The sequence below is a fragment of the Xenopus laevis genome, chromosome 1L, assembly GCF_017654675.1.
Source record: "Xenopus laevis strain J_2021 chromosome 1L, Xenopus_laevis_v10.1, whole genome shotgun sequence".
NCBI lineage: Eukaryota > Metazoa > Chordata > Amphibia > Anura > Pipidae > Xenopus > Xenopus laevis.
Window position 1 is genome coordinate 153,728,208 of NC_054371.1, and position 72,089 is coordinate 153,800,296.

At 38.6% G+C, this 72,089-nt stretch overlaps 1 protein-coding gene and 2 gene segments (V, D, J or C); all 3 read left to right on the plus strand.

Annotated features, from left to right (window-relative positions):
- Nucleotides 1–3,802: 3,802 nt before the first annotated feature.
- On the plus strand, nucleotides 3,803–12,766 carry LOC108696994. Its single transcript, XM_041584862.1, has 5 exons — nucleotides 3,803–3,920; nucleotides 4,660–4,713; nucleotides 7,296–7,382; nucleotides 12,162–12,233; nucleotides 12,316–12,766. The coding sequence occupies exons 1-5, from the start codon at nucleotides 3,803–3,805 to the stop codon at nucleotides 12,645–12,647; spliced, it is 663 nt and encodes a 220-aa protein (XP_041440796.1). The 3' UTR covers nucleotides 12,648–12,766.
- A 17,068-nt stretch (nucleotides 12,767–29,834) lies between these two features.
- LOC121394446 lies at nucleotides 29,835–30,340 on the plus strand. The segment is given in 2 exon segments: nucleotides 29,835–29,901; nucleotides 29,984–30,340. Coding segments are annotated over 2 exon segments (372 nt in total).
- Nucleotides 30,341–32,257: 1,917 nt separating this feature from the next.
- On the plus strand, nucleotides 32,258–32,883 carry LOC108714908. The segment is given in 2 exon segments: nucleotides 32,258–32,341; nucleotides 32,424–32,883. Coding segments are annotated over 2 exon segments (375 nt in total).
- Nucleotides 32,884–72,089: the final 39,206 nt, after the last annotated feature.

Below are 72,089 nucleotides of genomic sequence, written 5' to 3' on the forward strand. Positions count from 1 at the left end.
TAATTGATTAAAGTGCTTGTGCTATAATTCATATGCTGTGACTTTCAATTGATTGTATGCTTGCGTATAATTAATAAATATATAATCTTAAAAATCCATTGATTCTATGTATAATTTAAGTAAGGTGCTGGTGCTATAAATATTCTTTTCAAAGGGAGTTCATAGTATTAAAAAGCAAGCACTGCAAATGTATACCCAAAGGTGGTTTACATTGTTGGGAAATCATTTAACCACCACACCTTGCTGAATTTCCCTAGATGGCAGTCTTGCATCAAAATATTTACAATGCCCTTAGAAATCTATTTTTATTTTGCTGATTTTTTTAAATTATTTTATGCAACATACTGTATTTTTAAACTTTCCAAATTGATTCTAATAAGTGGTAGCAACATCAAAATTCAATTTAACTTTGAATATGAACAAGCAAGAAGGCAGATAAAAATTGTAATCAGTGATATAGACCCAAGGAGTGTCCACAAATAACTAAGTTCAAAGTATCTAGGCCTAAAACAGGGACTTAACCTCCGGGACTCTTTCACGGAATAGGAAATTTTATGAAATAATTTTTCTAAAAAGGCAACATCAAAATTCATTAGTAAATCTATACTACTCACATTTTTTTTCAACCACTTGAAGAAATGAGCAGCAAACCGACTCTCTGGAATGTATATGCATTCCTACTGTATGTGCTCAAAGCTTTAATATACTTTATAATACTTTATTGTATAGTATAGTTAGGAAATGTCCAAATATGTATCTCTGCAGCATGGTACTGTATATCCTATGCTTATATCTGTATGAGCTTGACCATGATAACCTAAGAATAAAAATATTCCACCACTGCCCTGAAGCAAGGCACATACCAATGTCTTGCCATTAGTAACAGATAAGAAAGCACTTTTTAAACTATTTAAACATATTTGATGAGTAATACTCTAGGCTAGGCTCCTATCTTCATGATGCCCCAGCTTGGGATGAATTCCAATCTTTTGGAGGTCTGTGAATCAAGACTGTCCTGTCCAAATACAGACAAATAGAAGGTATGGGTCTGATCTGTCAATTGATATTTCAAAAACATTTTAAAATTTCACTTGTTATTATCTATTAAGAGGTTACAATTAATTGAATAAACCACTTTTGTTCAAGTTATTGGAGAGGTTAAGCAGGGAATGTATAGCCAGGAGTGTATGTTAAGTATCCAGTCATAAGCAAGGGTAGCTGGTCCGACTGCTATTAGTTGCCAAATATATGTAAGAAGAATGATCTGTTTATGGGAATTAATACTCGTTAGAAACTGAAAGTGTCCCTGGAATTTAAATATTTCTGTCATAATTCACTTCAGCCTTTATAGATTACATGGCTACATGGTTACATGTCTACATTTGGCTAACATACTATATTGAATAATTTTTTTGCAGAGCCTATCTTTTTGACCAGTTTTATTTTTATACTGAACAGTTCATTTAAGTTCATTTTAGCAGACTTAGGTTGGGTGAGCCACATTATGTAAGGTTCCTGTATCCAGAAAACCTCATGTCCCAAGCATTCCAAGATCCTATACCTGTACTTGCATTGGTTAGGCCTGTTACATAACACGTATGGCAAAGGAGGGAAAAAACAACTGTGCCTAAAGCCAGAAAAGTTCATATTTAGCAGCTATAGTAGATCAGCAATTTGTATAGAGAGTGTAACCCCATATAGTTTTGGAAGATTGGTTACTAAATCTGAAATATGAACAAATACATTATAGACATGTGGTAAATTGGCATAGTGGTTGAAAATGTTACCATCTCTTTTTGAAAAGTAGAAGCTGCCCCACCTGAGAAACTGGTAAAACATTATTTTAATTGAGCCATTTGCCATTCTCATTCTCTTGTCTGCCTTATTAGAAGTATTTCTCAGTAGTAGTTCAAAAACAGGCTACTTTTTGCTATCATTGCCTGTTATATACTGTACTGTTATAAATGTATTATGTATAGCTATAATGGGGATTTCTCTTTACTTTAGTATTCCTTAGTTAAGTTTCAGTGGCAGCAGTGACATATCACACCTGATTGGTTCAGTCCCCCAGAAAATGGCTTACTGATGTAACCCATTTTTGGTCACCCCCCTGGTGCCAAAGTGGTACATCACAATATTTACATGACTTACAGGTCCTGAGTCCCCTTTGCTAGGTGAAAGGGTACTGGGAATTCTTCTTCTCTGGTAGTGCCTCTACCTAATGGGATCCCGGAATACACCTGAGGATAGTCCCATTAGGAATAACATGAAACACACACTTTTATTATATAAAAACCATAACTTTATATAAGGAAAGAGTAATTTAAAGGGGAAGTAAAACACATTTACATCACATCAAATATAACCCACTCCCATGGGAACCCATGGCAGTCCATTTCCTGGCCCTCCATGCCAAAGTCCCGCAACTCCTTTGGCAGACAAAAGGGCAAATTCACTAACAGGCGAAAATTTGCCAGCGATGGCTTAGCGCATTTCGCAACACTTCCCCAGGCGTAAATTCGCCTGGACAACGCTAATTCATGAAGATCCGAAGTTGCGCACAGGGTACCAAATGCTGGCGAAATTACGCTCAGCAGTCCGAAGTTACGCTACCATTGGCTAATTAGCATACGGCGTGCAGTTAAAGTACAATGGCCGTATATGCTGCAGCAAATGCATTACATTACACAAGGCCAGGGAACCTTAATAAAATTATATAAAAGTTGTTATAATGCCCTACACATGTGCCCACAGTATAGTTTAGGTGCCATATGTTAGCAAATGTAGGGGGGAAGGAGGATTACCAAAAAAAAAATTTACAATCTTTTTCAGTCTCACCCTTTAAATAGGAAAAAACGCCAGTGTTTTTTGGGACTTAGAACAATTTTAAACTTTTTTTTGAGGAACTCCTATCTACTCTATTGCTCTTCGCCTGGTCTGAGGTGGCGAAGGCAAGTCTGGCAATAGAGGTAAGGGTCAGTAAAATCAAAAACGTAGTGCATTTGCGTAGTAACGCTCTTTGGCCAGACCGTAAATTCGCCTGACGTTAGAGTTCGAAGTTGCGCCAGAGTCTATCTCCTTGGCGAATTTACGACAGCTACCGTTAGTAAATTGTCGAAGTGCCGAAATGACATCACGCTGGCGAATTTTTGCCAGCGTTAGCCACTACACCCTTTAGTGAATTTGCCCCAATGAGTCTCATTCCCTTTTCCACAAAGAGCACAATAGGTCCCAAGTAGCAATAGCAGCCCAAAATACCTTCCCCTCCGGTTAGGTACTGGCTCCCTCGTGGCAGGAATCAACAACAGGCTGTGTCATAAATATTGATGGGCGAATTTGCGCTGTTTCGCATCGCCGAAAAATTTGCGAATTTCGCGCAAAATTCGCGAAACGGCGAAAAATTCGCGAAACGGCGCCGTTTTTGGCGCCGGCGCCCGTTTTTGACACCGGCGAATTTTTACCGCGAATTTTCGCCGGCGTTTCGCGAATCACGCAAATTAGCCGCGAATTCACGACTGGCGAATAAATTCACCCATCACTAGTCATAAACAGAAACCACCCTGGATCCTCTCTTTTTCTACCATCCCCATGGCACACCTTACCCTGGGGACTCACACAGATGGGTAGGCTTATCCAGAGCTGGAGCGATGAATCCATTCAATAAAGAACATGCAGCTTGCTTGATCCTCCATTCATAGCTCCCAGCACTGTCTATAGCACAAGCACACTGTTGCTAAATCCAAAGCAGAACTACAGCTCATAGCCCGAGCACAAAAGATGTCCAGCAAAACTCCAAACCGGCATGGTTGAGCTTTCTAGGCTTTTGGAGTACCCTGCATCAGCCCACATGGCTATCGAACTCCCTTTTAGCCCCTTACATCTTTGCATGAGTTCTGTCCACCTCCTACATGAAAGTGAAAGTAGGAATCCTCCCGCAGTAATGGCTGTGAGCACATGGCAAACTCCTTTTATAGGGCACAGTGACACCTTGTGGCTGCTTTTGGGATCAGCCATTTTGCACCAATCCAAGAGCTCTGCCCTTGGAAACTCTAGGAGACCCTGTATCCACCATGAGGCTCCAAATGAAAAGGGGCCTCATTGTCCCTACATTGAATTGATAGAAATAATTTTCTGGCTTATTACATAATATAATATTGTAAAATAAGTATCATTTTATCAGTCTAACTCCAGTCATAACTTGTTGAGATCACTGATACAAGATGGCCCTGTACAAATAGGAAAAGTTGGGGTATGTCCAACTGCACCAGATTACAAATATATATATATGTAAAGGCTACAATCAATTTATGCAAATCGATGCTGTGCTTCCTGTCTTGAGCTTGATTTGAGCTGTCATTCCCCCATCAGAGTCACTTACTCACGAGTTGTTGGGTTGTGTCCAACTGCATCAGATTACAAACATGTGTAAGCAAAGGGTATGATCATTTTATGCAAATCAAAGTTGTGTTTCCTGTCTTGAGCTTAATAAGCAGGACTTGGAGGCTGGCATCACCCATAAGAGTATTCTGCAAGTTCAGCAACAGATACCATGTTTGTTGTGTGCTTTATTTTGTGCCTCTCACCGGTGAGTGGGAAGGGACTCAGTTAGAAACTGACAGTGTCCCTGGAATTTAAACCTTTCTGTTTTCTTGTTCCTAGAAGTCAAGTCTGATATTGAGCTTGTTCAGCCAAGTACAGAAATCAAATCACCCGGTGAGAGTGTTAAACTGTCCTGCAAGACATCAGGTTATTCATTCACCAGCTACTATATATACTGGATACAGCAGGTTCCTGGGAAAGGATTGCAATGGATAGGCAGAATATATCCTGGAAATGCAGATACAAGCTACTGTCACTCATACCAAGGAAGGTGCCACATTAGCACTGATAATTCACAAAGCACAGCATTCCTGCAACTGAACAATCTAAAAGTGGAGGCTACTGCCATATATTACTGTGCTAGAAAAGACACACTGAAAAGAACCAACTGACTAGTCATACAAAATGATTCTCTCATCAGCCAGGCATGAATCCAAGTTACCATTAGAGAGCAGCAATATGTTAAGTAATTTACAGCAGAGGACTGTAGTCAAAGAAATGATCAGAACAAGAAACAAGTTGGACATATTAAAGGGGAGCCGTCACCCAAAAAGAAATTCCAAATACTATTTTATCATGCTAGTGAAGCAAAATTAACTTTAATTACACTGTAAAACTTTTTTGAATCGTGTTTCCTTCCATCTGGGAATTAAAAATTAAAGCAAACAGGCAGGAGCCATTTTGTGGACACTGTTATTAAGGCAAGCCTTGCATCATCTCAGAATCTTGTTTGTGCACTAGAACGGGGGACCTGATGTCCATCCCCATGCTCTGGCTACACAATTAAATGGTTAAGAGAACCATGTGAATGTAGGGAGTGCAGTTACGTCTAGTAAGTGCTGAATGGAAAGTGAAAGTAATTTCCTGCCCCACCTCTATGCCTAAGACAAAGAGGAGGGTCAGGCAATATTTAATTGACAGCTAATATTTTTAAATGAGTATACAACAGCTATGAATGCTTAAATAAAAAAATAATTTGGGTTTCCTGTTCATGTTTAATTTGAAAAGGACAGCTTTTTATGTCTGGGAGACAGGTCCACTTTAAATTAATGTTTAGTGAATATTATAATAGAAAAAAATAGGAATTAACATTGAAACTACAAGGAAACACACAAAACAAAAAATATAGAATTATGTGTCTAAAATATCATGTAACGATCTTGTGAATTAATGTATCCAAGACCCCAGTACATGAAAATCCTGTGCAATTGCACCAGCACCACAAAAGTAGTGCTCAAAAACATAAATATCCAACATTCACACAGTTCACCTACTCACAAGACCAATTTAGGGTTACGATCAAACTTATGTCAACAGAGGAGTATCCATATCCACAGCCAGTAGCAATTGGTTGCATATCATAAGGGGAAAATAATATCTAATATAATAAAGGAAGCCCTGCCCGTGCTCAATACAGGCAACTTACAGACAGTAAGATCCACATATTCTATATTATGCAAATTGAATCTCTAAGCATTGGCTAGTAAACTGACATGAATATTTATTGGTAGAATGTATGCTTCTTATATATATGTTCTTAAGTTGTATAGACCAACCATGGTACCTACCCCAGAATAAAGTAATTTTTCAATGACCCAGTGTAAAATTTCACAAATACAACAGTAAACCACATATTTACTTCTTTTAATGATGGTGACTGAGTTGTGCTGTATTTAAATGTACAGGAAACACTTTAAAGTGGACCTGTTACCCAGCCACAAAAATCTGTATAATAAGCGTCCTTTTCAAATTAAACATGAAATCCAATTTCTATTTTTTATTAAAGCATTCATAGCTGTTGTAAGCTCATTTAAAAATTTAAGCTGTCAATCAAATATTGTCTGCCCCTCCTCTATGCCTAGGCATAGAGGCGGGGCAGACAGTTACTTTCACTTTCCATTCAGCACTTCCTAGATGTCACTGCCCTCCCCACATTCCCCCTTCTCTGCACTGTTTAATTGTGTAGCCAGTGCATGGGGATGGACATTGGGTCCCCCATTCTGGCGCACAAACAAGATTCTGACATGATGCAAGGCTTGTCTTAATAACAGTGTCCACAAAATGGCTCCTGCCTGCTTGCTATAATTATGAGTTCCCAAACTGAAGGAAACAAGATTCAAATAATTTATATAGTGTAATTAAAGTTCATTTTGCTTGACTAATGTGATAAAATAGGATTTTGAATAATTTTTTTGGGTGACGGGTCCCCTATCTTTACATCCATTGTAATATTTACTTTTCACCTATTTGAAAGGCCACAGCTAACTGGTTGCTAGACCTAATGAAACTTTGCAACTTTTATTACTTTACTCCCTTGTAAATTCAGTTGTACGAATCCATGCAGTCAAATCTTATTGATAGCAATGGTCGCCACTCAAAATCAGCTGCAATTAACAAAACCTTAATTAGTTAATAGAAATCGGGAGGTGTCTCATGACTGATATCTGATCTTGAAAAGCAGGAGTTGGAAGATTGTCATATTATTGCACACAGTACTGTTCTACTGCAGTAATGGATAAAATTATTCTCTTTAGACATATTTAGACATAGTTATATTTCAACAGTAGCTCTGGGAGTTTAATATTTCTATTATTTTATTGCTAGAGGTCAAGTCTGATATTGAACTTACTCAGTTACTTTATTTCAACAGTATCCATGGGAGTTTAATATTTATATTTCTCTTTTCATATTGCCAGAGGTCAAGTCTGATATTCAACTTACTCAGCCAAGTTCAGAAATCAAATCACCCGATGAGAGTGTTACACTGTCCTGCAAGACATCAGGTTATTCATTCACCAGTTACTGGATATACTGGATACTGCAGGTTCCTGGCAATGGATTGTATTGGATATGACATATACATCCCATAAATGCAATAAAAAGTTATTCCCCTTCTTTCCAAGGAAGATCCAAAATTACCACTAATAATGCCCAACGCACAGCATTCCTGCAACTAAACGATCTAGATATAGAGGATACTGCCATATATTACTGTGCTATAGGAGACACCTTGAGAAGAAACAAATTAATAGTCATACAAAAATGTAATTGTCCTAACCATGAACCAATTCCATCACCAGAGAGCATCAGCTCTAGAAATTACTTACTTTTTGAAAAGTTAAGGTTCCCAGCTTGAATTATGGATAATGACATCACCTAAAGAAGCATCCCATAAATTAAAGCAGAGATTTAAGATCTTTCTTTGAGACGTAAAAGGGGTCCCATCTCACAAATATTATTAAACATTATATTGATTGCGGCATATGTTGTGCAGAAGGCAGATTTTTTTTTTGTCTACCTTTGCTGTTTTAAAGACTTGCCAAATTCTCCAAAACTCTCTGCTATGTTAGTGGGAGTTTCAGAACAGGCATACGTTTTTTATAATTACATGTTATATACTGTGTCATTAAAAATGTAATTTGGATAACTACAGTGGAGATATTATTTACTACACTACTATTTACTACAAGCGTTTGTACTTTTTGGATCTCACAGCATATCCCTTCCTTTGTGATCCTTACCATTTTTAGGGCTTAAGCAGATCACCTGTGACTGGTGGATTCCATTCTCATTATGGAAGGTTATCTTTTGACTTCCCCTTCTTTAGAAAATTCCAGGTTAAATCTTATCCAGGGATCTCTGGCATCTACTGTGCACAGTAGGAAATTGCAGTTACAAATATACTTAAATCCTTATAACCTGGCTTAGTTATAATGTCCCATATGGCATAAATACCTACATATTCAATAATGAACGTATCAGTTGGTAAGCCAATGTGTAATATATACATTACACATGCAGCCCATATTATGCAATGCAAATCAACAGCTAAAAACAAAGGAACAAGAGGGCAGGAACAATGTTATAGATGATAACATTAACCCTGTATTTCACCCAACAAATTCTTTATAGTCTTGCTGTTTGGCTACACATCTGTATTATTCTGACTTTTAGCATATTTTTCCACCAAAAATGAGCATATTCTAAATGTATCCTAAATTTATCTCTCCTACTCGTCAGTAAAAAAAAAAAGTAATTTGTAATATCTTTCATTGGGAACAATTCTATAAGGTTAGCTAATGGCTAAAATATGTGATGTCTTGCATGTCTATTACAGGTACATAATTTGGCTTCCCAGGAGTTTTAATCAGTAATAGGCACAAAGAAACTTTTACACAGCCTCACCTGTAGTAATAATGGGCCTGGATACTAGGAGGTGTAGAGATATTAAAATAGACAAATACTACAGAGCCACATCTAGCTCTCACGTGTCGTGTGCATGAGTATGGTTATGTTCATGTACATGCTAGTGTGATACAATAACACTGATTTATTCATTGATTGATAATCTGGAGTGCCATTACTCTTATTTTGTCATAAAACACCATGCATACTTTTATTTAATATAGGAGCAAAAGTCCTGAGAACATTCTATCATTTCCATGAATTATATATGACCCCTGTAGTCAGGCTGTTAATATTTCTATTGGATTACCATTTCTTTTGAACACTGACATTGGTTAAGCAGATATGGTCTTTCAAGACCACAGTATAGGAACCCACAGCTTACAGAAATTCATAATTTGCAAACCCATAACTTACAAAAAAAGGTATGTTTCACTAGCCTAAACTTATTTTGTTTGGGAATTTTCCTAATTGGATAGTTCTTGCAGTTTATCTGCAAACAGTCATTCCTGCTTATCTCCATGCAGTGGTGTTTAAAATATTTATGCAGCTACAATGCATAGGTTTACCATTAATCTAAAGTAATAAAGCATTAAACATTTTAATATCATGTTACACTTCTGCTTTGTTCCTCTCTTTGGTGTGTCACTTCTTGTAAACTCCTTGCAGCTCTGTTAAGCTAAACGCTATTCTTTACCATTTCCTTAGACTCCCAGAATCTTTCTGGGTTGTGTTGCAGCAGAGGAGGGCAACAGGTCTTCAGCAACAATATTCCTCCCAACCAGGGAATGTTTAAAAAAAAAAAGTTGGCCAAGATGACTTTGGTTCTCACCAATTCTAAGCAAGGTTTATTGAGCAAAATATCTGTGCTGAGAAACTTAGTTATAGAGTAGGACCAGGTGAGGATGATTTGTGCAAGGACTTCTTCCTCCCTTAGCTTTATTTTTCAAACATCTGACTGCCTTCCTTCACCCTGTCTAGATTAAAAAATAACATCTGCTTTGGTCCACAGCATAACTGTGCTGTCTGCAGGAAAACTCTGCAAAAGAATTCACTGCAACTGAATAATCTAAAAAACAGAAGACACTACCATATATTGCTGTGTTCAGAGAGACACACTGAAAAGAACAATTTACCTATTTCTACAAAATGTAATTCTCTTAACCATTAATTCCCATTAGAGAGCAAGAGCATGTAATGAAATATACAATACAGAAATATACCCATTCATATAATGTGAAACCTGTGTACTCAAGATTAACAGCAAAACAAAGATGTCCCATGTGGCCCCCCTTCTAGTCGCCAACTGAGCAGTATTCTGGCTATTATGTTAGACATCCGCTCACTCCAGCCTTTATAGATTACATTTTTGGTTAACTAACTATATCTAAAACATTTTTTTTTTATTTTGCACAGCCTATATTTTTTACCAAGTTTTATCTTTGCACTGAACTGTTCCTTTAAATGATTTTTATCAGACTCCTCCCTCCAGGTCTCATGCATTTCAGGACCTTGATCCCAAGCACTCAGATATCCAATAACTCTACTTGCATTGGTTAGGCCTGTTAAATAACTGACACTTAAAGCAAAGGAAAAAATAAACCTATGTTGCCTAAAGCAAGAAAAGTTTAGATTTAGCAGTTACAGCCATTTGTATAGAGCATATACCCCCTTATAGCTTTGGACAATGGTTTACCCAATCTGAACTGTGGATGGCTACATTAGCTATATGACATCAGGTAAATTGGCAAAGTGGTTTAAGATTTTACCATTTTTTTTGAAAAGTGGAAGGGGCACGATGTCAGTAAAAATGGCAAAACATTATGTTAATTGAGCCATTTGATTTGCAGAAGGAAGATTCTCTAGTCTACAGTATCATATTAGATGGGCTTGTCAATTCTCTCTCTGTGGTACTATACTTGAAAAACAGGCTTTACTATGCACACTTTTTTAGACATCTGTCTGTCTTCAATAAATTTGTCTAGAAAAAAGAGAACATCTGGTTATTCCGTTTAATTGATGTGTCACCCAGCTGTAAGAGTTTCCTATATACTGGCAGGGTCGCTTTATTAACAGCATGTGGCAATATGCCAACCATTGCACTTTACTGGAATGTTTGCATGTGCCTTGCTTTTAGGTCTTGGTTGACATTTTCTTCATATTCAATCATATTCAATAAAATATATATATATATATATATATATATATATATATATATATATATATATCGTAAAACCAGTGACTACTGCAAGTAATACAATGTAGATTAAGGATCTGGCACCAATAGCAAGTGGGGCATCTATAGGTTTTTTTTCTTGCACAAAGGCTGTGCATCAAGATGCTATGCCAACATAGCCAGCGTCACTACACAATTAAAATTATGCCCTAGAAAGAAGTTGGGGGAAATGATGGGCCCTAGAGAGAAGTAACATTTTCACCAGCTATGGCTTTGCAACAAAATTCCAAATTTCACCATCTGTGAATATTCTTGCGAAACCATAGCAAATTTAAAAAAAAACAAAACAAAACATGACAATAAAACACCCATAGACCCCCAATGTATTTTGTGTGAAATAAAAGATCCCACAACTCCGATGTGTTCTGTGCAGTAAAGTCTCCAAAAGTAAACGCCCACAGACACCTCTTTAATTTACATGGAAAAAGTTGTGATTGAAAAAAAGTCACCACAAGCAAAATTCACAGTGAAAAAAGCTCTTTTTTGTGTTTTAGACTGGCAGCTCAGTAATCCAGATGCAGTCTGAATCGTTCCAATTTACTACATTTGATAGAAATGTATCAGTTTACAAAGTTGGTGACCCCCCCTCCCACCCAGAGCTTCTTAAGAAAGACACAAGAAAGTGAAAAATTAAACTTTAAACTTTAATATTAGAATAACAGTGACAAATAGAAAATTTCCGGTGAACTGCTGTATCTGAAATCAACTGAATAGAACATTGGCTGGTGAACAACCACTTTAAAGTTTAGGGCAGCAATGGCATACGACACCTAACTGATTCAGTCCCCTCCAATAAAACACAAGTGTTCTGTTCATTTAACACAATGGGGGACTTGTTGAATTGCTAGAAATCATTTTCTGGTATAATGGTAACAACACAGGAATTGAACATATATATTTTAAAAGAAGTATCATTTTATGCATTGCTCCAAACTGCCTGAAGCTCCATCCACTATCATTCTAATGGCAGTCCTGATCTGTTGAGATCACTGACTCAAGACTGCTCTGTCAAATAGAAAAAGTTGGAAAAATGCATCAGATTACAAACGTGTGTAAGTAAAATCTGCAATTAATTTATGCAAATCAATGTTGTGCTTCCTGTGTTGAGCTTGATAAGATAGAATTGGGAGCTGTCATTCAGAGTATTGTGCTAGTTCAGTAACAGATACCATGTTTGTCTTGTGCTTTATTTTGTGCCTCTCATTTCTCTCTGGTGAGTGGAAAGGGACTCACACAGGCTCAGTTATAAACTGACTGTATACATGCATATTAATTATCTGTTTTCTTATTTCTAGAAGTCAAATCTGATATTAAACTTGTTCAGCCAAGTACAGAAATTAAATCACCCGGTGAGAGTGTTAAACTGTCCTGCAAGACATCAGGTTACACATTCACCAGCTACTGGATACACTGGATACAACAGGTTCCTGGGAAAGGATTGCAATGGATAGGACGTATAGATCCATCAGATGCATATACACGCTACTCACCCTCATACCAAGGAAGGTGCCACATTAGCACTGATAATCCACAAAGCACAGCATTCCTGCAACTGAACAATCTAAAAGTGGAGGACACTGCCATTTATTACTGTGCTAGAAGAGACACACTGAAAACAACCAACTGACTAGTCATACAAAATGATTCTCTATCAGTCAGCCATGAATCCAAGTTACCACTAGAGAGCAGCATCATGTCATGTATAGGTAGCGGAAAAGAGACTGACAAGTGTTGAAGTTAAAGAGATACTGGCACCAGAAATTAAAATCTTCCTTTTTCATCATAACATTGTCTTTGCATGCTCTTTATAATTTTACCCAATGCTGTTACCTATGAAATCATCCATGTTACCTTATGAGGGGGTTGAGTCAGGAAAGTCAGGTTGGCAAAACAGTCTGATTTGTGAACTTCAGGTCACAATTACTTACAAAAGTAGCCCTATCAGCAAAAAAAAGGTATACTTAACTTTTAATGTTCATTAATAAGTAGATTTTTAGTGTTAGAATCACTTTAAGGAAAATTATGATAAAATCAAGAAACACGTTGGATATATCAATGTTTATGGTAGATTGATCACTTTGTTACCTGTGCTTAATCTCCTCCAAAGTGAGTGACAAAACAGGTTACATTCCTATCAGGATTAATGTAAATCAGTGGTGCTAAAACATATGCATCACATAGAAGCTTAAAGTTGCTTCACAATGTACCATCTGAGCAGCCATATGTGATTGACAGCCAGTCCACTTGTATTCAGCTACGATTAATCAGTTTATAGAAACTAAGGAGGAGCTTCCTGTTTGAGATCTAGGAGAAGTTGCAGGACTGACATCTCATTGCACAATGTACTGTTCTACTGCAGTAATGGACAACTTGTTTCGCTTGCGCAATATATTTTTCCTGTCTACTCCTGTCCAGTGAGTGGGAATGGCTAGACACTAACTGAGTTATATACTGACAGTATCCATGTGAGTTTACGTTTCTGTTTTCTTGCTCCTAAAGGGTCAGTCCAGAAAAGCTTTGGAGAAGCCGCACACCACATGCTCGACAAAGGGGCATGTCCCTGAAACGTTGCACAACTGAATAATAAAATTGCAAGGGCTTGCCCTGCTACCGCAACTCCTTTGTGCCAGTGAAATTCTTCTTATTCTTGCTCCTAGAGGTCAAGTCTGATATTGAGCTTGTTCAGCCAAGGTCTGAAATTAAAACATCTGACAAGAGTGTTAAACTGTCCTGCAAGACAGGTTATTTATTCACCAGCTACTGTATATACTGGAAACAGCAGGTTCCTGGGAAAAGATTGCAATGGATAAGCAGCATATATCATAGCACGTACACGCTACTCACCCTCATACCAAGGAAGGTGCCACATTAGCACTGATAATTCACAAAGCACAGGATCCCTGCAACTCAACAATCTAAAAGTGGAGGAAACTGTTATTTATTACTGTGCTAGAGAAGACACAGTGAAAAAGAACCAACCGACTAGTCAAAAACAAAATTTAATTCTCTTAACAATTAATCCATTCCACCATTAGAGAGCAGGAGTATGTAAAGAAATGTACACATTCATATAACAGACATATGTAATCAACCCGCCATCAGGGACACTCATAGGGTCAAAAATTCCACATAGGGTAGCACTTCTATCAAACACAGTGTCGGACTGGCCCACCGGGATACCAGGAAAAGTCCCGGTGGGCCCAGGTGTCAGGGGGCCCTTGTGCTGCTAAACATTTGGCCTATTTCATGGTCATTCCCTATTTCTATGAGAAAAAGAGGCTAAATAGGTGGAATAATCAATTATAGTATGTAAAGAAAAGAGACTATGAGAATAGAGGTTGAGTGAGGAGAGGAAGAATAATATTACTTAGAGTGGGCCCCTGGTCTATGGTTTTTGGGAGGGCCCCTAGTGTCCCAGTCCGACACTGATCAAACAATTCCAGCTTCTCTTTTCTCTTTACAACCATTACTATAAATTGGATTTAGGTGTAATTAACCCACTACACCTATTCATTAAACCCAAAAAAGTCTTTATTTATTCTTCTGTTGCAGGCCAAAACTACTTATGAAGATATTTTGCTCTTACTTTGCTGCTTCCAAAATGTTCAATGGCACATTTAGAAAGATTAGGAGCTACAGTACATCAGCAATTTGCATAAAACATATAACATATACTGTATAATATGGTTAACCACTCTTAATGAGGGATCACCATATTGTTCATATGGGCATTGTGTACATCTGGACATGGTGTTTTAAAGGGGATCTAAGATCACAAAATGTCAGCAACCCTGACTGTCTTTGCACTTGACTGTCTTTGCACCTGTACTCAACTGTAACTCAATGGTTGCTGATTCTTTGCCTTTCAGAGAGGGCTGTTGAACCAAAGCCTGCTATAAGTATTCTTATTGATCTTAAACTGGCAATATCTTAGAATATAATAAAATATTTAAACTGAAAAAGTTCTCAGAGAAGCACACTAAGTTTTCACCAATTTCAGGTTTAGATCCTATATAAAGGAGAACTATCACTAAAATGAAAATATAACAGAAGCTTTAGCTCAAGGAGACCTTGTAGTTATGAGGATTTACCAAAACTCTCTCAGTGTTTTTAAAAAACAAGCCTGTGTTACATATTAGTATGCATGTTATATATTGTACCATTTTCAATGTCATTTGTATAACTAGAATGGTGATATAGGATCTATTATTGAGAAGGCTTGAGGCCTATGATTTTCTGTATAAGGGATCTTTCTGTAATTTGGCATTTCATCGCCTTAAGTCTGCTTAAAATAATGTAAACATTAAATAAAACCAATATGATTGTTTTGCCACCATTATGGATTTGCCATTTCCCATACACTGAAATAATTCTAATTTTTAATTATTTTCTTTTCCTCTGTGAAAATAAAACAGTACCTTGTACTTTATCCTAAAATAAATGGAGAATAAATAGTTATGTTATATACTGTATCTGTCTATTGTTGTAAATTTGCTTTAAAAAAAATTATTTTTTTTTCATACTTAAGCACTAATTTAAAATTTAGGCTATTTTTACGGACATTCCCCCCACTTCCATTATAGGCAGGGCAATGTTTTCAATGCATCTCAATCTCCTGTTAAAAAACATTTTTCGGCAAGTTTCACAGCAAAAATGATGTCCATAGATTTATGTCACGAATTTTCATTGAGAATATATAAAGTAACCAATCACATGCCAGGTTAGAAAAAACCATGATCAGTGCAAATCAAAACTGTGCTTCCTGTCTCAAGCTTGATAAACATCAGAGTATTGTGCCAGTTCAGCAACAGATACCATGTTTGTCTTGTGCTTTATTTTGTGCCTCTCACTTCTCTCCGGTGAGTGGGAAGGGTCTTACACAGGTTCATTTATTAACTGACAGTATTCCTGGGATTTCAACTTTTCTGTCTTCTTATTTCTAGAAGTCAAATCTGATATTGAGCTTGTTCAGCCAAGTACAGAAATTAAATCACCCGGTGAGAGTGTTAAACTGTCCTGCAAGACATCAGGTTACACATTCACCAGCTCCTGGATTAACTGGATACAGCAGGTTCCTGGGAAAGGATTGCAATGGATAGGTGCAATATAAAGAGCAAGTACAAGTACAAGCTACTCACCCTCATACCAAGGAAGGTGCCACATTAGCACTGATAATTCACAAAACACATCATTCCTGCAACTGAACAATTTAAAAATGGAGAATACTGCCATATATTACTGTCAGATTCACTGTTTTTTAATCTGAGCTGAATGCTGATTATTAATTTCAAACTCACTGAACAGTTATGTCCCATGTGGCCTCCCCTTATAGTCGCTGACTAACTCAGAGTTAGAGAGCTGAAAAGCAGGAAGTAGTGTTCTGTTATGTTAGACATCCAGTCACTCCAGCCTTTGTAGATTACATTTTTGGCAAATGAACTACATTAGAAACATGTTTTATTCTGTACAGCGTATTTATTTACCCAGTTTTTTTTTTTACACTGAACTGTTCCTTAAAGTCACATAACGGGTAATGGAACTGAAACTGATGAGGATAAAGTCAAGGAATGCAGTGATCAGAACAAGAAACAAGTTGCATGTATATTAATGTTTAGTGACAGAATAGCTTAAGAAAGTGGAAGATGTTTGAGTATGTGTCTGATTAAAAGCAGTGCCTGATATGGGTATGGCTGGTACCTGTACTTTGAAAAAAATATCTGCCTTCTCATCTCTGTTGACTTTCTTCCCTATAAATAACATTTGTCTCAAGTATCATTTTTATCTGTCATGATGGGGTGGGGACCCTGGTTTTAGGGTAGTGGCTTTTTCGTTGGGACACCAGAAGCAGTGATATACATTGTGGTACATCTGTTATATATTTTCAATATACATAAAGGACATATGGATGACCACATTAGCGATATGGGCATCACGTAAAATGACACAGTAGTTTCAGATTTTACCATCTTTTTTGAAAAGTGGAAAGGGCCCATGTCAGAAAAAACTGGCAAAACATCATTTTAATTGAACCATTTGGTATGCAGAAGGAACATTCTCTTGTCTTGTTGATTTTCATAAAGGCTAGGGAAGGCTTAGCCTCCCCAAACCTTCCCTTTCTTACTAAAAAGAATAAATAGGTGACATTTTTACAAAAATAAGTTGACAAACTGTTTATTCTGAAAGTGCCTGTGTTGGAAGTGGGGATCTCAAATAATCCACAACATTGCTGGCAATCTCAGTCACATCTCCAGCTTTGGACATGTTTTTTTCTTGGTCCAGTTTCAAGGTGATTGGCTAGGCTAAAGAACCTTCCTCCAGCCTAGTCAATCTCCTAGTGGCAAGACTGGGAAATACAACTTGAAGGGACAAAGCTGAAGTCCCTCCTTCTGTTTCAATCCCTGTTTATTTCTTTACTTTTGCCCATTGAATTCCTTTCAAATGGGAATAGAAGGGAGAATAGATTGGGTACATAAGCAGAAACAAGAGAGAAAGGAAAGGGTGAAAAAAAAACTGGAATACTTAGGTGACAGTGGAAAGCAGAATAAAAAGAAAGGAGATGTCAAATAGAGACAGGATAGAAATTAGATATAGCGCAAATACAAAAGGGAAAACACATGAGTCTAATATGAGAGAGAGAAATAGGGGGTCCATCCTTAGAAAATACGTATGTGATACAGATGTTGCTGTCTTGTAGCTAATGTCACACTGGGCTGTATATAAGTGCAGGCCAGGGAACAGCCTCTCCGCTCATATCTGCAGTAGTCTGTGTGTGCACTCAGAGCCATATGTCCTTGTGGTACCTTAACCCAATGTCTTTCACTATATTATGTGCTTGTGGTGTCAGAACTTATCCTGTGCTTGTGGTACCAGCATCTAGTGATTTTGTTGAATAATGTGCTAGAAATGCAAACTGATCACAAATTATTCAGTGCTGGGGTTACTATGCTATTACCCATTACAATAAGTCTGCAGTGGATCCAACCCAAACCCACCATCTCAGCTGATACCATGGTTCGTTCATCCTGCAGCCCCAAGCTAGTGTTCAACTACACCTCTCAATATGTTTAGATAGCCGAATGCATATAGTGGGTTTTTATATTGGAGAATAAATAACAGGGAAATTGAAGCGACCACTTGTTTGGTCCTTGCAAGGTAGATAGATTACCTGTGTAGAACCTCCTTATATCACCTTTGTTGTCAGTGTTTTTAATTCAGCAGTCTGATGTGCTGGAATAAGCAATACACATACACATCTTGCCACTAGTCAGGGACAAATAAATTCCTTGGCATTATGCTTACTTATTACTGGGGGACTTATTTGTAAGGTCTTTTTAAAACAGAATCATAAAAAATCTTCTTTTACTCACTTATCTAACAAAAATATTAAATTCTGGAGTGTTAGCTATTAGGGATCTGATTGCCAACACAGTAGTTTGATTTATGACATGCCATGTATTTTCTGGAGATAAGCAGACTTGCAAGACCAAAAAGTCCTGGCAAGGAAGGGGTTAAATAGCCTCCCCAACCACAAAAATCACCCTCCGCTCATGATAGGCTGATTTTGCTTCCAGTAAGGATTAATTATAACTTAGTTTGGATCAAGTACAAGTTCTATTATTACATGGAAAAAAGAAATCATTTTCAAAAATGTGGATTATATGGATAAAATGAAGTCTATGGGAGACGGACATTCTGTAATTTGGAGTTTTCTGGATAACATGTTTCCGGATAACAGATCTCATGCCTGTACTTCAAAAACAAGCTATTTATGCTGTTATTACATGTTATATACTGGTATGAATGTAGTATGCAGAGTACAGTATAATTGTTATATTCCATTTATTTTACTATTCCTCAGCATCTCATTGCCTATTCATTGCCTTGTGATCTTTGCCATTTTTCAGGGATTAAGTTTAATCTCTTTACAGTACCTTGTAAGGGGGCCACCGCTATGTTATTGAGTACCTACGATAATAGTATTACTGTTATGGTTTTTTTTTTTTACTAAGCATTCTTTTATAGACATCTATCTTCAATAAATGTGTCCAGAATAAAGAGAACATCTGCTATGATTATTCCATTTAATGGATGTGTAACCCAGCTGTAAGTGTTTCCTGTATACTGGCAGGGTCGGTTTATTAACGGTATGTGGCAATATTCCAACCATTGCACTGTACTCGAAAGTTTGCTTGTGCCTTGCTTTCGGGTCTTGGTTGACAATTTCTTCACATTTAATCTCCAACATTATATTAAAGTTGCACTTGCCATTTTATTGATCTATTGAAGCACATTATATAGTAAAACCAATGACTACTGGAAGTAATACAACATTGACAAACACTACCAAGAAGACCAGGGTATCTACAGGCTTTTTTTTGCACAAAGATCAATCTGCGGTGCCATAGCCAGCGTCACTACACAATCATAATTATACCCTAGAATGGGGCAATGATGGAACATAGAAATGAGCAACATTTTTCACAAGATATGGCTCTGCAACAAAATTCCACATTTCAACATCTGTGAATATTTTCGCAAACCCACAGCAAAAATAAAAAGAAAAACTTGGCGACAAACTACCCATAGGCCACCAATGTATTTTGTGTGAAAGACAGAAAAATCTATGCCTAAAATTCCAATGTGTTCTGTGCAGAAAAGTCACCATGAATACGATGAAGAACGTCCATAGAGTGCTCTGTTATTTGCATGGAAAGTTGTGATGGAAAATAAAATCACCAGAGACATAAATCACTGCAAAAAACTCCATCTTGTGTTTCAGTCTGGCAGCTCAGTAATAATCCAAGTGCAGAATCTGAACTGTTACAATTTGCTACATTTGCTAGAAATGTATCAACCAATGTATCAATTCAGAACAGTTTACAAAATCGGTGACCCCCGCCCAGAGCTGCTTCAGAAAGGCTGTATATAAGACTTTAAACTTGAATAAAAGGTAATTGAAAAAAGTGAACTACTGTACCGGAAAACAACTGAATTGAAAAAAAGTATTGGCAGGTGAACAACCCCTATAAAGTTCAGTGGCAGCAGTGACATAACACACCCGACTGATTTAGTCTTCCCCAAAAAAGGCAAGTGTTGAATTTATTTTTACTTACTGCATGTCTGTGAGGGACTTGCTGAATTGATAGTCTTTTTCTGGTTTATTGCATATTGGTAACAATACAGGAATTGATTTCTAAATTAGAACTATATATAATATAAATTTTATGCATTTCTCTGATCTGCCTGAAATCCCATCTACTATCAGTCTAACACCAGTCCTAATTGGCCATGCCAGCCAAACAGGAAGAGTTGGGAGTGTGTCCAACTGCATCAGATTACAAACGTGTATAAATAAAGGCTACAACCAATTTATGCAAATCAATGTTGTGCTTCCTGTCTTGAGCTTGATAAGCAGGAATTGGGGGCTGTTATTCATCAACAGAGTATTGTGCTAGTTCAGCAACAGATACCATGTTTGTCTTGTGCTTAATTTTGTGCCTCTCATTTCTCTCCGGTGAGTGGGAAGAGACTCACACACGCTCAGTTATAAGCAGTGTCCGTGCATATTAATCATCTTTTTTCTTATTTGTAGAAGTCAAATCTGATATTGAGCTTGTTCAGCCAAGTACAGAAATTGAAACACCCGGTGAGAGTGTTAAACTGTCCTGCAAGACATCAGGTTACACATTCACCAGCTACTGGATATACTGGATACAGCAGGTTCCGGGGAAAGGATTGCAATGGATAGGCATGATATATCCTAGAAATGCAGATACACGCTACTCACCCTCATACCAAGGAAGGTGCAACATTAGCACTGATAACTCACAAAGCACAGCATTCCTGCAACTGAACAATCTAAAAGTGGAGGACACTGCCATTTATTACTGTTCTAGAGACACAGTGAAAACAACCAACTGACTAGTCATACAAAATGTAACTCTCTTAACAATGAATCCATTTCACCACTAGAGAGCAGGAGCATGGAGCAGGAGCATGTAAAGAAATACATTCATTCGTATAACAGAAGTATGTAATCAACCCGCAATAAGGGAGATTTATAGGGACAACAATTCCAGCTACTCTTGTCTCTTTAGAACCCTTACTTTAATTAGCAAACATGCATTAGTTAGGCCTGTTAAGTGAGCACTAAAACCAAAAACTGAATATGGCTAAAAATTTGAAATTTTATATACTGAACTTATTGCACCAGCCTAAATATTCAGATTCTCAATAAAAGCAATGGTCCAGGACTTCAAACTTGTCACAGGGGGTCACCATCTTGGAAAGTGGCTGCGACACTCACATGCTCAGTGGGATCTGAGCAGCTGTTGAGAAGCTAAGCTTAGGGGTTGTTGCAATTTATCAAGCAGAAAATGAGGTTGGTCTGTAATATAAACTAATGCTAAAAAACTTTTTATTAAATTCTAATGCTAATTGCACTGTTTCTGTGCTGCCATGAAGTAATTATCTGTATTAATTACTAATCAGCCTTATATTGTGACATTTGTATTCTATGTGTACTGTATATTTTGAGTCGGTTCCTAAGCTCAGTGAGTGACAGCAGCACAGAGCATGTGCAGTACTGGTATGAGATCCCTTCTCTGTGATAATAAAACTTTACCTTGTTATTGACAGCAAAACAATCCTATTGGGTTTATTTAATGTTTCATTTTTTAGCAGACTTAGGATATAAAGATCCAAATTATGAAAAGATTCCTTATCCAGAAACCCATAGGTCCCAAGTATTCCCAATAATTGATCCCTTATTAAAAATCTGAATTATTGGGGGGGCGTGGCCGAATGCCGAAGTAACTGGTCGCACAGCAGTGAGCTCCGTGGGCACATTGATCCTGATTCTACCCTGACCGAATAATTTTTTGGGACTTTATACTTATTTATCACTTTGCCACGCTTGGCGATCATGGGTGGCTCTAAAGGTCCAAAAAAACCTGCTGATACGTCGCAAAAGATGGATCAATACGTGAGACGACCCGTCCAAGATGGCGCCGACGGCCCTTCACCACCTGTGACGTCGGAGCCAGGAGCCAGGGCCTGATAAAACTATAGCTCCAGTTTTGGCCGCAATTGCAGCCTGTCAGGCAACTTTAACGGCCCGGATCGAGGAGGTAAAGATTGATTTGTCTCTCATTAAGGTCGACCTACAAAATATAAGGGAACGTACGGCGGCTGTTGAGACCAGAGTAAGCAGTAATCTGGAAGACTCCTGTACGCCACTCCCAGAGCGGATGGACGACCTACACTACCAACTCAAACAACAAGCTGCGCAACTTGACGATTATGAAAATCGTCAGCGGAGGAATAATGTTCGCGTGGTGGGTCTCCCAGAGGGCTCGGAAGGTGAGCATGCGGTGGACTTTGCCGAATCTTGGCTTAAGACCCTATTGCCACAGGCCACCTTCACAGCACACTTCACAGTGGAGAGAGCGCACCGTGTTCCGGGGAGGCCTAGACCACCAGGAGCCCCACCACGCCCGTTCCTTATCCGACTACTACATTTTCGGGACAGGGACACTGCACTGACTGCAGCTTGGTCGTTGGGGAAACTTGAGTTTAATGGCGCTACGATCTCCTTGTACCCTGATTATTCTACGCACTTGCAGAAACTACGCAGCACTTTCACTGAAGTCAAGAAAAGACTGCGTGACCGGAATCTCATCTATTCCATGTTGTACCCCGCGCGGCTCAAAGTCGTAGAGGGCAACAAGGCTCATTTCTTTACCGCTCCGGAAGACGCCCGGGAATGGCTAGAAGCAAGGCCCAGAAGAAGCCCCAGACCATGACCCGCATTGTTGCTTCAGGGTCCCTTCCTAACTTGGATCCGTACTGGGCTCCTCAGGTTCCACGGTGGCCTTACTCCACTGATTAGGAGCTGCCGCCCAAGATTGGCATGGCTACTGTTGGCCTAAAGGTACTTATTTGTTGTGTCATTTACTGGCTATTACGCCATTGGTTTAACCTCTTACATAGACGCTATGCAGATGTACAGTCTGTGTGATTGTGGGTCGTCCTCTGTTCTGCGTTGTTGTTCCTTGTTTATAAATGACTATGCCTGAACTACACTTTTGCACCCTGGTCGCTTCACTCTATGCGGGGTTCTCCCCACTTGGTGCGGATGAGCGTGGTTCTATACCCTGTGCCAGAGTCTGGATATTCTGCATGGATGCAGCTGAAGTCTTGCCTAAGGATTACCCTACCTCGACACACGGTCTGCACGATCGATTGTTGTCTCATTCCTGTCCTTCATGGCCACCTACACTGAGGTCAACACTGGAGCAAGCCTTTTACTAATTGCCATGGTGCTGTCTCCTCCTCACGAGCATTATTCACTCTCCATCCATGATTGCTCTTCAGTTTGGGGCCTTCTTAAGTTACCTGTCTTCAGCGTGGATACCTACCTTACTTGTCTGGATGTCCTACAATATTTTGTTAAGTAGCTGCGTTTTGGTCCTGCTAGTTTACAGCCCACGGCACAATTTCACAGATCTCTCAGCTGGTTGCGACTGAGCTATGGGCAACCACTTTCTCCGATTCCAATGATGTTTGGGTTATTAAGCCCGCCAGACTTTCAGGACTGGGCAGGGTGGGGGGTGATTATGCGGGATGTATGGGTTTATGTTATGTTTTTTCCTCTTCTTTTCTCTCTGTCCTTCTATCTTTTTTCTTTTTCTTTTGGCTGGAAGAACTGCTCTCGCTTTACCTTGAAGATCAGGGTGTCACCTGGGTACCATGGAGTCGTATTGGGGATTGTGAGTATATATTGTCTCTATGCTGTAAAATGTCTATAGTGACTGTGGTATCTTGGAATGTGAGGGGTTTGAACGATAAGGTTAAACGTGCATTGGTTTTTAATTATCTCAAATCGTACAACCCTCACATTCTCCTGCTTCAGGAAACGCACTTGACCGGGAATAGGGTCCTTGCTTTGTGCAGGCCCTGGGCTTTCCATACGTACCATACCACGTTCTCTTCCTATGCTAGAGGCACATCTCTTATTGTCCGTAAGGGCTTACCTTTAGACTTCCTTGATATTCGCTCTGACAGGCTGGGTCGTTACCAGATATTGGCGTGTACCATAGCTGGAAACCCTCTTTTGTTGGTAAATGTATATATTCCTCCCCCTTTCACTGATGTGGTGCTTCAGGAAATATATCAGGGTATAGTGCAATTACCCCCTGCCCCCCTATGCATTGTGGGAGACTTTAATGCCTGCTTTAATCCTGCTATAGATACTATCTGCAGCGGCACCAGCCACTTCGAAACTTGCAGAGTGGGCGATGGCTTATAGCTTGACTGATGTTTGGAGGTGGAAGTTTCCCGAGAGGCAGGAATTCTCCTGCTATTCTGCCACTCACCGCTCTTTATCCAGGATAGATCTAGCACTTCTCTCCTCCGACCTTTTGCCTAGAGTGCGTGAGGTCAAATATTTACCCAGAGCAATCTCTGACCATGCTCCCTTATTACTTTCTGGAATTACTCCCAGATCCCGCTTCTAGACAATGGAGACTTGGTCCCTTCTGGTTAAAGAATGAGACAGTTGTAGCCAATTCCGCAACTGCCATTAAACATTATTGGCAGGAAAACCGACAATCTGCTTCCCCCCAAATAACGTGGGATGCCTTCAAGGCTGTTATGAGAGGTAACTTAATAGCGTCTATAGCTACGGTGAGAGCACATGGTAAAGATAATTTAAGGTCTTTGGAAATGGCTGTGAGAGACACGGAATCTGCTTACATACTTGACCCATCCTTGGACAACCATACCGAATTTGCAGCGGCTCTTAGATGCCTTAATCTGTACAGGATAGAACTAACTAAAAAAAAGATGCTCCATGCTACAAGCACGATGTTTGCCTTCTGAGATAAAAATGGGAAACCCTTGGCATTTTTAGCCAAATCCCAGGAAAACTCTACAGCCATTCCAAAAATTAAATCGTGCTCTGGTGATATCCTTACCTCTCCTAGGGATATTTCCTTGGCATTTAGCGAGTTCTACAAAGCTTTGTATGCTTCTACCGCCCACTACTCCAATGCGGAACTGCACGACTATCTTAATACCATACGCATACCAAAACTTTCTCAGACCCAAGCTAAATTCGTAGATTCCCCCATTTCCCAACTAGAATTGGCTGAAGCCATTTTATCTTTCCCCTCCGGGAAGGCCCCTTGACCGGACGGTTTTCCTATAGACTGGTACAAGATTCATGTTAAAGAACTTGTCCCCATTCTACATGAAACACTGTCTTCTGCCTTTCGAGACTTCTCCCTTCCTAAATCATTTGCAGAAGCAACCATTGTGCTTATTCCAAAACCAGGAAAAGATGAACTACTATGCTCCTCCTCAATAATACTGAAGATGTCCAAAAACGCTCTGCCTGTTCAGTGTAGGATATCAGTGCAACTTTCCTCTTACAGGTCACCACTTTCCTGATATTTATGCTTTTAATATACAAGAAATGAGGAGAGCACTCAATAAGCATAAATGCTGTGGTTACTTTATTCAATGCCGACCACCAGTACACGACATGTTTCGGGCTTCCTTGCCCTTTATCAAGTGTAACATACAATCAGAACGTGCAGGTTTTTAAACACTCCCCTACCATCCCCCACCATCGTTGTGAGTAATTGGTTCCAAACAAACAGGAGGTGTGTGTTAAGTCCATCTTATAGTCCATATGTGGATGTTCAATCCACTGTGTGTGCCTTCTATATTAAAGTATCCAAAACAGCCCGGTGACTGTGTCCATTTCACACAAGGTTAATCACATATTCAAGTATCAAAGTACTATGCTCCTCCTATCGCCCAATCTCATTACTGAATATGGAGGTTAAAATCCTAGCCAAAGTGTTAGCTAACCGGCTGTACAGGGTAGTATCGACTTTGGTGGAACCTGACCAATCTGGATTCATGCCTGCCAAATCTACCTCATTTAACCTTAGAAGGCTATTCCTCAATTTACAATTGTCTCATGAGAATGTAGGATCCAGATTGGTGGTGTCACTTGATACGGCCAAAGCCTTCGATTCTATTGAGTGGCCCTATCTCTGGGAAGTTTTGATTAGAATGGGATTTGGTCCTACTTTTATTAAATGGGTCCAATTACTGTACAGTGAACCCCAAGCAGCCATTAGAGTTAATGGGATTCTTTCTCCCGCTTTTCACTTATCTCGGGGCACCCGGCAGGGCTGTCCGCTTTCCCCACTCCTTTTTGCTCTGGCCATTGAGCCTATGGCCATTGAGATTCGGCATTCCCCCCTAGTGAGAGGACTTCTCTATAAAACAGTTGCGGAAAAAATTTCAATGTATGCAGACAATACACTACTCTATCTCGCTGACCACCGCACCTCTTTGCAGTCCTCATTGGGTATTGTCAAGCGATTTGGGAACTTTTCAGGCCTCCAAATAAATTGGGATAAGTCCGTGATTTTTCCTTTGGACGATCTAACTCCAGATATGTTAGACCCTCATTGTGAACTGCAAATTGTCCACTCTTTCAAATACTTAGGGTTACACATCCGTCTACATTTCTCTTACACAATCTCCAGCCACTTCTAAACAAATTCAAAATGACCTTGTATCATTGGACAAACCTACCTCTCACTCTCATCGGCAGAATTAATATCTGCAAGATGGTTTTCCTGCCGAAATTTTTGTATATTCTGGGCAACACACCATGTCATATCCCAAAGAAAACCTTACTAGATATCGATCGTATCCAATCCGCATTCATTTGGGGGAACAAAACCCCGACACTCTCTTGTGCCACTTTAAATGCCTTGCCTGAACATCTAGGCCTAGCATCCCCTAACTATGAGTTATACTACTTAGCTTCGCAGAGTACTCACGTAGCTAATTGCTTTGACACTAAAAACCCTGCATCGACTCTGGAAGCTCTTTACCTTACCTCCATAGAAAGTCTTAAGAATGCCTTATATAGGAACAGGAAGGATATAAGCCCTTTACCACCGGTACTTGACGCTACTAAGAGAGCTTGGGATGCCATGTTACACCTAACTGATAAAACGGGGTGCATTTCTCCGGAAATGCCATTGTGGGGCAATAGCAATCTAGTGCATTTTTCTACTTTTACGGAGGCAGGGACATGGGCTAGACTTGGAGTTAAACGTATTAGGCACCTGTACACCAACAATGCTTTGCATACTCTTCCCCTCCTGCAACAGGTCACCTCCCGTCCCAACCTCTCTGAGTTTAGGTACCTGCAGATTGCACATTTGTGTACTACCCAATTCCCCACGCCCCCACTTGTGCAGCATACTGACATTGAGGACCTGATATCTCGCCCGCTTAGGACGAAGCTCCTTTCGAAGACTTACAAATTGCTTCTGTCTCGGAAATATGACCCACGACCTAGGGTTAAATATAAGTGGGAAGCCAGTGGGATTCAGCTAGTTCAGGATGACTGGGACGAAATTATTGAATCTTTGTACAAACCTCTTGTTAGCACTAGGGATAAACTTGTTCAATTTAAAATTATGCATCAGACTTACCTTACCCCACAAAAACTGCATGTTATGGGTAAACGTGATCTACCTCATTGTCCGAGATGTAGTGAACAGCTAGCCGACTTTATTCATATGATGTGGCACTGCTCAGTTGTGCAAAGGTTCTGGCACCAGGTTACTCAATTTATGGGAACGGAACTAGCCTTGCCCCAGGTACTTAACCCTGCCACTTGTTTGTTGGGATTAGTAGATTCCATGGTACCCAGAGCCCGAACCAGAACCTTAATGAGACTGCTCTTGTTCTACGGGAAAAAGACTATTGCTCTACACTGGATGGGACCTTCACCCCCGACTTTGCGGCACTGGATTGCTCTTGTTAATTCTCAACTGGAACTTTACAAACTTACTTATGTGGCAATAGGGTGTCCAGGAAAATTTGAAGACGTCTGGTCTCCATGGACTGAATCTCTACCGACTTCACTATAATTGTCACTTATTCCTCCAGCCACCTTATTGCTGTCTATTGTTTTCTTTCCTTCTTTCCTATCCTCTAATTTTTTGTTGTTGAAAAATCAATAAAAAGCATTCTTTAAAAAAAAAAATAATCTGAATTATTGGCAGTATACACCTATAAACATGTTTGCTAAAAATTAGCACAATAAATAGAACATATCATTCTAAAACACTAATTTGAAACTTGGGCTCTTTCACAGACATTACCCTTTTATTATAATATGGAATATTTTTTATTCCATAACAATTTGTTCAGAGTCCGCTGACTCTATTTAAAAACAAATTCCTCCCTTCTATAAGTTCCAGCCTTTGAGCAGCTCATTATCAGGGGCTTCTAAGTGGATTTAATCAGCTCATTTGAGGTTCTGTGAGGCCAGAAGCTAATGTTTTTGTTTAGTGCCAGAAATAACAGAATCCATAGATATTTCTTAATTAAAACAATAGGCACAAAGTATGTTCAGCACAAGACCTATTCATTCAGCTAATGTTGAAAATGGGTATATACTGTCAATTTAAAATGTAGATGGCCTTCCATAATTTAGAGCTATCTGGATAATTGGTTTCTGGATAATGGGTACCATACATGTAGTTCTATTCATTTTACTATTGCTCAAGTAACAATATTTCCTGAAGCCTACTCCTTCCCTCAAGGTATTCAGGATACTTTAAGCTAATAATGTTCCGCATGGTATAAATATCAGTGTACCAGCTGGCATGCCAAACAGTGCAATATTTATCATCAATGTACAGGCAGTGATATGGAATGCATACCTACAGCTAAAACAAATATCTGTCCACATATATCTGTGCTGAGAAACTTTTTCAGGAATGATGGGATAAGTGAAGAAAGACTGCAAATGGCTCTAAACATATACATACCCTAGAGCAGGACTTTGCAAACAGAGTTAAAACAGGGAATTGGCACTAGGGCCTAGAAGCTGTCTATCTTTGTATAATTCAAAGCAATACTGTTATATAAACATCTGCACTCATATGTTTGTAAAGCTTATATCAAATTTGTATTATATAGTAGACATTCTAATTTTGTGTAATCAGAGTGTCTAAGCACCCTTACACACTCTTTGGCACCAGGGAAAGTGGCAATATTCTTTTACAAATTGTCATATTTTTACTGCATGTTTATAGAAAAGAACCAAGAGCACTTTATAACAAAAAAAATATTTTTAATTGGGTCAAAACTTGGTAGTTGCATACTGTTTTGGTTTGGCTCTCTTTGAACCATACATTTGGGATTAACCATAATTAAATGTTCCAAAATTTCTTTTAAGGGCAAACCATATACCCAAAAAAGTGGTTTTCATAAATTTTTGTTTAAAAATACCAACATTGATATGTCCTAAATCCAATATGTATACTTTAATCTCCTTGACCACGCAGCTTAAAAGTATAAAATAATTTTTCATGACAGATGGGAAAACAAGTTCCCCTGAAGCACAACAGGTACTGATGTTCCTCCATCTCGTTCCATCAAAGTAATATTGTCAGAAGAACAATGGAAAGAACACGTTTTTTACATTACATTACTTTTACATTTTAAATGAGTAACGTTCTATGCCAGGCTCTAATCTGCCTGAATGTGTCTAAATTCTTAACAAACTGAAAAATCCCACTTGTTATTAGAAATAAATAATTTTGTTCATATTAACTACTGGGGAATTTATAGTTGGGAGAATATGTAAAGTAAACAACCACAAACCAAAGTAGAAAAAAACCATGATCAGTGTATGCAAATCAACGCTTCCTGTCTTTAGTTTGGTGAACAGGATTAGGGGGCTCTCATTCCCCCATCAGAGTAGTGTGCCAGTTCAGTAACAGATACCATGTTTCTCTTGTGCTTTATTTTGTGCCTCTCATTTCTCTCTGGTGAGTGGGAAGGAACTCACACAGGCTCAGTTATTAACTGACTGTATACATGCATATTAATTATCTGTCGTCTTATTTGTAGAAGTCAAATCTGATATTGAGCTTGTTCAGCCAAGTACAGAAATCAAATCACCCGGTGAGAGTGTTAAACTGTCCTGCAAGACATCAGGTTACATATTCACCAACTACTGGATATACTGGATACAGCAGGTTCCTGGGAAAGGATTGCAATGGATAGGCATGATATTTCCTAGAGATGCAGATACACGCTATTCACCCTCATACCAAGTAAGGTGCCACATTAGCACTGATAATCCACAAAGCACAGCATTCCTGCAACTGAACAATCTAAAAGTGGAGGACACTGCCATATATTACTGTGCTAGAGACACACTGAAAAGAACCAACTGACTAGTCATACAAAATCATTCTCTTAACAATTAATCCATGCCACCACTAGAGAGCAGCAGCATGTAAAGAAATACACACATTCATATAACAGAAATATGCAATCAAGTTATTTTGCACTTATTTTGCTGCTTCTTCAAGATCAATGGCACATTTGGAAATATTAGCAGCCAAGCCAGCAACTTCTATAGAACATATAACCACTTATAGTTTTGAAAGATGGTTACCCACCCTGAATGATGGATTATCGAATTGTTCATATGGGCATAGGGTAAATTGGGAAATAGTGTTTAAAAGGGTTTAAAGATCTAAGAACATAAAAAATTATTGATATAAAATAACTCAGAAATTAAGTCTTGTTAACACTTTGGCAATTTACATTATGACTGTCACCTTTCTATAAAGTTCTTACCGTCTGGGGGGCTCAGGTACAATTTCACAATAGTGGGTGGGCTGTGACAAAAAGGGGAATAGGGGAATACATGGTCAGAAAGATGGCAACTAGGTAGGGCAATAGCATGTGGATGGACAGAGGGTGGGTTATGTAACAGCCTCAACCCTAACTGTCTTTTTACTTTATGTACAATCACAGAGAGCTTTACAGCCAAAACTCTGCAATAAGCTGAAAGCTGCAAGTATCTCAGAATAAAATAAAACATTTAAACTGCAAAAGTTATCATAGAGGCACTGTAAGTAGGTTTTATATCAATTACCTTTTTGGGTTTATACTCCCTTTAAAAAAAATTAAAATGCAACATAAGTTTACCCCCCTTTTTCTTGCCTGCCTTGTTATAAGGGCTTGCCAAAATGCTTTCAGTGTATTTAAAAACAGCCCCATATTTTCTATTATTAAATATGTTATATACTGTACCATTTTCATTATCATTTGTGTAACTAGAATGGTGATATTTTGTAGGATCTATTATTGAGAATACTTGGGACCTCGGGTTATCAGTATAAGGAATCCTTCCATAATTAGGATCACCACATCTTAGTTCCGCTAGTTTAGTGAGGATAGAGTATAGGTATATATTCAATTATCCAGAAACTCATTCTAAAAAAACTTTGAATTCTGGGTAGGCCATTTCCAATATACTCCATTTTAAACAAACAAATCATTTTTTTTTAAAATATTTTCCTCTATAATAATACAATAGTACATTGTACTTGATTCTAACTAAATTGCAAGGACCTATATTGGCGGCGCAACTAACCTTTTAGGATTATAAAATGTTTACATTATTTTAGCAGATTTAAGGTATGGAGATACAAATTACAAAAACATCCCTTATCTAGAAAATACCAGGTTCCAAACATTCTTAATAATAGATCTCATGCCTGCACAAGGTAGATCAATTATTGCAGAGAAAAAATATATTATTTTTGAAAATTATAATTAGCTACTTAAAATGACAGTATACACCGAAAATACCTTTGGTAAAATGAACACAATAATAGGATTGGGAGATGGCCTTTCATAATTTAGAGCTTTCTGGGTGTTGGGTTTCCAGAAAAGGAATACCGTACCATGATAATGTTACATTGCACTGAGCAATGTAAGAATAAAATAATTGTTCATAACAGATGGGAAAACATGCATTCCCCTGAAGCATGACACGTACTGATGCTCCTCCATCTCGTTCCACCACAAGTAATATTGTCGCAAGTACATGGGAAAGAACACACTTTCACATTTTAAATGAATAACATTCTGTGCCAGACTCCAATCCGCCTGAAGCTGAAAAATCTCATTTGTTATTAGCAATCAAAATAACATGAATAAATACTTTTGTTCATATTAACTAATGGGGAATTTATAGCTGGGTGGATATGTAAAGTTACCAATCATAAACAAACATGTATAAGAAAAAAAGCCATCATCAATGCATACAAATTCAGTTTGCACTTCCGGTCTTGAGCTTGATAAACAGGATTTGGGAGGCTGTCATTCCCCCATCAGAGTATTGTGCCAGTTCAGTAACAGATACCATGTTTGTCTTGTGCTTTATTTTGTGCCTCTCATTTCTCTCTGGTGAGTGGGAACAGGATCAGTTATTAACTGACAGTATCTTTGTGATTTAAGCATTTGAGTGTTTCTGTTTTCTTGTTCCTAGAAGTCAAGTCTGATATTGAGCTTGTTCAGCCAAGTTCAGAAATCAAATCACCTGGTGAGAGTGTTAAACTGTCCTGCAAGACATCAGGTTACACATTCACCAGCTACTGGATACACTGGATACAGCAGGTTCCTGGGAAAGGATTGCAATGGATGGGAGTGATAGATCCATCAGATGCAGAGACAAACTACTCACCCTCATGCAAAGAAAGGTGCCACATTAGCACTGATAATCCACAAAGCACAGCATTCCTGCAACTGAACAATCTAAAAGTGGAGGACACTGCCATGTATTACTGTGCTAGAAGAGACACACAGAAAACAACCAACTGACTAGTCATACAAAATGATTCTGTGTAAGACGTGATTCTAAACCACCACTAGAGAGCACCAGCATATTAAGTCAGATAACAGGTAGTGGAACTGAGACTGATGAGGATGAAGTCAAGGAATGGAATCAGAACAATAAACAAGTTGCATGTATATTAATGTTTAGTGACAGATTAGCTTAAGAAAGTGGAAGACTTTTGAGTATGTGTTTGATTAAAAGCAGTGCCTGATATAGGTATGGTTAGTAACTATACTTTGAAAAAATACCTGCTTTTTCATCTCTGTTGACTTTCTTCCCTAAAATAACATTTGCCTCAAGTATTGTTTTTATCTGTCAGGATGGGGTGGGGACCCTGGTTTTAGGGTAGTGTCTTTTTCCTTGGGATACCAGGAGCAGTCAAATACATTGTGTTACATCTGTTATATATTTTCAATATACATAAAGGAAATATGGATGCATCTTTTTTGAAAAGCGGAAAGGGCCCCATGTCAAAAAAACCATTTGCCATACAGAATGAACAGGGTCAGACCTGCTCCCTGTCACCGCTGCCCTGAACCTCCTCCTCCTGGTTCTGGTCATGAAAGGTATGAGCATGGGAGCAAGCAGGGAAGATGGGGGGCGGCCCAGTCCGACCCTGAAAAGGAACATTCTCTTGTCTACTTTGTTAGAAGGAGTTATCATATCTCTTTCTTTGGCACTGGCATGGGGCCTGTTATCCAGAATGCTCAATTACAGATCTTCATGCCTTAAATCTACTAGAAAATCTTTATTAAACACAATAGGCTGGTTTTGCTTCCAGTAAAGATTAGTTATATATTAGTTTAGATTATTTTGTTTTATTATTACAGAGAAACAAAATCATTTTCAAAAATGTAGATTATTTGGATAAAATGGAGTCTATGGGAGACGGCCTTTCTTTCAGAACATTCTGAATAACAGGTTTCCAGATAATGAATCCCATACCTGTACTTCAAAAACAGGCTATTTATGCCAACCGAGTAACTACAGTATGCCGAGCCCCCTGCAAAAAAATCTTCAGAGGGCCCATAGAATCTTCTTGCCATTTTACAGGGCATAAAGTTAATCTCTTTACAGCACCTTGTATGCGAACCACCACTATGTAATTGAGCATCTACGATAATGAATCAGTATTACTGTTTTTTCACATTGTTATTTGTTTCTTTTTTTTTACTAAGCATTTTTTTATAGACATCTTTCTGTTTTCAATAAATTAAAGAGAACATCTGCTATGATTATTCCATTTAATGGATGTGTAACCCAGCTGTAAGTGTTTCCTGTATACTGGCAGGGTCGCTTTATTAACAGCATGTGGCAATATTCCAACCATTGCACTGTACTGGAAAGTTTGCATGGGACTTGTTTTCAGGTCTTGGTTTCACATTTAATCACCAAAATTATATTAAAGTTGTACTTGCCATTTTATTGATCTAATGAAGCACATTTTTTAGTAAAACCAATGACTACTGGAAGTAATACAAAGTAGACAAACAATCTGGCACCATTAGCAAGAAGACCAGGGTATGTATAGGTTTTTTTTTTGTTTTTATACAAAGGTTGTGTATCAAGATGCGGAACCAACATAGCCAGCGTTGTTACACAGTCATAATTACTGTTTGCTCTAGAATGGGGCAATGATGGACCATAGAAATGACCAAGATTTTTCATCAGATATGGCTCTGCAACAAAATTCCACATTTCACCATCTGTGAATATTTTCAAAAAACCACAGCAAAATTTAAAAAAACATCCATAAACCCCCCATTGTATTTTGTGTGAAAGACAGCAAAACAAATGCCTAAAATTCCAATGTATTCTGTGAAGAAAAGTCACCATGAATACCATGAAGAACGCCCACAGACTCTGATTTGCATGGACAAGCTGTGGTGGAAAATAAAATCACCATGGACAACAATCACTGCAAAAAAACTCCTTTTGTGTTTCAGTTTGGCAGCTCAGTAATCCAGGTGTAGAATCTGAACTATTACAATTTGCTAGAGATGTATCAACTAATGTATCAATTTAGAACAGTTTAGACATTTTTAAACTGAAAGGGGTTGTTCACCTTCCAAACACTTTTTCAGTTCAATTTATTTCAGATTGTTTCAATTACTTTCCATTATGTATTTTTTTAAAAAAATTTTTAAATCTAAGCTTAATGTATAATGATCCTGTCTGTGGTGTTTCAGTCTGACAGCTCAGTATTTCAGGTGCAGAGTCTACTATTGTATCAATTCTAACAGCTGCTTTTAAAGGGGACCCGTCACCCAAAAAAATTATTCAAAATCCTATTTTATCACATTAGTCAAGCAAAATGAACTTTAATTACACTATATAAATTATTTGAATCTTGTTTCCTTCAGTCTGGGAATTCAAAATGATAGCAAGCAGGCAGCAGCCATTTTGTGGACACTGTTATTAAGACAAGCCTTGTATCATCTCAGAATCTTGTTTGTGCACCAGAATGGGACCCGATGTCCATTTCAATGCACTGGCTACACATTTTAATGTTAAAGAGAACAGGGGAATGTGGGGAGAACAGTGACATCTAGGAAGTGCTGAATGGAAAGTGAAAGTAATTGCCTGCCCCGCCTCTATGCCCATGGCATAGAGGAGGGACAGACAATATTTGATTGACAGCTGAGATTTTTAAATGAGCTTACAACGGCCATGAATGCTTTAATAAAAAATAGAAATTGGATTTCATGTTTAATTTGAAAAGGACTTTTATTATACAGATTTTTGTGTCTGGGTGACAGGTCCACTTTAAAGTGGAATGTCTTCCAAACCACAATTTGATAAAGAGACCCACATAACACAGAAACCCATCACAGTTACCTGTTTGTCAGCAACCCCCCCCCCTCAACTTTACACTTGAATATTAGAAAAATGGTCACACATAGAAAATAGAAAGTAATTGGAAAAAGCTGTTATTTCTGGTGAACTATTGGAAAACAACTAGGTGTTTGAAGGTGAATAACCCATTTAAATAAAAAGTAATTGAAAAACGTGTACCCGAAAACAACTGAAATGAAGTGTTGAAAGGTGAACAACCCCTTTAAAGTTCAGTGACAGCAGTGACCTAACACCCGACTGATGAAGTCCCCCCAAAAGGGCAAGTATTGCATTCATTTTTACTCACTGCATGTTTGTGGGAGACTTGCTGAATTGATATAAATATACATCCAAAAACAAAACTCCAGCATGTTCATGGAGGAAGTGGCAGCACCTATCACACTTGATTGATTCAGTCCCCCCTAAAAAGGCAAGCATTCCATTAATGTTGCCACAATTAATGGATTGATCATCATTTTCTGGTTCATTACATATTGGTAACAATGCAAGAATTGATTTCTAAATTAGAACTATTATTACTTGAGTGGGAAGGGACTCACACAGGCTTGGTTATTAACTGACTTTGCTCCTAGAAGTCAAATCTGATATTGAGCTTGTTCAGAAATCAAATCACCCGGTGAGAGTGTTAAACTGTCCTGCAAGACATCAGGTTACACATTCAACAGCTACTGGATACAGCAGGTTTTTGGGAAAGGATTGCAATGGATAAATAACTGACACATGGCAAAGGAGGGAACAAACCTACTTTGCCTAAAGGCAAAAAAAGTTTAGATTTAGCAGCTACAGTAGGTCGGCAATTTGTATGGATCGTATAAACCTTTATAGTTTTGGAAGATGGGTTACCCAGTCTGAATTATGAATGACCACATTAGCCATATGGGCATCAGGTAAATTGACATAGTGGTTTCAGATTTTACCATCTTCTTGAAAAGTGGAATGGGCACCATTTGGCAAAACATTATGTTAATTGAGCAGAAGGAATATTCTCTTGTCTATTGTACCTTATTAGATGGACTTGCCAAATCTCTTTCTGTGGTACTTCCAAAACAGGTTTTCCTATGCATTCTTTTTTAGACATCTGTCTATCTTCAATCAATTTGTCCAGAAGAAAGAGAACAACTGAGTATTCCATTTAATGGATGTGTAATCCAGCTGTAAGTGTTTCCTGTATACTGGCAGGGTCGCTTTATTAATGCACTGTACTGAAAAGTTTGCATGTGACTTGCTTTCAGGAGTTGGATTAGCATTTAATCACCTATTTTAAATAAAAGTTTCACTACCCATTTTGTAGATCATCATTTTCTGGTTCATTACATATTGCTATCAACGCAGGAATTGATTTGTAAATTAGAACTATTATATGCATTATAATTTTATGCATTGGTCTGATATGCCTGAAACCCCATCCACTATCAGTCTAACTCCAGTCCTGACCTGTTGAGATCACTGACACAAGATGGCCCTGTACAAATAGGAAAAGTTGGGGGTATGTCTAACTGCACCAGATTTCAAACATACATATATATGTAAAGCCTACAATACATTTCTGCAAATCAATGCTGTGCTTCCTGTCTTGAGCTTGATTTGAGCTGTTATTCCCCCATCAGAGTATTGTGCAAGTTCAGCAACAGATAGCATGTTTGTCTTTATTTTGTGCCTCTCGTGTCTCTCCGGTGAGTGGGAAGTGTCTCTTATGGGCGCAGTAACTGACAGTGTCCCTGGGATTTAAACTTTTCTGTTTTCTTGTTCTTAGAAATCAAGTTTGATATTAAGTTTGTTTGTTGTCAAGTGAAAGTAAAGCATCTAGTAAGAATGTTAAGTTGGCCTGTAGGACATTGGGCTATTCCTTCACCAGCTACTTGATATACTGGATACAGCAGGTTCCTGGGAAAGGATTGCAATGGATAGGTGCAATACATCCTGCAAGTGCAAGTACAAACTGCTCTGCCTCTTAGCGAGGAAGCTGCCATATTAGCACTGATAATTCACAAAGCACAGCATTCCTGCAACTGAACAATCTAAAGGTGGAGGATACTGCCATATATTACTGTGCTAGAACTGAACCAACTGATTAGTCATAAAGAAATATTCTCTCTCAGCCAGGCATGAATCCAAGTTACAACTTGAATAAGCAACATGTCAACAAGTTGAATATATTAAATGTTTACAGTGTCAGTTCACCTACTCATCAAACCATTTATTGGTTAAGGCCAAACTTACGTCAGCATCTGAGTTTGAATGTCAATGGCCTGCCTCAATTTGCATATCATCAGGGAAGAACATTTTATGTAATGCAGCAACTAAAACCCTTCCCATGCTCAATACAGACTACAGATAGTAAGAACTGCACATTATCTGCTTATATCTAGCATATATATACTATTTTATACAAATTGAGTCTGTAAGGATTGTATTCCTTGGCTAGGAAATTGACATCAATTTTGATCCTAATATCTACTCTTAAGTTTTATAGACCAACCACGATAGCTACCTGAGAATAAAATTATTTTTCTTCTAGTAAGTTAAAAAACACCAAAGTAAAACACATATTTACTTTACATATCTACTGTATTTAAATGTACAGAAAACACTTTCATTAATTGATCTGTATGGCCATTGAATGTCTTAGTGTAAGAATTCTTGATAAAATAATGCTCACCAATTCTTATGGGTCAACACAAGTTATATGGTCTCACTAAACTCCCCTTGTCATTAGCAATCAAGGGATCTTTGTTTGAAAGAGGAAATAGGAAGAATCTTATCCTCTGACATCTGTTGAAATTGTGAGAAAGTCTAAAGTACAGTATGCAATTATATGTAATCTGACTCACTGCACTGCTAGTCTTGTCTGATATAGCTGAACTCAGGCCTGGATTTGTGGAAAGGCCACAAGGCCTGGGCCTAGGGTGGCAGGATTTTAGGGGGCGGCATGCTGCCCAACTACACCCACATTGGTTCAGAAACATGCGCAGGAGATACAATAGTTTTTTTTAATCTCCAGTGCATAAATCCCCATTGCTATGGTCCTGATGATGAAATTTTGCTCGAATAAAGGGGAGGGGACAGGGGGCACCCGCTATGTAAATCCGGCCCTGGCTTAACTGCACTCTTTGCTTTTGCATCCACCCTCAACAGGCGTTTACTAGTCAGCTGTTTAAAAGCATATACCTGATTGGTTGCTACACCTGATGGAAACTAAATTACTTTCACAATACATTCACATTAGTCCTTTCTAAATAAAAATAAATTTAAATATACCAGAGCAGCCAGATTTGATTGTCAGCGGTGGTAGCCAATCCAGCTGCAATCAGCTATAATTAAAACAACCTTAATCAGTTAATAGAAATTGTGGAGGTCTTTCCTATCTGAGATCTGATCTTGATAAGCAGGAGCTGGAGGACTGAAGTCTCATTGCACACAGTACTGTTCTACTGCAGTAATGAATACCTTGTTTCTCTTGTGCTATATATTTTGCCTGTCTGGTGAGTGGGAATGGATAAACACAGGTTGAGTCATAAATGGACAGAAGGCTAAAATGTCTTTTTTTTTCTTGTCCCTAGAAGTCAAGTCTGATATTGAGCTTGTTCAGCCAAGTTCAGAAATCAAATCACCTGGTGAGAGTGTTAAACTGTCCTGCAAGACATCAGGTTACACATTCACCAGCTCCTGGATACACTGGATACAGCAGGTTCCTGGGAAAGGATTGCAATGGATAGGCAGAATATATCCTGGAAATGCAGATACAGACTACTCACCCTCATACCAAGGAAAGTGCCACATTACTTTTAATTCACACAGCACATCATTCCTGCAACTGAATAATCTAAAAGTGGAGGATACTGCCATATATTACTGTGCTAGAGACACACTGAAAAAAAACAACTAGCTGGTCATACAAAATGTAATTCTTTTAACCATTAATCCAGTTCACCACTAGAGAGCAGGAGCATGTCAAGAAATATGCACATTTACAGAAGTCTATAATCAACCCACAATTAGGGAAACTCATAGGGACAATAATCCCCTATAAGGTAGCACTTTTTTTCAAACAATGCCAGCTACTCTCATCACACCAACACCATTAGTATAATTAGGAAACTTGCATTAGATAAACCTGTTAAAGAACTTGCATTTATAGTAATAAACCCACTAAACCTATTCATTAAGCCTAAAAAGTATTGATATATTTTTTTGTTGCAGGCTAATTATATAGATATTTTGCTCTTACTTTACTGTTTCCAAAGTAAAGCGCAGATATTTGAGCTTTTTGAAGATCAATGGCCCATTTGGAAATATTAGTAGCTAGGTCAGCAACTTAAACAGAACATATAACCATTTATAGTTTTCAAAGATGGTTACCCATTCTGAATGATGGCTTACCACCTTGTTCATATAGGCATTGGGTAAATTGGGGCATAGTGCTTTAAAAGGGATTTTATGTAGAAAGTAATCCAGCAGCACACTGATTTTTTATGTGATAAGTGATATTATTTATTCAGCCCATATACATACAAGGTAAGGGCTACGTTTAGGACCCCACTGGGCCCTTTGTCAAGCCGGCTTGACAAAGGGCCCAGTGGGGTCCGAAACGTTGCCCTTACCTTGTATGTATATGGGCTGAATAAATAATATCACTTATCACATAAAAAATCAGTGTGCTGCTGGATTACTTTCTACATTGTATGCTGGACCCTGTGGGCAGGAAAGGGTCAACCAGAGTAAGCACCTGATACCCTGCATAGGGTTTTCTTGAAGGGTTGAGCACTCTGAATTTTGCTAACATTAAAAGGGATTTTAGACCAACAAATTAATTTAGGTAAAGTTACTTAGAGTTGTCCTCATTTAACACTTTTTTACAGTAGGGGTCAACTTTCTAAAAAAAGTTCTTATTAGCCAGTGGGGGGGCAGGCTTGAAAATGGGTGGACTGTGATGTAAAAGGGGCAAGGTAGTGGAATAAATGGGCAGTTGCTACAAGGGACAGGGCAATGCCCCATGGAAAGGCAGAGGGTGGGTTATGGAGTGTCAGCAGACCTGTCTCTGTTCTTCCTGGACCATCCCATTAATTCACAAGCACCTTAATTCACCAAACTAAATTACTACTGTTTGCAGCAAGGTAGTGCAACCCAGTCTTCAGTAACAATATAGCTTCTTACCAGGGAATGTCAGTATTTTTGGAGGGAGGCTGGTTGATATGATCTCAGTATTAAAAATCAGTACCAAAAGCTTAACAGACAGTTTACCCACTGTTAACTTTGGTGGTAACCAATTCTAACAAAGGTATATCAGGTACAATGCAGTAAGGACCAAGTGAGAAAGGACTGCAAAAGTATTTTAACATACAATTATCCAAGGGCAGGAGTAAAACACAGAGAATTGGCACTAGGGCCAAATAGAAGTCTCCCTCTGGGAGGGAATGGGAAATATTGTGTTTTCTTAATGGCAGAAAAGAAATTATATCTGAAACCTTTGTGTTGAACTCAGATATTCAACGGCCTTTTTCTGCCACTATCTGTATCTGCCTTTATCTGCTGTAGTAAGTTCCCTGTATATCATATATATCTCTCCATCTCTTCTTTAAAGCCATGAAATGAGGTAGGTATGCCCCAATGTCACCAGTGACAACTTTTTTAGGCAGTTACTATATCAGATAGTACATGTTGTAAACAATTTAGTTTGAATACTGCTCCTTATTGGCCTGCTATGTAGAGTCCATGATAACACCATCTGTTGTACAAAAGTTTTAATACTTTTCTTGTGACCTTGGTCAAACATTTCTCAGCTTTTTGATTGTACCTGGTCATTTAGTATGGGAGAAAATGCTCAAACTTGTGCTCAAGTGTTCCAAGGGGTTTCGTTATACACTTTACTCCTGGAAATATTTAGTCATTTGTTGTATTTATTTATTTCCTGGTATTTATACAGTACATACACATTTCTGCATAGCTATACAGGAGCTTGCAATCTAATGTTAGACACTTAAGCAATGTGCTTCAGCAATGACTGATAAAATCAAGTATTTTAGTGACTAATAAAGCTAATAACCCACCTATGATGTTGCTTTTTGTGCATAATAAGTATGGCGGAAACACATGATCTGTACCCATAAACCAGCTGTGCATTTATAAGTCTTGACATTGTGTGCGTCAGGTGGAAGAGGCAGTACAGTAGTAGTTACTATATACAGCTACAATGAGCCATTGTAAATTCACATTACTCATTATTATTCTTATTCATGCAGGTAGGTAAAGCTGTCTGTTTCCTTTTTGTTGAAATTTAAACAAATATTAATATGTGTTGTTTTCTCCTAGATGAGGTACGGGGGGATTCAGTTGAACAACCTGTTTCATCAAGAGGTCAAGCTGGTCAAGAGATCATCCTTATGTGTTCCTACAGTTCCAGCAGCTCTTACCCTTGTCTCTTCTGGTACAGACAGTACCCCAATAGTCCTCTTCAGTTGATTTTTCGGATACCAAGCAAATCTGGAGCTTGTGGCAGACACAAAGCCCAGGGCTTTAACAGATTTGATGCGGTGGCTGACACCTCCAGTACAAGGATGACCATAGCAAGTTTGAGACCAAGTGACATGGCTATTTATTATTGTGCTGTTGCTGATTTCCACACTGGTACAATCAGTTGCACGGCTGTAAAAAAAACAATTCTAGAAGAGCAGGATGTGGGGTTTCCTATTGTTTCATTTAGTCCTCTATGAACTCCACCACAGCTGGTGTATAAAAAATGTTGACAAGATTGCAACAGGAACACCATAGAAGTGTCCAATACATTTGTGACTGGATGAAGGGTCAAATAGCAATGCAGTTGTTTGTAAATCTGTAAGGCTGTACTTCTTTTCTGCAACTAAAATAAATACTCTATAATTCTGACAGACACAAAATATTGTATACTGTGATGCTCATATTTTAAGGGTATTTTAAGGGTATTCTTAGTTATAAGGGTATTCTTAGTTTTGCTCATATTTTTTAAGTAGCATCATAAAACAATTGTCATATATTTTTTTATATTTTGTAGTCCTTAATACTGAGGGGCAGATTTACATATGGTTGAATATCGAGGGTTAATTTACCCTCAATATTCGACTGCCAAATGTAAATCCTTCGACTTCGAATATCGAAGTCGAAGGATTTACCGCAAATAGTTTGAGCGAAGGATTTTAATCCATCGATCGAAAGATTTTTCTTTGACCAAAAAATTGTTAGAAAGCCTATGGGGATCTTTGCACCTCGGTAGGTTTTAGGTGGCGAAGTAGGGGGTCGAAGTTTTTTTTAAAGAGACAGTACTTAGACTATCGAATGGTCGAATAGTCAAACGATTTTTAGTTTGAATCCTTCGATTCAAAGTCGTAGTTGAAGGTCGAAGTAGCCAATTCAATGGTCGAAGTAGCCAAAAAAACATTCGAAATTCGAAGTTTTTTTTATTCTATTCCTTCACTCGAACTAAGTGAATGTGCCCCAGAGTGTTTAGTGTTAAGTGCCCAAGTTAGATCCTTGTATTGCTAGGTAAGAGTTAGTTCTGGGCCTAACCCATGTCACATATTGTCCTACAGACACCTTTATTGGAACTGGCTGTTCTCAAATTAGAATTTACTCATATTCTTTTTCATATGTTTCATTTATTACATTGTATATTGTGTATCACAGTTATGGGCACACAACTTGCCAACGGGTGCCATTCATTAAAGGTACTTGACTAGAGTAATAACTAGAGAAATAACAAGCTCTTGCCTCTTCTGCCTACCCCTACTTCTGGCCCTGATAACGTGCAGGATTCCCTGGTGTTAAAAAGAGCAGTTGTCATGTAAAGAACGGTTTAGGAAGTAATGCACGTACAGTACCAGTAATCAGTGTTGATACAAGCACAGCTTTGCATCCTAAACAAGCCTTTTGTGTGGTCATTTTTTTAAAAGGAGTTTTGTAAACGGCTTCCAAAACTAAAATTGTAATTTGCTCGCTAGATGGAGCTCTACCCTGCAGATAATTTCTTGTGAGGAAGAATATTATGCTTTGCTGTACAGCTGTTAGTCAGAGTATTACAAGCACAGATCTTTGGAGATGATTTCCACTTAGTGCTTGCTACTCAATTAGTACTTACTTCAACTGGACACTAAATTCCTGCAGCTCTCTGAGAAAGCTACCAATGCAGGCAGCAATGGGGTGAAATTAGCTGCATGTTGGGATATATTCTAAAAAAATATATATGTTAATAGATATTTTCTAGGAATGTACATTTACTTTTGCATAAGGAACATCCCCTGCCACTCAAGTACCACTTTCATTTAAACATGTCTGTGTCTCTTTGTCCTTTTTAAGGAAGAAACAACTGTGTCATTTCAAATACAGGTATTGGATCGTTACCCAGAAAGATACCAATAATTGAATTGCCACTCACAGAGGCTTTATTTTAATCAAATAATCTTCATTTTTAAAATGATGTAAAAATAAACCAGTACCTTTTACTTGATCCCAACTAAGATATAATTAATCCTTATAGGAGACAACCCAATCCTATTGGTTTTAGTTAAATGGTTTTTTTTTAGCAGATGTAAGGTATGGTGATCCAAATTATGGAAAGATCCCTTATCCAGAAAACCACTAGTCCCAAGCATTCTGGATAACAGATCCCATGCCTTTGTGTATCTCAGAGATATAGCAAAAGTTATTTTATAGTGTCAGCACAAGCAAAAATGCAGGATAGGAAAGTTTTGGTGAGATGATGGGAATATTCCAAAGGCCACAGGTGATTGGATAGTCCTGATGAAAGAATAGACATATTTGTTCTCAAGATGATAGTTTTAATAATAAAATGTGAGGCCCAGTGCTAACTTGGGCAGTTTATGGATGTAATTTTCCATTGTGCATTTTACCACTTTTCTGTGCCCTAAGATTAATATGTTTAAGCAATGGCTGGCAACACACTATCTCTAGTGACTAATAAGGTCATGTTTGATAACTGCTATGTTGTTAGGCATGAATGCTTTTTGTGCACAATCCCTGGGACGGAAACATGTGATCTGTACCCAGAAACCAACTGTATTCATAAGTGTGAGCATTGTGTGCTTCAGTTGGAAGATGCAGTATCGGATTTATAGTGCAGCAAAGAATCTGTGTACAGCCACAATGTGTAAATTCACAATATTTGTTATTATCTGTATATGTGCAGGTAGGTAAAGCCATCTGGGATCTCTGTACTAGACTAAAATCTAAACAAATCTAAGTTTGTGTTGTTCTTTCTTAGAACCAGTGCAGGGGGATTCCATTGAACAACCTGCTTGGCAATGGGGAAAAAAAGGTCAAGAAAATATCCTTGCATGTAACTACAGATCCAGCAGCTCCTACCCTTGTCTCTATTGGTACAGACAGTACCCAAACAGTCCTCTGCAGTTTATTCTCAGAAGACCAGGCACATCTGCAGCCTGTACCGGCCGGAAAACCCAGGGCTTTGACAGATTTGATGGCGTGGCTGACTCCTCCAGTACAAGGATGACCATATCGAGCCTTGAGCTGAGTGACACAGCTGTGTATTATTGTGCTGTTGTTGATTTCCACACTGGTTAAATCTGTCGTACAGCTGTAAAGAAACATTTCTAGTAGAGCAGGATATAGTGTTTCTTTCTGTTTCATATGGTGCTTTACAAAGACAGTTGGTAAATAAAATACTGTAAGAAGTTACAGCAGGAATATTCAAGGTGCTGTATAATAATGTTGCAACTAGAGAAAGGGTCAAAGCACTTTGCAAAGTTCTATAAATTTGTGAAGAAATCAGAGGTGGTTCAACTGTAGCTGCTCAGCGCATACATCTTCACACATACACATTTATGGAGAACTGAAGGTTTTAGCTCTAAACTTTCAAAATAAATGTACAGGCATGGCCAAAACTATTATAGAATCTACTGACTAATACGTTTGAAATTGACAAAACCAGGTTTCAACAATTCCTTCTTTCACTATTAAAATAACACACATTGTTATTCTATTTAGAACATAACATATCTTTTCAGATCTGAAAAAAATACAGACATCCCACGGGCAGATTTACTCAAAAATTCACCAGCGGCCGCTTCGCACCCATCGCACCCACGGCAAATTGCCACCAGCTTTTACCACTTCGTCCTGGAGTTAACCTGCCCTCATGACTTAATATTTGCAGCACACCCCTTGGAAAGAATTAATGAAATCAAGTGCATCCTATAGCCATGATTAGATGGCACGTCTACTGATGGTTTGGCTTACTGTTGTTTTACAAGCTGCGTTAGTTCTCCTAGAAGGATACTTTCAATAGGATTTAAATCTGGTCTCATTGCTGCCCACTTAAAGGGGAACAATCATGAAAATAAAAATTTAATTAGCAGGTGTAATACATCTGTTGGGGAGGCTACTTTTATTATATTGCTCACCCCATTTTTGTTGTTTTATTTTGACAAGCTAAAATCTAAGTTGTCATTTTAGTCACTAGATGGAGTTGTTAGTTTTAAAACCTGCAAAGAAATTATAATGGCTTGCTTAACAGACTATATTGAGAGCAATACAAGCACATGTCTTCTTAAATGATTCCCCTTGAAGCTATTGACTCTTTTTTGATTGACTTTTTGTTTTAACTTCATCTGGTAAAACAGACATTCTTAGAAGGCTACTGATGCACTAAGAGGACTATTTATAAAGCTGCAGTGTTCATTTGACACCAGAATGTCTTATTCATCTACATCAACTTGAATGTGTTTCTATAAGGTTTGAAAAATAGCTCCAAGTTTCCTTTTTATACATTTTCAATACTGTGACCAAAAAGTAGTAAAAAAAAAAGTAGTAAAGAAAAAGTAAGTAAATTTCACTTGTTCTATTCAGCACCTATGCAATCAATCACAAAGTTGTAGGACTACAGTAAATATAACTTGATGTATCAATCCTGATCTGATTCCTGAATTGACTATTTTTTCTGTTAATACCTTTCTTTTCAGGACTGAGAAGAGAATTTTCTTGTCTGGGCCACAATTATTGCTAGCCAAGTATCGTAAGGATGGACTTTCCCTTTGTTTGCATGACATAGCAGGTGACCTTCTTCTCACTGCCAGAACTAACATAATTATTGTAAAGTGTCACCCAGACTAACTTTGTGCCTTGGCAACTCTTATTTATGTATAACTCACAAAAACAACCACCATCTATTTACACTATAGAAAGTAATTGTGCCACAGAACACAGATAACACATTTTTTGTTTAGTTATTAGGAGGGTATAGCAAGGGTATAAAAACAAGGAGCTCCCTCAATTTTATGCAATTAGGACTGCATTTCTACATATGCTGCATGAAGAAGAAAGTGGCAATCTTTGGGCGCTGAAACAAAGTGTTCTGGGCACGTATGCTTCTTTATTGTGTAATCATTTATAATATACTTTTTTATTTACAAATTAATTAAGTAACTACATAACATCAGTATAGAGTGTCATCGTGTAAAGCATTGCCAGTTCCATCTGCTTTGCTGAATAAAGTGCAAGGCACAAAGTATTGGGAGCACAGAACACAAAGGGAATTAAAACCTTTAACCCTAAGATGTACTATTATTTTAATGTTTTTTTTTTACTGTGACTACTTCCACAACTACTGTAGTATTATAGTGCTGTTATAGTAAACCAAAGCTAAAGTGGGCGTGCCTTTAATTTTTTTTCATGTTTCTGCCCATTATTAGAAGTGATATCACTTTATTATTATGCGCAAGATTCAGCTCCTCTGATAGGATGACCAATAAGTATTTATTTGCAGTGTGCAGTATATTATTCAGCAACTATAACTGGAATGATTAGCGTAGAAGATCATAATGAGACAATTTAAAGTAAAATCATTTATCGTGATCTGTTTATGCACAGGTAAGTAAATCAGTGTATTTAACACTTTTCGCTTGTGCAGACAAATCTGCAAGCATATTAATTGTGTCTCTCTGTCATAGGTTCAGTATGGGGGGATTCACTTGAACAGCCTCATTCAGCAACAGGAAAGGAAAATGAAGCCAAAACCATCACTTGTACCTACACAACCAGAATGACTTACCCCTGTCTCTACTGGTACAGGCAATACCATAATAGTAATTTGCAGTATATTCTTCAAAAATCCAGGCATTGTGATAACAGAGCTAAAGGCTATGAAAGATTTGAGGCAGTAACATATTCCACAAGTACAAGTTTAACAATCTCCAGCCTGAAGCTGACAGACACAGCTGTGTATTATTGTGCTGTTGCTGATCTCCACACTGATAACATTTATTGCAGACTTTAACAGAAATCAGTCTCTTCGGGATGTATGGTCTAAATCTCTCATAAATTAGAAGCAACATGGGAATTTCAATATAAAGCACTGTACTGGATAGATTATGTAAAATTTAAATTACTGGCCATGAGCAAATTGTAGGGGGATCTTAAAGTCACAGGCACAGAAAGGGCCCAAGCTGTCCCACTATGATGCTTCTTGGGCTTTATTACAATATATCCACCAGTGACAGTGCTATAAGTAGCAGCTTATTTTTTTGTTGGTAGAGGGGGGGTAGTCTTGGGCTGAACAAACCACCAAACACTTTTAGAAATAAAGATAGATACACAATAACTAGTAATTGCATTCAGGAATTTCAAGCCCATGACACACAGCCACACAGCCAAGAATAATGGAGTCTCATATGAAGCTGAAACATCTGGCACAGTCTCATCTTAATTGAGCCAATACAAGTGTTATATGTATATATACAGGTATGGGACCTGTCATCTAGAATGCTCTGAACCTGGGGTTTTGTGGATAAGGGATCTTTCTGCAGTTTGGTGCAGTCTCTGTGCCTTAAATATACTAAAAATAATTTAAACATTAATCAAACCCATTCGAATTGTTTTGCTTCCAATAAGGATTAATCATATCTTAGCTGGCATCATGTGCAAGGTCCTGTTTTATTATTACATAGAAAAAGGAATTCATTTTTAAGAAACTTAAATTATTTGATTAAAATGGAGACTACGGGAGATGGCCTTCCTGTAATTTGTAATTCTGTGCATAATGGGTTTCTGTATAGTGGATCATATTCCTGTATTGTCCTTAATATTTATACTGGGCATAACAAAGCAGACAGAAGCATACCCTGTTCAACTCCTGTATACACTTGTACCTGCCAAACCTCAAAACTTGCAGACGAGGGCTAAGACATTGGCTTTCCATATGTCAACATTTCATACTGTAAGTTCAATAGTACATGGCAGTTATGGGCCCAGTGGTTTATGTTACCTGGTTATATACTTCTGGCCAAGAGCTCAACACCAGTAGATACTGTACAAAAATGACAGCACAGCACTGTTATAGTTAACCCAAGCTGTGATGGGTGTGCCCTTATGTTTTTTATATTGCTGCCCATTAATAGAAGTGTTATGATCACATGACTTGTGTAAAAAGATTCAGCTCCTCTGATAGGATGAGCAATATAAATCTATTTTCAGTCTGCAGGATATTATTCAGCCAAACTAAGTGAAAAGATTTACTCACATGTGGGACTGGTGAAGATCACAATGAGACAAGTCAAATCAATTATCATGATCTGGATATGGACAGGTAGGTAATCTGATCATTTGGTCGAATGTGCGGACAAATTTACATGCATATAAATGGTTTCTCTCTGTCATAGGTTCAGTATGGGGTGATTCACTTCAACAGCCTCATTCATCGTCAGGAAAAGAAAATGAAGCCAAAACCATCACTTGTACCTACATAACCAGCATTACTTACCCCTGTCTCTACTGGTACAGGCAATACCCTAACGGTTATATGCAATGTATTCTTAGAAAGTCCACTTATTGTAGTGGCAGAGCTGAAGGCTATGAGAGATTTGAGGCAGTAACAGATTCCTCAAGTACAAGTTTAACAATCTCCAGCCTGAAGCCGACAGACACAGCTGTGTATTATTGTGCTATTGCTGATATCCACACTTATAACATTTATTGCAGACTTTAACAGAAATGTGTCACTTCAGGATGTAGGACTATCTCTCACAGAACAAGGAGCAAAATATAAGAAATCAGTTAATCAGATAATGACTTATCTTAAATAACTGAAGTTACATTTTGTGTTTGGCTTGAGCAGTTTATATAGGCATCCAGAGTAAGGGGCACCCCCAGAGTTTCACCCTCAAACAGGACAAGAATAAGTGCCCCGGGTTCACACAATGATGTTTAAGATCTCAACTTGCTGAGTCTTTGTCTCTCTCCTATTTTAATACTGCAGTTCTCTCTGGTAGTTGCTGCATCCTGAAATTTTTATATAAACACACATAAACTTGTGCTGATTTTTCGGGACCTACATGTATGTATGGTAATTTGTGATTTGCAAATAATGTAATGTGATTAATTCTGCTCTCTACAATTTTATATGTGTAGGAGATGGATACATGTGTTCCCCATTTACTATACATTTACTGTGCATTCCCCAAAGATTGTGCCCAAAGGGGACCCTTAGTCCAAGTGAAAGAGTAATGCCTCATTTTCTGGGTCACTGTTTGACCCTTAGCTATTCCAGTTGGCTCTGTGATATAATATAAATGCCTGAGCCTTGTGGCCTCAGGAGGGAGTTCTGCAGAGGATTCTGCCATAGGCTTTTACCTACCCTCTCCTAAGAGGATTTGATCCTCCCATGGAGGACTAGTAAAATATAGCTAGAGCCTGTAATAGTCTAGGAAAATATAAACAGCTTCAGAGGCAGTAATTTCAAACTGCAAGTGCTTTCTTTATTTAGCAGTGTAAGCACTACATGTTTCGGGTCAGAGCCCTTTTTTAAGTGTTCAGAGTGCAAAGGATTATGGGATTATATACCCGCCTCCTTCCTTCCAGGAACCTCCCCCAATTACCTCATTACAGTGAGACTGACAATCAGTAAATGGGTAATATCAAGTAGAAAACTCCAATAAAGAAAAATACAGAATTGGAAAATATACAGAAATAGAAAAAATAGAAAAATAGAAAAACCAATTGTGCAAATCAATTTGTTCATATGTGTCCTTATATACATCCATTGCTGTGTAAAGTGCAAAAAAAGTCTTTCAAAGTCTTTTAGAGTCCATATCAGGGAAATTGCTGCTCTGCCTATCCCTGGTAGCATAATACAAATTCATAAGTACTGAAATGATAAAGCCTACTTAAACGGTAACAAGAAGCAATTTTAAACAATTTTAAGCAGTATTGTATAATACCAGCTCAGATTAGCAGTTGATCCTGTAACAATAATATTATTTGTTTAATTACCTTATACGGCAGGAGTTACGTGAATTTCATAGTAGGAGGCTCCTGGAATCTACAGCTGGAAGAATTTTGGAAGTAATACGTTGGTACCAGAAAAAACTTTGTCTTACCTGCAGCCTGTGATAGTCTCTCTAGGAGGGCCAGCTAGTACTACGCTACCTATTTGAGCAGCTTTGGTTCCACCAAGAAGTGATAGAAGGGATTAGATGCAAAAATGCATTGTCGCCTAGACAGGAAACCTAAGACAGGGCAATAGGGATTTAGTTAGATCCCCATCTGGGTTTCCCATGAAAAATGTTTCAAGAAGAAACAGGAGAAATTCTGGGTAGAATGCTATTCATCCTCATTGTGAGTAGGTACTGATTATTACTCCATGGATGTATTTTGTATTGTTCTACTATTCTCCCATATGAATGTATACTAATAAATCAGTTCCATTGTTGTTGTTCAAGAACCACTGGTTCCCAGTTACTGTGCTTTATATAGAGTGCCAGTTGCACAACACCCTGCCTCCACACTGTTGGAAGGGCTCATCCCCTGAAAGTTAAGGTCTCATCCAGAGCAAATCCATGGGTTAAGGCTCATAGTTGAGCAATGGTGCCACTCAGTTTACAATAGACTTACATATGTATTGCTAAAGGCTTAAAATGGTGTACAGTACCAAGCAGTCACATGGTCCTTTGCTGTCACTGCCCCAGCAGCCCCTGAATATTCATTATGGTGCCACAAAAGGTCTTTTGTAGCTAGTGTAATAGATAACAAATGCATGTGATATTGGTATCTAGTACTGAGATATATCTATGTATTTAGGCATAGTTTTCCCATTGAAGGTCATAATTGCTTTTTGAGACCCAAGATCTACTGTTTTAAAATAATTTTGTATGCATTTAAAGAGCATGAAATCTGTATTATTAGTTTCCCTGCTACCTAAGCAATGACAAGTTCTGTAACTTTTCTCCCATTGGTTCTCCCAATTGGCTCTGCCCCAGGGCCAGAACTAGAGGTAGGCAGAAGAGGCAAGTGCCTAGCGTGCAAAGGTAGAGGGGCGCCAGACACATACTTCTTCTGTGCCCAGAAGCTGCAGCAGCTTTCATCTGCCTCGGCGCTCGTTCGTCTGCGCATGCAAGAGCAGTGGAGGGGTGACGTTGTTGGCTGGGTTGCCTAGGGCGCCTGGCCGACTTGGCCCGACACTGCTCTACCCCCACACCAAATAGGTTATGCTCATAAAACAACATATGTTTGTGGTAATCCCCTTTAATAATCATAGGAAACTAAAATAAATGCATCCTGGCCTTTAAATTAGTTTTTAATGATCTTCTTCACATATATACCCAATTTTTTGTTTTATGTTGACCAAAGGAAATTTAAAAGTACTGTACAACGGCATCTAGTAAACACTGTAAGAATTTTTGTGAAAAATTATGTTATTTGTAAAGAGGAGTTCTTAGAAAGCTAAGGGGTATATTTATCAAAGAGTGAAGTTAGAGATCTCCACAGTCCCCAGAGTGAAATACCGCCTCTCTCCATTCATTTCTATGGAATTTTTATAGGCGTATTTACCAAATGGTGAACTTTCACTATCAACCTGATAAATACGCCTTTAAACATCACAAGAAATGAATGGAGAGAGGCGGTATTTCACTCTGCGGACTGTGGAGATCTCTAACTTCACTCTTTGATAAATATACCCCTAACTGTTAAGATGAAATTTTTGATCACTAGATGGAGACATTTGTTTAAAAAACCTGCAGAGATATTCTTGTGAGGAAAGAGATAATGGCTTATTTAGAGCTATACAAACACAGGTCTTTTAGCATTATTGCCACTTGAAGCTATTGCCTCTACTTTTTATTCTAGATTCAACTTCAAATACACATATAGGTAATGTCACACAGGCCTGAAATTTGGACTGCTGAAAAATGTAGGCTGCGAATCAGCCCCTACGCTCCAATCTGCCCCTACCTGGGCCTGCACCCAGGACCATTGTGCCGACTCAGGTGCAGGCACAGATTTTGTCACCAAAATGCAAACTGTCAGGTTTCTGCACTGAAATCCACTGCATGTGCCTGCACCCAGGCTGAGGCAATGGTTCTGGGTACAGGCAAGGTGAGGGGCAGATTGCAATTTAGGTGCTAATTGGCAGCCTGTAGTAGTGATGAGCGATTTTTGGCTGTCTATTTTTTTTGCAAAACTGTGGGAGAAAATCGCTTCGGAAAAAATTTGCTGCTACAAAAAAGTCGCCATAACAAAAAAACGGCCATTGACTTTAATGCATTTGGACAAAAAAGTCGCCACAAGACAGAACACCATTGGGGCAAATTTACTTACATGCGAAAATTCGCCAGCGCTGGCTTCGTATACATTGCAACACTTTGCCAGGCGTGAATTCTCCTGGACAATGCTAATTCACGAAGATCTGAAGTTGCGCACAGGGTACCGAACGCTTGTGAAGTTGCGCTAGCGAAAATACGATCAGCAGTTCGAAGTCACGCTAGTGTTGGCTAATTTGCATACGTCGTGCAGTTAAAGTACAATGGCCGTATATGCTGCAGCAAATACATTACACTACACAAGGCCAGGAAACCTTAATAAAATTATATAGAGGTGTTATATTGCCCTACACATGTGCCCACAGACAGTATAGTTTAGGTGCCATATGTTATCAAATGTAGGGGGGAAGGAGCGAACACCAAAAAAAAATGTCGATCTTTTTCAGCCTATCACCCTGTAAAAAGGAAAAGACGCCAGTATATTTTGGGATTTAGAAAAATTTACAACAAAATTTCAAATAAGTCCTATCTACTCCATTGCACTTCACCTGGTCTGAGGTGGCTAAGGCATGTCTGGCAATAGAGGTAACGGTCAGTAAAATCAAAAACTTAGGGAATTGAGGCCTGAGTGAGTGGCCTGAGATGGGTATTTTTTAGGTACAGTAAATTGTGCATTATTTGGAGTGTATAATGTGAATATATTTACCAATGCCCTGAAATTCTGGGAAACAATGCTGCTTTCTGGGTAACATAAAACATTACTTTAATAGTAATAATACTTATCATTTTCATGTTTGCTGTTGTAGAGTTAATACGACTACTTCCACTTCTATGGTAGTGAAGGGTGTGCCCTTATTTTCGTCATGTTTATGGCCATTATTAGAATTGATATCATGTGATTCATACAACAAGATTTAGCGCCTCTGATAGGATGACTAATAAATACATGCTTGCTGTGTGCAGTATATTTTTCAGCATCTCTAAAGGAAAAGATTTCCACACATGTGGGGACTGTTGAAGGTCACAATGAGACCATGTAAATTGATATTTTTTATTATGATTTGCTCATGTGCTGGTAGGTAAATCAATTTATTTAGCCCTTCTGTTTACTTGTGCAGGAAAATCTGTAAAAACATTAATGGTATCTCTCTGTCTTAGATTCAGTATGGGGAGATTCGCTTCAACAGCCTCCTTCAGCAACAGGAAAAGAAAACAAAGCCAAAACCATCACTTGTACCTGCACAACCAGAATTACTTACCACTGTCTCTACTGGTACAGGCAATACCCCAATAGTGATCTGCAGTTTATTATTCAAAAGTCCAACTATTGTGATAAAAGAGCTGAAGGCTATGAGAGGTTTAATGCATTTACAGATTCCTCAAGTACCAGTTTAACAATCTCCAGCCTGAAGCCGACAGACACAGCTGTGTATTATTGTGCTATTGCTGATATCCACACTGGTAACATTTATTGCAGACTGTAACAGAAACTTCAGGATGTAGGGTCTAAATATGTTTCTATCTCAGACAGGTCAAAGAGTAATATTTAGGAAAGATTTTGTCAATTATATATCAAATAATGACTTGTAGAGAAAAGTCAAGTTTTGTGTTTAGTGTGAGCAATTTATAGTGTGGGGAAATGCAATACATTTACAGGCACCAAGGACTAAAGACTACAGCTTATATACTTGGATATGTCCAGTGCTCGCACTTTGCAAGCCTCAAATGAGTACTATAAGCTCTGATGCAAATCTGTGAGTATATATGTGAAGTAATAGAAAATGTCCTTTAAGTGAATGAATTTTACAGTCATGGCACAGATGTACAGTACATTGCTGCAAGGCAAGAACTAGGTCACAAATTGGGGATGGAGAAGAGAAAGCATAGAGCAAATTAGTGAGCTGTGGGAGTTGGGTCCTTGTGGATCAAGCAGTCAGTTGTTCCAATTCCAAGTACATTGTTTTTCATCTATTATATTAATAATAACACATAATCCACAGTGATGTACAATAAATAATCAAGACTATTGCATGGGTTTGTATTGTTACATATAGTGAAGGGGCGAATTCGCAGGGAATTCCCGCAATTCACTGCCGGGGGAATAAATTCGCGAAAGCGCAGCGAAGATTCGCCAGCGTCAACAAAATGGATGCCGGGGTCTGTTTTTTGGACTCCAGCGCATTTTCACCAGCGAATTTACGAAGGCAGGCATCAAAAAATGGACGCTGGCGTCAAAAACGGACACCGCTGGAAATTCCAGAAATTTATGGCAAAGCGAAACGCCCCAAATTCGCCCCATCACTAGTTACATATCCATTTGAAATATAAAATGATCAGAGGGTTTGCTGTCCTTCTTCAATTGCTTTTGAGTATTGTGTAATCCTTGAAAAAATTGAGAAATCCATTTAGCAGCTATGCATAGGATAAGTAAACCTTAAAATAAGGGAATGTAAAATTGATGAGGGTGCTATTCTAAGCACTTTTGCAATGTGCTCTGATGTTCTTCGGGTTAGGAAAGATTGAGAAAAGTTTATCATTTTTTTCCTAACGAGAAGAACATCAGAGCAGCCTCTTTCTTTATTCTGACAACTTCCTTGACTACTTGGTGACCAGACTTAGAAAATGACCAGCAGGTAGCGCTGTTGTAACAAAATTCATTCATATTAACAGTACATATATCCCTTAATATCTAGAAATTTAAAAAAATAATCAATGTACATTGCAAAAGTGCTTAGAATAGCACCTTCATCAACATTCACTTAATTTTAAGGTTTACTCATCCTTTAAAGGTATCACAAATTCTAGGATTCTAGTGAATACCAATGCTGACATCTGTATACTAGACTATGTAGGGGTAGGGGGTTGATCCTGCTGTTAATATTGTACTACTATTTATGTTTATTTAGTTAAACACACTACCAGGAACTTTAGGCCATTGTCCCTTCTGGTTTCTAGTAAGTGTTATTTGGGAGGAGGCAAGGCAGGTAGGGGTCAGGGAGAACAAAAGAGTCTCAATGTATCTGTAGATGAAACAGGTAAAAGAGTCAGTGACACTGTAATGGAAGGTAGAGACGTTTAATAAGTATTCATTCTACTTAGAGGAATTTTTCAATATTGTTAATTAGAATGTAATTTATAAATGCTGGAGTAAACGGATGTCTGCCATAATATGCAGAACCAAACTTCCTCCATTGCAGCTCTCTAACTTTTAAGTTGGCAACTTGAAGGGGGGGGGGACACATGAGGAAATAACTGTTTAGTTAGTTTGCTTTTGATCCTGACCTATCAGTTAACAAACTTATTGAACAGTTATGTCTCATGTGCACCTTTTTAAATCACTGACTAACTAACTGGTAAAAGAATTGCAACGGAGGAAGTAGTGTTTTGGCTATTATGTGAGACATCAGTTCACTCCAGCCTTTAAAGATTACATTTTTGGATAACTGTTTTTAAAACATTTTTTATTTTGCACAGGCTATTTACCCATGTTTATTTTTATATTGAAAAGGGAACTGAGGCATAGGCAGAGAACAATGCAAGTATGGGAAGGCTAAACCTCCCTATTCACAGAAGTAATACAATGTAAGTACACCAGACATTTCTTTTTCTTTCTGTTTAAAGCTATAATATATTGCTATATCTGTAGGGAAGTAGGATGTCACACACACAGTTTGTAGGAGACTTTTACATACAGGGTAGGCAAGGTAGCCATGGCATAACTAGATGATAATGGGCTCCACAGCAAATTCAGTTTAGTGCCCCAAAACATTTGTAAGTTGACCTTTTCTACTAAGATATAATGGAATTTCTTATTAAACGGGGCTTAAGCTGGCCATCTACATTCCTAGGCATTCCTGCAACTGCAGGGTCTGTAGTTACCCTGCTGCACGGTAGGGCAGATCAGAACTGTTGGGTTGCTTAAAAGGGAACTATTGCAAATTTGAAAATTTAATATAAGCTTCAGCATACCGAAATAAGAAAAGTTTCTGAAATAACCAAGTTTATTTTCACTACATAAATCAGCAAACTGTGACTAGTGATGGATTTGCCCTAGGGGGCACCCGGAGGCCGGCAATTGTGTGCATTGTCTCCAGGCCTGGACTGGCAATCTGTGGGTTCTGGCAAATGCCAGAGGGGCTGCTATAAGGTCCTATAGAAAGTCAATATTTAGTGGGCTGGTGGGCCTCTTTGTACTTGAAATGCCAGGGCCTATTTTAATTCTCAGTCCGGACCTGATTGTCTCCACAAAATGGCTTCTGTCTGCTTGCTATAAATATGAGTTCCCAGACAGAAGGAAACAAGATTCAAATATTTTTTACAGTGTAAAATTAAAGTTAATTTTGCTTGACTAACATTATAAAAAAGGATATGGAATATTGTTTTGGGTGACGGGTCCCCTTTAATTGCAGCTTCTGTCCCAACAGACTTGTAGTTTTTAAATGCCTTTCTTTTCTTTCCTATTAACTTCTTTCTCTAGGAGCAGTCTCTCTCTAATGTGAGGTGAGTTTGTTTTTTTCCAAGAAAGCACGCTTTCTAGCAGCAGAAATCTCCCCTTGGTCAGCAGCAATAATGTAATTTTCAAACATACAGATCCAAGCAGTAAAAGGTATGGTAGGCTCACCAGGGTTTGGGAGAAAAGCTGCAGGCTGCTGCAGAGGTAGAAGAAACATCCTGTCACCAATATGTTGTGTTTTGGGTAGCCGAGGATTAGTAGAGTATAACAGTGCTTTATTAGCAGGCTCATGCAGCCATTACACAACAGTAAGCAACTCTAACACCACAAGCTGTATAGAAAGATTGCAAAGTGTAAGTCTTGAGCACTGTGACATCTACAGGCCATTTGTATAAACACCACAGTGATAAGTTCCTATTGCCCCCTTCCACTGGCAAACCCTCCCTGCCTCCCCCCCGCACAGTCTTACCCTGAATTCTTTCCCCTCTAGAAATAGCGACCGCACATGTGGAGTGAGCGCAATGGAGCTCACGGGTGGGGGCCCCTCTGTTGGGGACCCTTCAGTCCGACAATGCTGCCAGGTTTAGTGACCCCCATTTGAGAGCTTGAAAGAGATAGAAGAAGTAGGCAAACAATTCAAAAACTACAAAAAATAAAAAATAAATACCATTTCATTCGGAAAGTTACTAGGACATTCTATAACATACTAAATGAAAAAAAAAAGTTTACCCCAGAAAGAATTGTTTTCATTTCACTTTATTACATTGTAAGTTAAAGCCAGTGAGGCCTAGAAGGACCTGCCATGATTAATGTACCCAAGTATATAAAGTTTAAAAATCACTCCATTAGATGCAATTCAGATTGACACACTGTAAATAAAAATTATCTAACCATTTTTCTTTTATGTTTTCTTAGAAAGCTGGCAGGATGTGGCTATACGACTGCAACAGTAAGACAGTTTTTGAGATATTGTATATCACTGTGTTACGTACCACAGTGTGAGACTCCTACAGACATCCTGTAAAATACTAAAGTGCCCCATACTGTATCATTCTGTTCTGTTTAAAGGGGAAAACAGCGACATCAATTAAGCTTATAAAGGCAGGTAAGGCTGCACATGTCAATTAAAAAGAAGGATAAACCAGGCCCCTTACCTGGAAATTAATGGTCCTTCCTACCCTATATACCTGCATTGCATAGTAATTACCCTCCCATCAATCTCTATATGCCAAATTTTTACAATCATTCACCTCCTACAGATCACCAGTCCTAGTCAACACCCAATTCAGTCCAGTCAATACACTCCTCTGCCCTAGTAGTTTTGAGGTTTGCTCATACCAGTGATCCCCAACCAGTGGTTTGTGAGCAACCTGTTGCTCCCCAACTCCTTGGATGTTGCTCCCAGTGCCCTTTTTTGTACTACCCAGGAAGATTTATCATGTTTGTGTTGCTCCCCAACTTTCTTTACTTCTAAATGTGGCTCACGGGTAAAAAAAAATTTGGTGATCTCCTGTTCATATCTAACTCGCCTCCTTTAAAACCTCAGTCCAGATGCTTTACTAAGCAGTTTATTTATAATCACTCTTAAAAACTTTTGTGCATTTGGCCCTTATCCCTCTTATCTAGTCACGGTCCAGTATAAACAACTCTCCCTTAGGACTCCCTTTTCTCTGAAATACCCATGTCCTTCCACTCACCCCTGACTCATTACAGAGTACTAGTTACTTTCTTCATGGCTCCATTTCACTTGCTGTGCCAATATAGTTCACTGAAGTTGGTTGTAGTAGTAAATTGGTTAGTAATCTTGTCACCGCTTTAGAGACATATGTGTCATTCTGTCTGCTGAATCTCACACCTTTCAATATGGCTCCATCCCTTACTGATTCACCCACAGCCCAGATAATAGACAAAGGGATGAAATAGCATCTTCTTTCTGAGGGAAGGAGTGTGAAAAAAACCTAGAAAACCAGTAATATGAAGGACTGCTGTTTAGCCTGACTGAGGATTACTTAAACGTGGACTATCTGTGGGACACTCTAGGTAAATCCTGCCAGTTGGTGGCAGTAACTAGTGTCACCAACATTTTGTGTTAATTGCTGATTAAAATTAGTAGCAAATCATATCCCTGACATTCTCTTGCCTGATAAATATATCATGTTATGGGTCAGAAAGGTTGTGCAGCTTGTGGGTTATGGGCAAGTTTAAAAGTAATAAGGTGTCAGGAGATCTGTGAAATGCATAAATGAGGATGGTGTTATGGTATATTACCAGATGGCTTATTATCAGAAGAAATTATTTTCTTAAGATATTCTGGTCAAACTAATGGAAGCTGCATTCATATTCCAAGAATGAGGCCTCAGAACACTGGACCAGAGAGAATCATGGGAAAGCTACAATAATGGTGAACATTACATCAAATCTGCTCATTAATTTGAAAAGCATTTAAATCATTAACTGATTGCTCTGGTGGAAGCTATATGTTTATTATAAGGTTTCAGATCACCAGACGTATAAGAAAAAAAAATCTGAGTATACAAACTGTATTTGATACTTTAATAAAAATTCTTCAAGATTTACTGTTTAGCCTAGTAGATGTCTTTGCTGACTGTGAGAGCAACATCTGCCAGGATTTAACAACCAAGCCTTGTACCAATACCGTTATATGACTTCCTAGTTCTCCTTGTTACTGCAGTTTCTGGTACTGTATAACATTTGGTCCAATTTATCTCATAAGGAAGTTATAAATATATGAAAACTGTGTGATATCATTATCAACAATAACAAAAAATACAGCAAATACAAGTTTACTCCAATTCTCACCATGCTTAGTCTACAGCCTGGGTTTAGGATGGCAAATAGTCTTAATCACCCTAAAGGCCCTTCAGCATGGAACTCCCCTCTCTGCTGCTTTTGGCCCAATTTAGGTGACTAGTCTAACAGTTTGCGTACACTTGACAAAGAGCCATAATGCTCGAAACATGTTGTGTTTAATAAACCTTGCAGCAAAGATTCTGCGGTTTTGAGCCTGTTTTGTCCACAACTTTCACAGAAACTGCAGACATTTGGCTTCTAAGAGGGACAGAAGCAGTGGCACAGGCAGGTAATGGTGTAATTGGTATCAACCCACTTTATTTCGTTTGCGTACCTATTGTTTTGATGTCAATTACAAATACACAATTGGCCTAACCTTCATCTTCAATGTTTTAATGTGTTAAATCTTCAAAATGGCTTCTTTATAGGTGGGGGTAGACATTAGTAAAATTTGGCAGACTAGATAGATAATAGGAGTAATCAAGTGAGCACCTCAAAATAAGGTCTTTCCTGCATTACATTTATCAGTAAAATTCAAGATATTCTGAATAATATCTGTTCCTCAATTGCTGAATAATGTTGTTAATTTCCTTTTTGAATCTCAGTAATTATAAGAACAGAGCAAGTCATTATTACTACAACAATCTGCATCCTGTGCCAACTCATGTGCTTATCCACTTCCTTTCTCCATCAGACAGGTTTTTGCACTAGTGTATTTTACAGTGTATTCGTGGGACGCACCGTGATACAAATGCAACTGGGACCTGTACAAAAATATCCAAGGCTAAGTACACTGACAGTCTATTCTGGCTAATGGAGCACTGCTCCAGAACAGTAATACTATTCCTACAACTCCCTAATGGATTGCTAATAAGCTACATACAATATGTGTGTGTTTATATATATTATGCAGTGGACAGCCTGATGATCATGGAGAAACAGATCTGGATTTCGATAGGTATATTATTTTTGTTTTATTTATTTGCTACATTGTCTTTTGTTCGTCCATTTCTTAAAGGAACTTTAATCTACATGATCTACAGCACACTATATAAGCCTTCATCTATTCATTTTTTCTATGTAACTTACACACATACATATATTTGCATGCTATGTATGAGTGATAGGACATAATTAATTAAAGGCAAAATATATACTTAATGCATCTCCACATATTTCTTGTTATGCAAGAAATGGAATACTGATGCACAGAGGTGACCCCCTTCCATCCACTACCTGTCCTCTTTTTTAGCATGTGTCTGGGGTTGTAGTAAATGAAGCCTCAAGAATTTATTGCACACATACCAGGTTCACATTAATAAATGGGTTAAAGGGTCTACCAGGGCTAGTGGCCTCACAATACCTGCAATAACTTGTGAATCAAGCTTCACCCATTGATAAATACGCCTTTCAAAATCCCATAGAAATGAATTGAGAGCTGCAGAATTTCACTCTAGTGGCGGAACTTCACTCTTTGATAAATTTATCCAAAACTGAGAACATCTGTCTGACACAATCTCCACCAGGAAGCCATGAAGATGGAAGATGTATTGAATGAACAATGAGTTCAATGAAGGGAAGTTTGCGATGAGGAATAAAGTGTGCCATCTTGCTGAAGCGGTCAATAACTATCCATATTATGGTGTTCCCCTTGGACAATAAAGTCCATAGCTAAATGAGTCCAAGGTTGAGAAGGAATGGGTAGAGGTTGTAATAGCCCGCTAGGACGAAAGTGACTAGACTTGGACGAGGCACAAATGGCACAGACAGCCACGAAGTCTTTCACATCCTTCCGTAGGGTTGGTCACCAAAGGAGTCGACTGACAAGCTCTAAAGTCTTCTGGATACCTGGAAGTCCAGCTTGTTTGGAACAATGACTTTGCTGAAGGATAGGTATGCAGAACTCGGGTGGCACATAAACCATACGAATGGGAGTATCATCAGGAGCAAAGGACTGGACAGATAGGATCTGGCTGGCCAGTTGCGGAAATAGGGAAGCAATGATCTTTGTGGGGGGAACAATTGGCTCTTGAACTTCAATGATGTGCCCCTCGGGAACAATGCTTCTGGATAGGGCATCTGAGGCTGAAGGGCATCCATTGGATGCGGATGAGGTTGTAAGCTCCTCGGAGATCCAACTTAGTCAAAATCTTCGCCCCTCTGAGTTGGTCGAATAGCTCAGAGATGAGGGGTAGCAGATATCGGTTTTTCACAGTGAACTTATTGAGGCCCCTGTAATCAATACAGGGACTCAAACCGCCATCCTTCTTTTCCACAAAGAAGAATCCCACCCCGGCAGGAGAAGAGGAGGGTCTAATGAATCCTCGCTGAAGGTTATCTTGGATATACTCCTTCATTGTGGAATTTTCGGCAGGAGACAAGGGGTAGGTATGACCCCTGGGGGGCATGGTACCGGGGAGAAGTTCAATGGGACAGTCATAGGAGAGATGAGGAGGCAGAATCTCAGCAGACTTCTTGCAGAAGACGTTCGCAAAGTCCTTGTACACTGTGGGCAATGACTGAAGGTCTGCTGCAGCAAGAGACACCCGGCGAATGGACTTCACAGGTGAACAGTTCTTCTGGCAGTAAGGGCTCCAACGAGATATCTGGTTGGCAGACCAGTCAATGGTAAGATTATGCAGACGAAGCCAGGGTAGCCCCAACACTACAGGAGCCGAGGGAGACTCTATTAAAAGAAAAGACAGTTTCTCCTGATGTAGGGACCAGACCGACAATGGAAGTTCTCCCATAGTTAGTCTCAGAGATTATCTCCGTGGTCAGTGGTCGATCGACGATTGATCAGGGGATTAGATAGAGGGAATAGGGGATTCTCAGGAACTTGGCAAAGGTGACATCCATGAAATTCCCTGCAGCCCCGGAATCAAGAAAAGCGGATACATCAATAGTTCTATCAGGCAGCCGAATCTGCAATGGCAAAAGGAATCGATGAGAGTACTTTTGGGGCTCTGGCTCAATACCACCCAGGTAACATTCCCCATTTCTACTTGAGCTCGGAGATCCTCCTGGCTTCAGAGAACAACAATTGGCGAAATGGGCTTTTCTGCCACAATATAGGCATGGACCAGTCAAACGTCTCCGGAGCTTTTCTCGTTCAGAGAGGTGCATCCGACTGATCTGAATAGGTTTCCCCCGAGGGAGTTGCAGGAGGCAGGCTTGGGAAGGAGGGGTCTCTGAAAGTGTGGGGCCAGGGGCCAGGCCAGGCAGGAATCTTTTGCTTCAATCTTTATCAGACTGGTGCTCTCTGAGACGGGTGTCTACTTTGATGGCGAGAGTAATCAGGTCTTCCAATAATTCAGGATGATCCCTGGAGACTAAGTCATTTTGAGACTGGATGACAAGCCTTGACAGAACACCGCCGCATAAGCCTCATTGTTCCAGTTGGCTTCTGCCATCAAGTTTAGAAAATAAATGGTGTACTCACTGGAACTGCGATTCACCTGCCGAATATGTAGCAGTGCGGAAGAGGCATTAGAGACTTGACCAGGGGCATCAAACTCAGTACGGAAAGCTTGGAGGAAAGCCCTGGCATCGAAGGTCAGCAGAGAATTCTTCTCCCAAAGTGGTGTTGCCCATTCTAGCGGTTTCCCCTCCAAACGAGACATCACAGGGTTGAAGCTCAAACTGGATCAGACACTGAGTGACGAAACCTCTACAGGCTTGAGGATCCCCATTATAGTGAGGTGGAGGAGGGATACGCGGCTCACCAGCCGATGTGACCAATGAGACCAACTGCCGCAGGAGGATTCCCGGCAGCTGAAGAAGCAGATGGTGTCTGAGAAAAAAGCGTATCTAGTACTTGCCCAATGCAGACCTGTTGAGCTACATAAGCTTCCATTCGGGACGCCAGACCACGATGGGCTCTTCCGATATCAGGCGCAGCTTCCTCAGTGGGGTCTATGGCCCGGCTATAATGTCAGGGGGCCTATTGGCTCCCAGTGGGAGGAGTGATGACCAAGGAGGAAGCTTCAGGCAAAAGTCCAAGTTCACAGTACAAATAGAGATCAGGAGTAGTCGTAGTCGATATCCAGGCAATAGTTCAATAGGCAGACAGATAAGTAGCAGTGTCAAGGTTCAGGCAGGGTCAAAAGTCCAGGAATCAATACAAGAGGAATTATAGAACACCCAGGAATGTGGCAAACAAATCCTATAATCAGGCATTGAACCCGTGACCTGGAAGTCCTTATATCTTTGAATTTCACACAGAGTGTGTAATGTCATCGCGCTGGCATCGTGATGCCGGCGTCGGTCCCTGTGGGTCATGGGCACCGCCGAAGACGGGAGTGCCATCGGGCGCTGCTGACATACACCAAAATTCACACTCCTGGATTCTGCATTTTGGATTCTCTCACTCAGACTGCCAGATACGAACCACCCACACTAACTGCCACTGTCCTTATTAGGAAGAGGAATACACTTTAATGTAAACCAAACATCTTAACATGCTATCTAGCAGCCAGAACACTTGTCTTCAAGATGTATTATAACGGTACGCAGGTTAACCCATAGATCTGAAATAGTGATGGGCGAATTCCCGCAACGAGATGCCGGCGCAGTTTCTGGAATTTTTCGTTTTGCGGGAAATTCGAGAATTTTTCGGCAAACGAAACGTCCCAAATTCGCCCATCACTAGTCTGAAACATAGGGTCAGGATATTTTTCCTGTAGGCTTTCTTCTTCTGAACAAAACACTGACCTCTATAATACAACTGTGTAGTATACACACAGAGTCAGAACACAATGGTCAGTTCTTGTGGAAGCAGTATTGGTTTCACTTTCTTTTACTCTCTCTTTCTTGGATACTGTTAGAAATGTCTGTGACACGCACATGCTCAGTGTGCTCTGGGAATATTTTCAACCTTATGGTGTTATGGTCCTTTAGATCTCATTACTGTTAGTGGAGATCCAAAGGAGACTATCTCTTCATGATGTGCACACTTTTTATCAGGGAGTTGCACATGTAGTGGAACTGGGAATTGAAATAAATGGTCTGGCACTCTTTGAACCTCAACATCCTAATTTTATTTAACTTGGGAGGTATTTTTCATTTCATCAGCAAGAAGAGCATTAAAGTCAAGGTTACCACCCTTCTATCCAAAGCGAAGTTCAAGAATTATATTGGAGAGGTGATCGCTATAATTTATTTTCTCTATGCAGATTTCCAGGAACTTACTTTTAACTCTGAGGATACATTTAGAGTAATTTAATTCTTTCTCTAATTTAATTTCATAATTTCATCAGGCCTAAATAATGTGTTGTTATTTTGTGAGACAACTAAGTCTGATACTTTGTAATAGTACATCTTATGGAATAGTTTATGGAACTATGTTGTGGAGCAGTTGTAAAAGGGGTTATGAGGGCTCATTCACTACTGCCTAGTGCCTACCAACTACTTGTGGTCACACTGTCACTGTGCACATTTACTACATACATCAAAGTTACTTGCATCGAGACACAGTCCTTGAATCTACCCATTGTTGCACCAGTGTACCCGTCCTGCCTCTTGTTTGTAAACAAGGAGCTTAATGATGTAGGGGAATGCTGGATATACCACCAACTTCAAGCTGATGGTAATTCCAAGGTCCCCACTGCAGACTGTGTCAATATAGGTCAAGTGCATATGTCATGATATATGAGTACCAGAAATGATGCCATCTACTTTGCATAAAAATGTAAAAAGTGTGATTGCATACTTTTTTGCATCATATGCAATAGCTTAAGACATAACTCTCCCTAGTGGCAGCAATTGCACTATTATTTTGGAAAAAACGTGTCCTGGTTAAAAAAAACATGGCAAATTGTGTTGGAAATTGCACTCATCTCAATGCACTTGTTTGTGTAAATGACCCCTATGCCCATTCTTTCTTTCTGACAGCTTTCGTCCCCTTGATAAAGTGGAGTCCAAGGAGGAAGAACATGGCTGCTTCTCCGTTTTCTTTTAGCAAGGATTACCCATAATACCCCAGGGCCAATAGGAGCACGTCTTCACAAGGGGGAATGTTAACTCTTTCACATTACCTACATAAAATTTTACATACTGTATCCCTGATATAAGGCATCTCACGAAAGACATCTAGAGCTGTTCTTGCTCTCTGATGAACAAATGTGTGCAGCGATAAGAGCTATGGCATTTGGAAGAGGCACAGAGCTTACTGTAGAGCCAGGTGAGTTCTGTCAATATTTTACATTAAATACCTATGCACAGTGGACCTGTAAATGCCCCCAATACTATTCCATTACATCCAGAAGTGATACATATGTGGTTTAATGTGTTTTTGGTAAACTCAAGCATTGGTATAAAATTCAACACTTTCAGCAAATTTATACAAAGGTTTTATGCTCAATAACAATGGTTTTGTGCTACATGGAAATGTAATTCAGTAATGCAGGAGAGAAAAATTCTATAGTGATATGTGAAAGCTCATTTTTTTTACTATGCTTTGTATGACACTGAAGCACTTCCATACTTACAAAGTTGACAGTTATACAAGGTAAGGAAAATATACCCATTGCACATACAGTTCTAAACCTGACTTTCTGAGCACATTTCTAACAGTATGAGAATTTACACCTCTTCAAATAAGTGAATATATTATCAATTAGCTATGATTAAGACATGTTAGACATTTGACCACTGACCATGTATAAATGTAAATACTGAAATTAAGTTTTTTCTCTGTGAATGTTTGCGGGGCTGTAATAATTTACAATTATCCCGTGAACATAAGCAATTCTCATCTCTGGAGAATCCAGAGCAAGTGTCAAGGTTCTGAAAGAGAAAACATAAGAGAGCATTCCAAAATAATACAGCAGTCGGTTACAACGTTATGATGATGACTAAATACTTGTATTTGTAAGCCATGCATGAGAGCACAGAAGAAAATGCCAAATAAACCTTATAGTTTCATGTATAAAATTTGTATTTTCACATAATTTATATATTTAATATATGTTTTATAATAATAATATATTTAAACATTTGGAGCTGAAACGAAACTGTATGCAGCAATTAGTGAGTAAATATACTGTATAGACAGCATATAAAGATATATGAATTAAAGTAACTGTTTCTAAATGTATTGTTCAGTTGTGGCTTGAGATAATTCTCAGAATTTTCTGGAAAAATACACGCCTTTACAGAATGTATTTTTTTAATCAATATGAAAACTGAGAACAATCAACAAAAAGGAACAAATTGCTTTTATACCCTATAGGGACAAGAAACAGGCACAAAATTAGTAAACTTTTTTCACCTTGCACAGTTTTTTTTCCAGTTACATAGTTACATAGTTAAATTGGGTTGAAAAAAGACAAAGTCCATCAAGTTCAACCCCTCCAAATGAAAACCCAGCATCCATACACACACCCTTCCCTACTTTTAATTAAAATTCTATATACCCATACCTATACTAACTATAGAGCTTAGTATCACAATAGCCTTTGATATTATGTCTGTCCAAAAAATCATCCAAGCCATTCTTAAAGGCATTAACTGAATCAGCCATCACAACATCACCCGGCAGTGGATTCCACAACCTCACTGTCCTGACTGTGAAGAACCCTCTACGTTGCTTCAAATGAAAGTTATTTTCTTCTAGTCTAAAGGGGTGGCCTCTGGTACGGTGATCCACTTTATGGGTAAAAAGGTCCCCTGCTATTTGTCTATAATGTCCTCTAATGTACTTGTAAAGTGTAATCATGTCCCCTCGCAAGCGCCTTTTTTCCAGAGAAAACAACCCCAACCTTGACAGTCTACCCTCATAATTTAAGTCTTCCATCCCTCTAACCAATTTAGTTGCACGTCTCTGCACTCTCTCCAGCTCATTTATATCCCTCTTAAGGACTGGAGTCCAAAACTGAACTGCATACTCCAGATGAGGCCTTACCAGGGACCTATAAAGAGGCATAATTATGTTTTCATCCCTTGAGTTAATGCCCTTTTTTATGCAAGACAGAACTTTATTTGCTTTAGTAGCCACAGAATGACACTGCCCAGAATTAGACAACGTGTTATCTACAAAGACCCCTAGATCCAGTAACATAGTACAGGTGTGGGATCCGTTATTCTGAAACCAATTATCCAGAAAGCTCCGAATTAGGGAGTGTCTATTTCCCGTAGACTCCATTTTAACCAAATAATCCAAATTTTAAAAAAAATGATTTACTTTTTCTCTATATTAATTAAAAAGTACATTGTACTTGATCCAAACTAAGATATAATCTTATTATTATTATTGGATGTTAAACCATTGTTTTGGGTTTATTTACATGATTGTCTAGTAGATTTAAAGTATCAAGATCCACATTACGGAAAGATCTGTTATCTGGAAAACCCCAGGTCCCGAGCATTCTCGATAAAAGGTCCTGATTTCAAGAGCATTATTTAGTCTTCTACAGCCTGCATTTTATTTCATTCTCATTGTGTCTCACTGTTGCTGTTTGTATTCAATATAGCAACCTAAATCTAAGAAGCTATTCACGCTTTGTGAAGATTAAGATATTTAACTAAATCTGCATATCGTTTCAGGCAAGACAGCAGAATTGATAATATATCACAATTAACTGACGTTACATTATGTTAAATTGTAAAGGTGCGCTGCTCACTGATTTATAGAATATATGTATAGTAAATGTCAACACTACAAATATATGTAGTTATCTAAGGACTGCAAATTTGCTACACAGTTGCAAGTATTGCATATTAGCATAATGATATTATGTTATACCTATATTCTCAAATAAATTGTCATTCTTTTTAAGGCGAAATGCCACCAACAGTACCATCAGTGTTTGTACTGAAGCCTCTGGAAGCTGGCTCTCCCACTGCCTGTCTAATGAAAGATTTCTTCCCTAAGGATGTAGTGATCTACATGAATTCCACCCAGAGCAATTCTGGTAATATAAACACCACCTCAATTGTCTCTCTGAATGGCAAGTACAATGCTGTACATGTGGGCAGTTTGGGGACAGAGACGCTGCAGTGCCAAGCCAAGCACCAGGGAAATTGGTTCCGAGACATAGATACCTTTTTGGAAGCTAAAGAGACCATTCCTGAACCAACAGGTACAACTATTCTGAAGATAAAAAATATTACCAGTCGCCAATCACTACCCAATCTAACATAACTTTACGGGGCCCATTTATTCAGCTCAAGTGAATTTCGAATGATTTTTTTTGGCTACTTCGACCATCGAATTGGCTACTTCGACCTTTGACTACAACTTCGACACGAACGAATATTCGACCATTCGATAATCTAAGTACTGTCTCTTTAAAAAAAACTTCGACCCCCTACTTCGCCACCTAAAACCTACCGAGGTGCAATGTTAGCCTATGGGGAAGGTCCCCATAGGCTTTCTAATGTTTTTTTGGTCGAAGAAAAATCGTTCGATCGATGGATTAAAAATAAAAATCGTTTTTGGATTAAATGGATTAAAATTAAAAATCGATTTTTCGTTCGATCGAACTATTTGCGTTAAATCCTTCGAACTCGATAATCGAAGTCAAAGGATTTACATTCGGCAGTCGAATATCGAGGGTTAATTAACCCTCGATATTCGACCCTATGTAAATCTGCCCCTACATGTTTAGAAAATGTAGTATTCTGTAGAATTACAAATATATATATTTTTTTTTTTGGTGAGTTTTATCATGGCCTGTTTTGTATTTCTGTTTTTGTCCATCAAAAAATTGTTCCTGAATCCTTATTCTGAATTTTTTTTTTAATTCAATTGAATAAACTCTAAACATTGTATTTTTATATTGTGACTGTTAATAAGATCTGTGCCTACTGTTTATATTTAGTATTTTTAATTATTTAATTTGTGAAGCATGTGACTAAATTGTATAGATTAAAAATATAGATCATATAAAAAATACCACTGAAAGCTGATGAAAGGGTCCTCCTCATTAGAGTTTACAATCTAATAGGAGAGCTTGCACTTGGTTTACAATTTTTAAATATATTTGGAATAATAAAGGGTTTGCTCTGAAAATAAGAAATTAGTTGCAGCATCTTCGTTTTTCACAGACCAGACTCCTGATGCAGCTCCCCATGAAAATACCCAGACTGAGAGATGTGATCCACCAGCAACAGACACTCACGGTCAGTAAAAAAAGATATATGGTGAACTGTATTTTCCACCTTTGACAAATATGCCCCTGTATGGTAAAGTGTTGCCTGCATTATACATGTATAAGACATCTTTAGTGCTATCAGCACAGCAATTAACTGTATAAAAAACTTACTCTATACATATGCTATACATAAGTAAAAAAAACAACAAACTAGAAACAAGGAATAGTCTCAAAAACCTAGTTAGGAACCAACAGAAGAGAGCAGGTTAAAAGAAACATTCATAAAAGAAAAGTTTGGACAGGAACAGGAGTGGATCAGAACCAGAAAATAACCACTGAGACGTTAGACAAATTCTAGGTCAGGCGGGGGTCAGAACCAGTAAATACCACAAGAAGTAAGAATCAGGTACAGGAATCAGGAGCAGGAACTCAGCACAGAGTGAGCTTAACCTACAATGGGCCACACTGATGGCAAACACTTAGCTCCTGTGGCCAAATTGACAGGTGAATTCTCTATGTCTACGTGGAAACTAATGGTGACCAATGGACAAACTAAGAGCCTGCCTGTCTGATACAGCAGTGGTAAGCTGGCTGCATAGAAGACAGAAGGTCAACAGTTTGAACCCAATAATCAAGTTTATCTTCACTATCCCTCTTTCAGCATCTGTTTCGCATCATTCTGTCTTCTTGCAGCAGTTGGGTGTCAGATATTCATTGACAGCAACATATCTTATAGGGGGCTCCCTTTCCTAGCAGATGCTCCCTTAAATAACTGATTCCAGTACAAACAAAATCTAACAAAATAATGGCCTTTTGTATAAATTCTGCATGTAGAGAGACATTATGTCTAGTGATTTTAATAGAGTGAGCTCTAATACAGCTTCTAGACAAGAGCCCCCCTATTGGATCTAACTGTCAATGAGTATCTGACACCCAGCTTCTGCATGATGAGAGAATGAAGAGAAACAGATGCTGAGAGAGGGATAGTGAAGATAAACTTGATTATTTCAGAAACGGTGCAGAATTTCTAATTTATTATATTTAGAAAACTTCTTGTTTTAGTATGCTGAAGCTTTTATTAAATTTTCATTTTCATGAAAGTTCCCCTTTAAACTTTGTATCAGGCAGTACCCACACTGTGCCCTCTATACCACATGTGCCCTCCATCATGACAGGGTGACCTTCCTCTATAGTTACACCTCTGGCCATTTACAGTTGTAGGCAAGTGTTAGCACACTTTTTAAAAAGCATGTTGATAACATGGAATGTCACAACTACATTCACCTTTATGTTTTAGAGGCTGCGACAATATAGGCACTCTAGTCCACATATGGTGGGGTTGTCCAGCAGCACAACATCATTGGAGTAGAGTGCATACTTTGATAAAGGAGATCTGTTCAATAAAATTTCTGCTAAACCCTTGGGAGCTATTACCTAATCTTCCGATAAAACAGTTAAATAAGCAAGCCAGACAAATGGAGCTTGGCTATAAATTGGCTGTCCCCAGACATACCCTGGCAACAGACTCAGAACAAAATTAATGCCATATACTTAATGAAACAATTAT

Coding starts and splice junctions, on each gene's coding strand:
- LOC108696994 (XM_041584862.1), top strand. CDS start 3,803: ATGGTTGAGCTTTCTAGGCTTTTGGAGTACCCTGCATCAGCCCACATG. Junction 3,921..4,659: donor CCTCCTACATGAAAGTGAAA/GTAGGAATCCTC, acceptor TCTTGTTCCTAG/AAGTCAAGTCTGATATTGAG. Junction 4,714..7,295: donor TACAGAAATCAAATCACCCG/GTGAGAGTGTTA, acceptor TCATATTGCCAG/AGGTCAAGTCTGATATTCAA.